Source organism: Malus domestica, chromosome 12 (assembly GCF_042453785.1).
Source record: "Malus domestica chromosome 12, GDT2T_hap1".
Classification (NCBI taxonomy): Eukaryota; Viridiplantae; Streptophyta; class Magnoliopsida; order Rosales; family Rosaceae; genus Malus; species Malus domestica.
In genome coordinates this window covers 29539687-29604907 of record NC_091672.1, presented here as the reverse complement: position 1 = coordinate 29604907, position 65221 = coordinate 29539687, and the positions used below count along the sequence as shown (strand labels likewise).

General features: G+C 38.3%; 1 protein-coding gene and 3 long non-coding RNA genes across 4 annotated transcripts; 1 reads left to right on the top strand and 3 right to left on the bottom strand.

Annotated features, from left to right (window-relative positions):
* Positions 1-15138: 15138 nt before the first annotated feature.
* Positions 15139-17894, bottom strand: LOC103451366 (uncharacterized). Its single transcript, XM_029089931.1, has 6 exons — positions 16165-17894; positions 16010-16074; positions 15763-15868; positions 15562-15649; positions 15412-15483; positions 15139-15357 (listed from the first exon to the last, which is right to left on the bottom strand). The coding sequence occupies exons 1-6, from the start codon at positions 17892-17894 to the stop codon at positions 15139-15141; spliced, it is 2280 nt and encodes a 759-aa protein (XP_028945764.1).
* A 12461-nt stretch (positions 17895-30355) lies between these two features.
* On the top strand, positions 30356-31313 carry LOC103430497 (uncharacterized). Its single transcript, XR_528755.4, has 2 exons — positions 30356-30758; positions 30910-31313. It is a non-coding gene; the product is annotated as an uncharacterized lncRNA (long non-coding RNA).
* A 1654-nt stretch (positions 31314-32967) lies between these two features.
* LOC139190191 (uncharacterized) lies at positions 32968-34383 on the bottom strand. Its single transcript, XR_011574259.1, has 3 exons — positions 34145-34383; positions 33975-34043; positions 32968-33290 (listed from the first exon to the last, which is right to left on the bottom strand). It is a non-coding gene; the product is annotated as an uncharacterized lncRNA (long non-coding RNA).
* Positions 34384-35100: 717 nt separating this feature from the next.
* On the bottom strand, positions 35101-35700 carry LOC114819920 (uncharacterized). The gene is made up of 2 exons (XR_003767236.2): positions 35546-35700; positions 35101-35313 (listed from the first exon to the last, which is right to left on the bottom strand). It is a non-coding gene; the product is annotated as an uncharacterized lncRNA (long non-coding RNA).
* Positions 35701-65221: the final 29521 nt, after the last annotated feature.

Here is a 65221-nt window from a genome sequence, read left to right as displayed (position 1 = left end):
ACCGTTGTAAAAAACATATTTTGCGACCATAAAATATGAGTCGTCGGTAACATGGCATGAAACAAATTTTTATTACCAACGCACATGATGTCCTCGGAAAAAGTCTCAAGTTTTGTCGGAATTGCACTTTTGTTTGGCGGGAAGAATTGGCGCCAGTTGTATTAACAACAAGTAAAGTTCTTATCGGAAATAGAATGGTTATTTCAGAAGGTTTATCCATATTGATGAAATTGATTTAGTATTTTCGGGGGAAAAAAAGTCCTCTCGATAATGTTTTTATATTTTTGAGGCAAAAAAGTCTTCTCGATAATGCTTTTATATTTTCGAGGGTGATTAGTTGCTGTCAGAAGTAATCATATTTTTTCCGACAAAATTTTTTCTTTGTCAGAATAAATTTTAAGGCATATGGTTTTGTTGAAATCAATTATTTACTAAAGGTCACATGTGTCGTTTGAATATTCTTGAAATAAGTTTGATGCTTAATTTAAATTCTACAATAAATAGATCATATAACTTAGAATACATATAGAGAAAATTGGACCATTAAATTAAAAATAAAACCATTGAGCAGAAAAGTGCATAACTTAATATAGTATTCTATGATAAAGAAATAATTTGCATGCCTTTGTTAAATCATAACATTTGTCATTGACATTGAACAAAGTATAACCACATCACTTCCGCAACTAAATTTTCAGAAGAAAAAAAAACACAATCACAATGAGAGCTTATCCCACAATTTCATCATCTTCGTCATCATTTTGGTTGGCTTAAATACCCCCATGCGCCTCTTCTTCTTGGTATGGCTCATCATCATCATCAACATTAGGCATCTCATAAACATTTCTAGGCTTCGTTTTCACCACGTAACTCCAAGCCTTATTTTTAATCTCTTTCACATAAAAAGCTTGGGTTGCTTGGTTTGCTAGCACAAATGGCTCTTTAGTATTCAACTTGCTAGTTGTATTAATACTAATTATTCCATAACAATCTATCTTATAACTTGTTCCTTTTCGCACAATGTCATACCACTCACAATTGAACAATACAACTCTATTGCCTTCTATGTAACACTACTACAAAAGGGACTTATAGTGTTATGGGTGGTGTCAGTTTAATATAATGTAGTGGCACATAAGACAGTTGCGATACTAATTGAACATGACGTCGGATTTACTGTTGCTTATAAGCGTCATAAAATGTCTACATCGCTTTTAAATCGACGTAAACATTTAATGTCGCTTATAACCGACATATATTTCAATAATTTTAAATACTGGTGTCGCTTTAAACAAAATAGTGTCGCTTTTAAGCGACATAAAGTATTGGTGTCGCTTATATGTGACACTAATTATATATATTAATTTTATATTTTTATAACCCTAAAAAAATACTATAATAATTATATATATTAATTTAACAATTTTATACCCTTAAAAACTATAATAATTATATATATATATATTAAATTAAATATTAAAAATTGGTGACGATTGAATCGGCATAAATATACATACTATTCAATTTCTTAAGTGTTATAAGTACAAAATAAATAAATTTAAATATACTTAATAAATATATATATATACACACACCATTAAACTTGATGGGATACGAATCCTATGAAACTAATTTCAACAATTCAACCGTCAAACTTGTTTGTATATGCTTCGAGATCGCATCAGCAAAAAATCACAAAAAAAAAAATTCAGAGATCAAGTAACGGGACAAAACTTTTCGACGGTTAACAATGAAAAATCATAATTTAACAGTTATTTTAACTCCGATTTTGATGATTTTTTACAGCTACATTCCTTGACCCTATATGAATACAATGACTGAACTCGATCTTCAATTTCAACTATTTTCACTAGTGGATACCAATAAATCTTATGTTATACTTAATGAAAGTATGAATAAACTCTTTGGGTGCGTTTGTTGCGTCGGACTATCTCGGACTGGATTAGCTTTGGGGACTAAGCTGGACTGGCTTAGACTAGACTAAGTTAGACTAACTTAGTGAAGCGTTTGGTGTAGTGTCGGACTAAAAACTAAAAACAATAACAAATTCTAATATTAAATTATTTAATTCACTAATATTATTATTTTATATTATTAATTCAGATTTATTATTATTTTATTCCTACTTTTGACTATATTTTTCCTCTCTAGAAACCTCCTTCTGTAGTGCTTCCTATTTCCTATTTCCTATTTCTTTGCTCCGTCCTCTCCCTCTTTTTCCTCCTCACTCCCTCTGTTTCTCCGTCCTAATCCCTCTTTTTCTTTGTCCCTCTCCGCTTTCATCTCTACCTTTTTCTTCCTATTTTTCTCTGTTCATCTCCCTTGTTTCTTTTTCTAATTTTTCTAAGACGCAATTGGCAAATCAAACCCATATCAGAGTTTGAGTCATATGGGTACTCGTCGTTCTACTTCTCCAGCGTCAACGACGATGGTCTGCGATTAGGCAGTCTGGAGTGCATGTGTAATTAGAATGGCTCTTGTGCATGTGTGAATGGACGATTGTTGTGCGTTTCATACGCACAACGATTTTGTTTTTGTTTTTGTTTTTTTTTTTTTTTTTTTTTTTTGTATCAAATTTTGGGTTTAACTCCGCCTATGTCTTACATGGCCGGTCCCAAGCCCGGATAAAGGAGGAGGGGGAGGGCGTCAGGTAGTCGACAGCCGGCACTCCATGATCACGTCGAATCCTTATGAAAATGAATCCAGAACAAAATCGCGCTAAAGCTAGGGCGTCACCCGTAAGTGGCGCGCTGTGTGGCCCGAGCACAGTGATAAGTGAGCAAGGGTCGCTGTATCTCCATCGGCACCCGGATGCAGTGTTAAATGAGCAAGGGGGCCATAGAAACTTCTTTTCGAACGACTCCACTCAAAGTTGTTTGGGAGCATATGCTCCTATCAACTTTACCCGGGACACACAAAAGAAGTACTTTGATCCTATTAGACAGGGGAGGGTGAAGAAGCTAGGACAGAAGGGTAGAGTTCAAGAGATCAAAATGCGTTTAGGAACGTGGAATATAGGAACCTTAACGGGAAAATCTATGGAAGTAGTGGAAGTTATGGTGAGGAGAAGGATAAATATTATGTGCCTACAAGAAACTAAGTGGGTTGGTAGTAAGGCAAAGGATCTAGAAAACTCAGGGTTTAAACTTTGGTATTCGGGCACAAATAGAACGAGAAACGGTGTTGGCATCATCGTGGACAAGACCTTGGTACAAGATGTTGTAGATGTCAAGAGGGTAGGAGATAGAATCATGGCAATCAAGATTGTAATATGACAAGAACTTATCAATGTGATTAGTGCGTACGCACCTCAAGTAGGGTTGGATACGAGTTCGAAGGAGAAATTTTGGGAAGATCTTGGAGACTTGGTGCAAGGAATTGCTCAGACGGAGAAGTTATTTATAAGAGGAGATTTAAATGGACACGTGGGCAGGGAGACAGGCAACTATGGAGGTTTTCATGGTGGCCATGGTTTTGGGGAGAGAAACGAGGATGGGGAAGCTATCTTGGATTTTGCAATGGCATATGATCTCTTCTTAGCCAACACCTTCTTTAAGAAGAGAGAAGAACATGTGATCACCTACAAGAGTGGGTCGTCAAAAACACAAATAGATTTTCTTCTAATGAGGAAAGGGGATCGTATAACTTGTAAGGATTGCAAAGTTATACCAGGAGAGAGCGTGGCTAATCAACATCGCTTGTTGGTGATGGATGTACATATCAAAAGAGTAAGACAAAAGAACAAGACTTGGAAGTGCCCAAGAACTAGATGGTGGAATCTAAAAGAAGAAAAACAAGCCATTTTCAAAGAGAAGGTAATCACCCAATGTGTGTGGGATAGAGAGGGGGAAGCTAGCCAAATGTGGGATTCCATGGCTAGTTGTATCCGAAAAGTAGCAAAAGAGGTATTAGGAGAGTCCAAGGGCTTTGCCCCACACCAAAAGGAATCTTGGTGGTGGAATGAGGAGGTACAAACAAAGGTGAAGGCTAAGAAGGAATGTTGTAAAGCCTTATACAAGGAGAGGACCGATGAAAATGGTGAAAGGTATAGAAAAGCGAAGCAAGAGGCGAAGAAAGCTGTCAGAGAAGCTAAGTTAGCGGCTTACGACGATATGTATAAACGACTAGATACCAAAGAAGGAGAGTTGGATATCTATAAACTAGCTAGAGCAAGGGAAAAGAAGACAAGGGACCTAAACCAAGTGAGGTGCATCAAGGATGAGGATAGAAAGGTTCTTGCTACAGAGAACGCGGTTAAAGACAGATGTAGAGGTTATTTTCATAATCTTTTCAATGAAGGACATGAAAGGAGTGCTTCTTTAGGGGAGTTGAGTAACTCAGAAGAGTGTAGAAACTACTCCTTTTATCGTCGAATCCGGAAGGAAGATGTGGTTGTAGCTTTGAAGAAGATGAAGCATAGAAAAGCAATAGGCCCAGACGATATACCAATCGAAGTGTGGAAAGTTTTGGGAGAGACAGGTATAACATGGCTCACTGACCTTTTCAATAGGATTTTGAAAACGAAGAAGATGCCAAATGAGTGGCGAACGAGCACTTTGGTGCCTATCTACAAGAATAAGGGCGACGTACAAAATTGCATGAACTATAGGGGTATTAAGCTAATGAGTCATACAATGAAGCTCTGGGAGAGAGTCATTGAGCATAGATTGAGGCAAGAGACACGGGTTTCGGACAACCAATTCGGGTTCATGCCAGGGCGCTCAACCATGGAGGCAATCTATCTCTTACGAAGATTGATGGAAAGATATAGAGATGGGAAAAAGGATTTACACATGGTCTTTATAGATTTGGAAAAAGCGTATGATAGGGTCCCAAGAGACATTCTTTGGAGGATTTTAGAGAAGAAAGGAGTACGAGTAGCATATATCCAAGCTATAAAGGATATGTATGAAGGAGCAAAGACTGCCGTAAGAACTCATGAAGGACAAACCGAAAGCTTTCCCATAACTGTAGGATTACATCAAGGCTCATCCTTAAGTCCTTACCTTTTTGCGTTGGTAATGGATGAGTTAACAGGACATATTCAAGATGATATTCCTTGGTGTATGCTTTTCGCAGACGATATAGTGTTGATAGATGAAACTCAGGAATGGGTAAATGCAAAGCTTAACCTTTGGAGAGAAGTGTTGGAATCTAAAGGTCTTCGCCTAAGCCGATCAAAGACAGAATATATGGAGTGCAAGTTCAGTGCAAATGGAGGCCAAAACGAGTTAGGGGTGAGGATCGGAGATCAAGAAATACCAAAGAGCGACCGTTTTCGTTACCTAGGATCTATCTTGCAAAAGAACGGAGAATTAGATGGAGATCTCAACCATAGAATACAAGCTGGATGGATGAAGTGGAAGAGTGCATCCGGCGTGTTGTGTGACCGCCGTATGCCACTGAAGCTCAAGGGAAAATTTTATAGGACGGCAATAAGGCCGGCAATGTTGTATGGCACAGAATGTGGGGCGGTGAAACATCAACACGTACACAAAATGGGTGTAGCGGAGATGAGGATGCTTCGTTGGATGTGTGGGCACACGAGAAAGGATAAGATTAGGAATGAGGATATCCGGGGTAAAGTAGGAGTAGCCGAAATTGAAGGAAAGATGAGAGAAAATCGGTTACGGTGGTTTGGACATGTGCAAAGAAGGCCTACTGACGCTCCGATTAGAAGATGCGACTATGGGACAGAGGTTCAGGGCCGAAGGGGTAGAGGAAGACCTAGGAAAACTTTGGAAGAGACTCTAAGAAAAGACTTAGAGTACTTGGATCTAACGAAGGACATGACACAGGATCGAGCACAATGGCGTTCTAAGATTCATATAGCCGATCCCACTCAGTGACTTGGATTTTCCAAGTCTCCAACCAAGAAGTTTTCCTCACTCGGGAAATTAAGGGAACACTACCCCAACCTACATGCTCCGCTCAGAAAGCTTCAACATACAAGCTTCAACAAAAGAAAATTTAAAGAACTTAGCGAAGAAGGCTTTGGTGTATTTAACACAATACGTTGAAATGAAGGAAAGCTTATTTATTGATATCCCCGATAAGCTACAAATATGTACATATACATGAGTCAAAATAAACACACAAGAGGGAGCCTTCACAAAGGTTGCTTAGGAGAAGTCTCAGCAGTCGGTAGAGCCCCAGAAAGAGAAGGCACCGGAGGGGGATCATTTGGAGCCTCAGTACTGGACAGAACCCTAGAAGGAGGAGGCATCAGAGGTTGATCATTTGGAGCTTCATTACGCGGTACAGCCCCAGAAGACGAAGGCAATAAATGCCTTTGGAACAAACGCACAAATCTCTGATGATCAAGTAAAACCTGACCATCAGTTTCCTTTATCTGGTCAAGCTTCCTCTTCATGTTTGTAGCATAGTCATGTGCGAGCCGGTGCAACTGTTTATTCTCATGCTTGAGCCCTCTAATCTCCTGTTTGAGACTCATCACTTCAGCCGCCAATGATTCAATTTGGCGGGTTCGAGCAAATAGGCGTTGTGCCATATTAGACACAGAACCTGCACACTGAACACTGAGAGCCAGCGAATCCTTAACAGCTAACTCATCAGACCGTTTGGAAAGTAGTCTGTTATCTTTGGGAGTGAGAAGGTTCCTGGCCACCACCGCAGCGGTCATATCATTCTTCGTCACGGAATCCCCAACGGTAAGAGGACCAGTTGGGGAGACGAAGGATGGGCGCCATATGTTGTCTGGAGAAGGCGGGGCTGCCTCTTCAACAAGGTTCAAGTCAAAACGACGGTCGGAGGGGCCAGACATTTTCAAAGGTGTTGAAAAGAGAAGAGGTCGGACAAATCAAGATCTTAGAAGTGCAAGAATGAAGCTTCTACTGGTGGAGATTCAAGTGTGCTTTGGAACTTAATGCCAGCCCCTATAAAAATCTGCACTCGACGGAGCTTCAGAAATCAAAGAGGCGCCTGCTCAGAAATCGAAGAGGCGTTTGCTTTCTCAAAAGTTGGGCTGCTTAAAGATCACGAGGGTTGATCTCAGAAATCGAAGAGCCGTTTGCTTTCTCAAAAGTTGGGCTGCTCAAAGACCACGAAGGCCGATCTCAGAAATCGAAGAGGCGCTCGCTTTCTCAAAAGCTGGGCTCCCTAGAGACCACGAGGGCCGATCTCAGAAATCGAAGAGGCACCTACTTTTCCAGCCTTGTCAGCACATGTCACACGCACACTCAGCTTTGCGGAAATTATGGGCATTCTGTCAAAGACTTCTGGGGAAGTAGAAAACACATGAATCTTACTGTTCAATCACCCACTTCCCACACGCAACAATAACTCATGGGTACCACTGATAACTTTGCCAAAGTTCTCTGCCAAAGTTGAGCACGTGAAGCTTGCAGCTCCCACTACATCGCTCTGACCAAGAAGGGTAAAAGAATAGCAAAGAAACAGCACTAACAAAGTTTAGACCCATAAATTTTGAAGGTCTAGCTACCATATTATTACCCACAAGGGTAAAGAAACAGTACCACTGCTGGATAATTGGAAAGTCCATGTATGTCAACCTCTGTGCTTCGTGGCAAGGTAGACTAGCAAACATGCCCAACCTTTACTCACATTCGAGAAAACACTCCCAATAAGATTGCTTGCTCCAAAATCGAAGAGGCACCGTCCTCCGAATCTAAAGAGCCAGACTCCCAACATGACTACTTTCTTAAAAATCGAAGAGAGGGTAAAGGAACAGTACCATTGCTGGATAATTGGAAAGTCCCTGTGTGTCAACCTCTGTGCTTCGTGGCAAGGTAGACTAGCAAACATGCCCAACCTTTACTCACATTCGAGAAAACACTCCCAACAAGATTGCTTGCTCCAAAATCGAAGAGGCACCGCCCTCCGAATCTCGAGAGCCACTCTCCCAACATGATTACTTTCTAAAAAATCGAAGAGACACTGCTCCCCGAATCTCGAGAGCCAGACCCCCAGCATGATTGCTTTCTCAAAAATCGGTGAGGCACCGTCTCCGAATCAATCGAAGAGGCGCTCGCTTTCTCAAAAGCTGGGCTGCTCAGAGACCACGAAGGCCGATCTCAGAAATCAAAGAGGCACCTACTTTTCTAACCTTGTCAGCACCTGTCACACGCACACTCAGCTTTGCAGAAATTATGGGCATTCTGTCGAAGACTTCTGGTGAAGTAGAAAGCACATGAATCTTACTGTTCAATCACCCACTTCCCACACGCAACAATAACTCATGGGTACCACAGATCACTTTGCCAAAGTTCTCTGCCAAAGTTGAGCACGTGAAGCTTGCAGCTCCCACTACATCACTCTGACCAAGAAAGGTAAAAGAATAGCAAAGAAACAGCACTAACAAAGTTTAGACACATAAATTTTGAAGGTCTAGCTACCATATTATTACCCACAAGGGTAAAGGAACAGTACCACTGCTGGATAATTGGAAAGTCCCTGTGTGTCAACCTCTGTGCTTCGTGGCAAGGTAGACTAGCAAACATGCCCAACCTTTACTCACATTCGAGAAAACAGTCCCAACAAGATTGCTTGCTCCAAAATCGAAGAGGCACCGTCCTCCGAATCTCGAGAGCCAGACTCCCAACATGACTACTTTCTCAAAATCGAAGAGAGGGTAAAGGAACAGTACCATTGCTGGATAATTGGAAAGTCCCTATGTGTCAACCTTTGTGCTTCGTGGCAAGGTAGACTAGCAAACATGTCCAACCTTTACTCACATTCGAGACAACACTCCCAACAAGATTGCTTGCTCCAAAATCGAAGAGGCACCGCCCTCCGAATCTCGAGAGCCAGACTCCCAACATGATTACTTCCTCAAAAATCGAAGAGACACTGCTCTCCGAATCTCGAGAGTCAGACCCCCAACATGATTGCTTTCTCAAAAATCGAAGAGGCATCGTTCTCCGAATCTCGAGAGCCAGATACCACAGACCACTTTTTCAAAGTGCTCTGACAGAGTTAAAACATGTGAAACTGGCAGCTCCCACTACCGTGCTATGACCAAGCAGGGTAAAGGAATAACATTACTACTTGTTATTAGGGAGACTCCTATATATGTCGACCTCCATCCCCAACGGACAGGCAGACCTGCAAAAATGCTCAACCCTTCATCATATCTAAGAGGGCACTCCCAACAAAGCCTTTCGAAATATTCAGCTTTCTTTCCCCCCGATAATACCTCTGCAAACAAGCTATACTAGAGCAAGAATATCTCATATCATCAGGGTTAAAAGCAAGAGTATCCCATATCATGCTTTTTCCCTGTTTTTTCTTTTGGCCTTGTTTTTACCTGCAAGACAAGGAGAAAGAGAGCAATCAGTCAGCACTTGGAATCAAGCTTCCAGCCAGGAACTGACTGCCTGGAACCCCTTACCTGATTACTTACCTGGCATTGCTCTCGAGTACTCATCTTCAACATCATATGTTTCCAGGGAAGATTCCGCATCTGCTTGAGGAACAGATAGGGCAAGTGCGAAGGATACAAGGAAGCATGTGGAGACAAGCGTAACAGCACACGTGCCGATACATCCATTACTCTGTCAAAAGCAAAAGTATCCCATATCAGCAGGGTGGAACGTACTCTAGATTTGATGGACTTGTTTTGACCCTCAAATTCTTCAGTCGGCCTTATACTCTGGAGGAAACCAGAAAACCCTCCAGCTCAGTTCAAGAATAAGCCTGTGGAAAGCTACTTCTTCAAAAGCAAAAGTATCTCATATCATCTCTTCTCATTTTTCTTCTCTTTATCCTTCATGCTGCTGCAAGATGGGGAGAAGGTGAACAATCAGTCGGAGCTCTGATTGCTTACCTTGTTTGTCACCTCTTTCAGCAGACCCCTAGCTCGGCGACTTGGGGGACTCCTACTACATGGTTTGTATCGCGCTTGACCAAGCCTGAAACTACAAGTAAGCTTCAAGTGAAATTGATACATTACCTTGTGCATCTCCACCAGTTAAAGATACCACCCCTGGATGGAGGAAGAGTACTTCCAGAGAAGATGCCACATCTACCTATGAGACAGATAAGGCAAGTCAAGACGACACCACACTCCGATACTTAGAAGTTTCGTGATTACGAGATCATTCTCCCACAATATTTCCTAATGTCATTTGTACTAAATCATTCACTCGTACTCACTAAAGGAGAGCTTGAACCTATGTACTTGTGTAAACCCTTCACAATTAATGAGAACTCTTCTATTCCGTGGACGTAGCCAATCTGGGTGAACCACGTACATCTTGTGTTTGCTTTCCTATCTCTATCCATTTATATACTTATCCATACTAATGACCGGAGCAATCTAGCGAAGATCACAAAAAGCGACCGTTTTCGTTACCTATGATCTATCTTGCAAGAGAACGGAGAATTAGATGGAGATCTCAACCATAGAATACGAGCTGGATGGAAAGAGTGCATCCGGCGTGTTGTGTGACCGTCGTAGGCCACTGAAGCTCAAGGGAAAATTTTATAGGACGGCAATAAGGCCAGCGATGTTGTATGGCAGAGAATGTTGGGTGGTGAAGCATCAACACGTACACAAAATGGGTGTAGTGGAGATGAGGATGCTTCGTGGGATGTGTGGGCACACGAGAAAGGATAAGATTGGGAATGAGGATATCCGAGGTAAAGCAGGAGTAGCCGAAATTGTAGGAAAGATGAGAGAAAATCGGCTCTGGTGATTTGGACATGTGCAAAGAAGGCCGACTGACGCTCCGGTTCGAAGATGTGACTACGGGACTGAGGTTCAGGGCCGAAGGGGTAGAGGAAGACCTAGGAAAACTTTGGAAGAGACTCTAAGAAAAGACTTAGAGTACTTGGATCTAACGGAGGACATGACACAAAACCGAGCGCAATGGCGTTCTAGGATTCATATAGCCGACCCCACTTAGTGGGAAAAGGCTTTGTTGTTGTTGTTGTTGTTGTATCAAATTTTGGGTTTGGATCTGGTTTTGAGAATGGAAAGAGTGCATAATTTTTTTTCCTTTTTTGTTTTCGAATTTTGAGGGATTTAGGTTTGAAAATGGTATATGAGGGGCGAAGCAGAGCAAAGTTGGTAAATGGGATCTGGGTTTCGAATTTTGCAAGGAACAAGTAGGAAGAGGAGATGGGCGAAGCAAGGAGTTGGTCTTAGCAATCCGGCCGATTTTGAGGGGTCTCGTGAAGACCCTTTAGCGAAGCCGTTAGTCTTGGTTAGTCGGGGCGAGTCTCATTAAAGCTTGTCCCGGCGTGGAACAAACACAGCACTGCAGTCCCACTTAATCCAATCCAGTCTAGTGAATGCTAGTGAGCTCAAACAAACGCATCCTTTAAGTGTTAATGAATCTATTGTTTTGATGGGATACGCATTCTACGAAACTAGTTTCAACGATCCAACCATCAAACATGTTTGTATATACTTCGAGATCGCATAAGCCAAAAATTGCAAAAAACAAACATTCAGAGATCAAGTAACGGGATAAAACTTTTCGACAGTTATAAACGAAAAATCACGATTCAATGATTGTTTTAACTTCGATTTTGATGATTTTTTACAGCTACACTCCTTGACCCTATATGAATTCGATCTTCAATTTAAAATATTTACTCTAGTGGATACCACAAAATCTTATGTTATACTTAATGAAAGTATAAATAAATTCTAAGTGTTACTGAATCTATCGTTTTGATGGGATACGCATTTTATGAAACTAATTTCAACGATCCAACTGTCAAACTTGTTTGTATATGCTTCAAAATCGCATACGCCAAAAATGGGAAAAAAAAACATTCAGAGATCAAATAATGGGACAAAATTTTTCAATGGTTATCAACGAAAAATCACGATTTAACGGTTGTTTTAACTCCGATTTTGATAATTTTTTACAACTACACTCTTTGACCCTATATGAATACAATGAATGAACTCGATCTTCAATTTAAAATATTTACACTAGTGGATACTACAAAATCTTATGTTATATTTAATGAAAGTATGAATAAACTTGTAAGTGTTAGTGAATCTATTGTTTTGATGGGATACGCATTCTACGAAACTAGTTTTAACGATCCAACCATCAAACATGTTTGTATATACTTCGAGATCGTATATGCCAAAAATTGCAAAAAACAAACATTTAGAGATCAAGTAACGGGACAAAACTTTCCGATGGTTATAAAACAAAAAATCACGATTTAAGGGTTATTTTAACTCTGATTTTGATTATTTTTTACAATTACACTCCTTGATCCTATATGAATACAATGAACTAATTTGATCGTCAATTTAAAATATTTATACTTTCATTAACGGTTCTTAGCATTTCACTAACACTTAGAGTTTATTTATACTTTCATTAAGTATAACATAAGATTTTGTGGTATCCACTAGGTAAATATTTTAAATTGAAGATCGAATTCATTCATTGTATTCATATAGGGTCAGGGAGTGTAGCTGTAAAAAATCATTAAAATCAGAGTTAAAATAACCGTTAAATCGTGATTTTTCGTTGATAACCGTCGAAAAGCTTTGTCCCATTACTTGATCTCTGAATGTTTTTTTTCCCATTTTTGGCGTATGCGATCTTGAAGCATATACAAACATGTTTGACGGTTGGAATGTTGAAATTAGTTTCGTAGGATGTGTATCCCATCAAAACGATAGATTCATTAACACTTAGAGTTTATTTATACTTTCATTAATTAGAAATTAATTATTTTATGTATTAATAAGACTATGGTTCAATTCGTATGTGATGATATTTTATCATAAAATTATATTTTTGTTTTTTATTACTTATTTTATTTATTAAAATTTTAAAATATTATATGAGATAACATAAAGTATTTTATTCATTATCGTTGCCTACCCAGTTCGCTAGTTATGCCAATGCCGACGACGACGACGACATAACGGATGATGACATGGAACATCCATAACCTTTGTTTTATGTTTTTAATAAGTATTAATTAGACAATATTTTTGTTTTTTATTATGTATTTTATTAATTAAAATCTTAAAATGTTATATGAGATACCAAAAAAAAAAAAAAAACTCGTTATTTTTTTTGTCTGGGTTAATTTTTTTTTTTTTGAAAAACTATTTTGTTGTCGCTTTTAGGCGACAACATTAGTCAGATAATTTGAAGTGCACTAGGCAGGAACTTTCCCGCTTGTTTTGCACGAGTAAGAAGATGGTTGTTTTTTTTTTAGGTAAAATCAAAAAGTTGTTGTTTGATTTAATGCATCAGTCAAGTGTGTCAGTGGTCATGTCGGTTTAAACCGACACCAATGTTCACTAAAGCGACGCCATTTCAATTAAAAAAAGTTGTCAGAAAGTGGTTGTTTTTTTTTGGTAAAATCAAAAAGGGGTTGTATGATTTAATGTATTAGGAAAGTGTGTCAGTGGTGGTGTCGGTTTAAACCGACACCAAATTTTATTAAAGCAACGCCAAATTTCATTAAAGCGACGCCACTCTTGTTCCAATAAATGTTGTCTGAAAGTGAGTGTATTTAATTGGACTTAATGCATGTCAGTAGTGGGTGGCGGTTTGAACCGACACCAAGCCTCACTTATTGCGACGCCAGTGTATTTTAATACGACGTCAGGGATTGAATGTCGGTTTTACTGACGCCAACTCAACATCCATATTTAAACCCCTTTTTCCCCATTTCATCTGTTTGCTTTCATTTTGTCCCAAATTTCAATATTTCCTTCTCCTTCCCAATTTTGACCGTACTTCCATTTCATCTCCCTTTTCACTTCTTCTTGCAGATTGTTTTGCTATGGATCATTATGAGGATGAGCATGCTGACGAAATCCAATTCGAAAAGGAAGAAGTCGAAGGTGATCCATTTTTAATTTATTATGGTCATTAGTTTCAGTTTTTGTTTTGTAGTCGAAGGTGGTCCAAATTGAAAATTAGTTTTTGTTCCTCGGTTTTTAATTTTTTTTTCCTGTATTGGTGTCCTACTGGAATAAAGAAAAAAACAAAGGTAAACTTTTTATTATTTATTTTATTATAGCTTGAAATTTGTTTAGTAAATTCCTTTTTTTCTTCAGGAGATTGCTGCAAAAAATAAGCATAATAGGCGATTGAAGACAAGGAACCACACAACTGGTGCAAAATCTTTTGCAAGAGTTGGGGCAGAACTTGTAAGGATTGTACACTTTCAAAAATCATAGATAATCTTAAATTTAATATATAATTAGTAGAAATTTATTTTTAATTTGATGGTTGCTGAATTTTTTTTTATTGACTTATAATTATAGCGGAAAAAGCATGGAATAAGGCAGATCCTGTTTCGTTTTTTCGTCACTGTCATGCTCGAAAGGATAGCGCTTGGATTGATGAAACATCGGAGTGCACTCGGGTAATTGTCTTATTTGTGGTAGTTTTATCATTGTTGTTAAATTTTATTATCTATAGTTGAATTCTTATTTTTTAAATTTTTACAGCAAGACAACTATGGAGGGGAATATTCAAAATATGATTGAGTCTGGGCAAGAAGATAGTGATGAGCTAAGGACTCGAGTTTATGTGGAGACAATGGGTCCTGAGCGTTATAATCAAGTACGAGGGTATAGACATGGGGTGACTCCGGATATGGTTTCGTATGCATCTTCTTCAGCTTCAGTTCTAGTTCTAAGTTTTTGTTAATGGTTGTCTTGACCTATATATGATATATTAGTTGGAATTATTTTTATATAATTTTTTTGTAATTATTATTAATTAAAAATTGAGGAAAATTGCATTTTTTTTATTTTTAAAATATTCAGCATCGCTTATAAGCGACTCAGGACCTTTAAAAACTGACGAAGATTAATTAAATTTTTTATTTTTATTATGGGTAGTGTCGCTTATAAGCGACGTCACCCTTACTATTTTATTTATTTAGCTCAAGTCATGTCGGTTGTAAGCGACATTACTGTTATATTTAATTGTTTATTTGAGACTTAATGTCGGTTTGGAGCAACACTTTTGTTTCCTTCTATGTCGCTTATAAGCCACGTCAGTACCTATGTCGGTTTTAAGCGATGCCGTTGTTCCTTTTTATTTTATATTACTTTGCTTCATGGTGGCGGATTAAGGGGCCTAAGCGACGTCAATTCCCTTTTGTGATGGTAATATTGGTGTCGGTTTCTCAATCCGACATTGCACGATTTAATGTCGAATTTTTACCAATGAAGCGACAGTAATTGGTGTTTCTTGTCGCTTTTACTCCGACAGTAATAGCCCTTTTTGTAGTAGTGTAACAAAGCTCAACCACGTCTTTTAATACTCCATACCAAGGCACACTATCAATCTGATTCTCCCCCTTAACCATAACTCCACAATTTTGTGTTTTTTTATTCTCATCACCCTGCAATGTATGGAACTTAAACCCACTCATATAGTAACAAGGATAATATTTTACTCGCCTTTCCGGACCGAGAGCCAACGAAAGCATTTGCTTATCAACTTTGTTATCATAGTATAGTTGTTTGATCTACATATATAGAAAGAAAAATATTGTAGAAACAGTATATCTAATAATTAACAGTTTTCACATAAATATTATACATACCCTCTCATGAAACCAATTTGAAAATTGAAGCCTATGTGACTCCTCCACATTTCTAACACCAGAATGCATTAGAATATTCTTATGTTCTCTGCGCATATAACAAGGAGTTAGTTAAATTAATATATTAAAATATTGTAATACTAAAAATAAGTAGTAAAAGATCCAATGTTGAAAGTTCATATGGTATGAGAGATTTCTTACTGAACAAAAGGTAAACATTCATCACAATTTTTTAGGACATAAAACTTGGCAGCCTCAAGGAGTTCGATACCCATCTCTTCAAGTACACCTTTCCCAAAAGATTTACCTGGTGTTGAAAAAATAGGTAATCGAGATGTATCAGATAATAATTGACCTCCATCATCATTTCTATCCCTTTGATTAAACTTAGTTTCAACTCAATGCAAATACTGAGAGCAAAATGTTATGCATTCATCTCCCAATTAGCCTTCCGCAATAGATCCTTCTGGATGAGCCTTATTACGAACATAACTTTTTAGTTTATGCAAATACCTAACCAGATAGTAAAAATTGAAATTAGAGAATATAACTTGATATCAAATAAAATGTTATGTAATAATAATATTTGAAAATTGACATTACCTTTCTACAGGATACATCCACCTATATTGTACTGGACCTGCCATTTTTGCCTCCCATGCTAAATGGCAAGTTAGATGAATCATGATGTCAAAGAAGGCAGGAGGGAATATTTGTTTCATCTTGCATAATGTAATAGCAATTTGATTTTCAAGAACATTCAAATCTTCTTCACTCAACACTTTAGCACACAATTCCTTGAAAAAATAAGAAAGCTCAATGAGGGGCTCATAAACGTCTTTAGGCAATAACTCTCGAGCTATAAAAGGAAGTAATCTTTCCAAGAAAATGTGACAATCATGGGTCTTCATACCAGAAATACTACGTTCTCTAGCAACCACACATCGAGATAAATTTCCAGAGTATCCATCTGGAACTTGTAATTCAGATAACCATTTACATAAGGCTCTATTATCATTGTCTGACAATGTATAGTCACCTGGGAGAAAATCAAGCTTACCATTTTCTCTTACCTTTGGATGATATCTTTCCCTTATACCCATCTCGCGAAGATCAAGGCAAGCATTTAAAGAATCCTTTGTCTTACCATCAATGCTCATCATTGTGCCAATCACACTCTCAAATACATTTTTCTCGATGTGCATAACATCTAAGTTGTGACGCACCAAAAGTGTTTTCCAATAAGGTAATTGAAAAAATATAGAATGTTTTTTCCAATTATGCCTCCTTCCAAACCCAGGTATCGTCTGCTTGTTCTGCTTGCCATGAGTTATTTTTCTTAATTCATCCAGTTCTTGTATAACATCATCACTAGATGGTCTACTGGGTGCAACCGTTTTCTCTCTTGTATTGTCGAACTTGCTTTTTTGCTTGCGCCATGAGTGGTTAGACGGTAAAAATCGTCTATGACCCATATAACACATTTTTGACCCATGAGATAAACTGCGATGTGAAGTCTTAGAGGCACAATATGGGCATGCCAATCTTCCTTGAGTGCTCCAACCTGACATGTAAGCATATGCCGGATAATCATTGATAGTCCACATAAGTGCAACTCTCATTTGAAAATTTTGCCTTGTAGATATATCATACGTTTCCACACCATTTTCCCACAGTGTTTGCAACTCATCAATCAATGGCCTCAAATATACATCTATGTCATTACCTGGACTTGTTGGTCCAGGTATAAGTAAGGACATGAAAATATAAGGCTCATTCATACACATCCACGGAAGAAGATTGTACGGGAATAGGAGAACTGGCCAAGTACTATGGCGAAGATTCATCTTCCCAAAAGGGTTAAATCCATCTGTTGCCAAACCAAGTCGTACATTTCGAGGTTCAATACCAAATGACTCATGAATTTGATCAAAAGATTTCCACTGCTCAGAATCTGCCGGATGTCTCAATACACCATCTTTCACACGATCTTTAGAATGCCATCTCATATCTGCAGTTGTCTTTGATGACATATACAATCTCTGAAGCCTTGGCGTGAGTGGAAAATATCTCAGAACCTTTTCACCTTTCTTTTTGTTACCCTTTTCTTGTGTTCTCCATCTCAAAAGCTTACATGTAGGACATTGCGTTGCATTTGCATGCTCCTTATAATAAATAATGCAATCATTCTTGCATGCATCGATCTTTTCATAATGAATACCTAATTCTACAACAATTTTCTTTGCACCATCGTTGCTTGTAGGTAACTTTTCACAGAAAGGAAAGACATCTTTCAACAATTTTAGCAATGCACCAAAAGTTTTGTTGCTCATAGTACCAGTACTCTTGATGTGCAACAAGTTGACAACAAAGGACAAGTTGGAATACGACTTACAACCATCGTACAATGGCTGCTCTGCCTCTTTTAACAATTTTTAAAACTTTTCTGCATCTCTATTTGGGTCATGTGGACAACCTTCTTCTACTAAGCCATGCATATCATCATCTTATACCATATTGATCACATCATTCTCACCACCATCACTATCACTGTTGCTTTCATCAGTCTCGTCATTCTCATCCTCCCCATGCAACCTTAACTTTGTTGTATCTATTACAAGGACATAAAATTTTAGCATCGTCTAGCTGAAGACGGTTGTATGCATAATCAAGAAAAGTTTAAACTCCATTAAAATAATCTTCAGATGACCTCCCAGATTGCATCCAAGATTTATCGATTGACATTTTTCCCTGCGTGGAACAAAGTTCACACATAGTGTCTAATTGGGGGGACAACACACACAAGAACCGAACAGTCTTTATCGAATGCTATAAACGTATTGCGTTTCTCAGTATTATCGTCAAAATCAGTTAGGTATATAAGCACAGTAATCAACAAGCAAAAAACAAATTATCCGAATCAACAAAATTCAATATGCTTAAACCGGAAGAGTTAAAAAAAAAATCAATAAACGCCAATATGCTTAAATGCAAATCAACAAAATCCTCTTAGTTTCGATAATCCAATTCATAACTTGCATGCCAATAAAAAAGAAAAGCAAATAAAGATTCTAAATTCAATCTCACATGGACCTCAATTAGTCATAAACCACATAGAAACAGATTTCAATGGAATAGAAAATACCAAATTCAATCTCAATAATTAAAATTCCACACATGCCCAAATGCTAACTCTTCATCACCCTCCCCCCCCCCCCCCCACCCAAACATATAGAAAAAGTTGAAAGTAATTCAGATATGTACAACCTAACTCCCATATCCCTGCTTCTTAGTCAATCCTTACTAGAATTCTAGATGCATTAGACATTTTTAATTGATTATGGAGCCTTCTTTGTCTACCCAACTGCAACCGTACGTGGTTTCTTCTCTTCTTTTTAGCAAGACTAAGACAACCCCTTCAATTTGACCCAAATAAAAATATATTTCCGAAACAACCCCCCAACCTATCCCCATAGACCCGCAAACACAAAACTGAAACACCCCCTAACCCATCCCCACAGACTCCCCCCCCCCCCCCCCCCAAACTGACGCGCAAAATCAAAACTGTAAATCTGAAAAAATAAAGGTTGAAGTCACAATTAATTGGAAAACAGAACAAGCCAATAAATAACATAACAATGGAACGGAAGAAAAAAAAATTCAAGAATGTCCAGAAGATGGAAGAAATACCTAGAGTTCAGACGTTCGACGGAATGGAGGGAAAGTCAAGAATGCCCAAACCATAGAATGGAGGAATTGGAGTTCACAAATCCAAGAGTTGTTTATCCCAACTAAAAGTATACGTAGGTTTATTTTGGGTATAATTAAGTAGTACTAAAGTGGAGGGATCGTATACATTAATTTGGGTATTAAAATATTATATACACTCAACAATAAAACCGTATTTTCGACAAAAAAAAAAACATAAAACCGTATTAAAATAGTATTATCCATTAGTGCAAATATTAAATTGAAGATCGAATTCGTTCGTCGCACTCTTATAGGGCTTAGGCGTGTAGTTGTAAATATCAACTGGATATCAATTGGGGTTAAAATAACCGTTAAATCGTGAATTTTCGTTTATAACCATCGAAAGGTTTCGTCCCGTTACGTAATATCTGAATGTCTGTTTTTTGTAATTTTTACATATGCAATCTTGAAGCATATAGAAACAAGTTTGACGGTTAGATCGTTGAAACTAGTTTTGTAGAATATGTATTCCTTCAAAACGACAGATTCAACGAACACTTGGAGTTTATTTTATACTTTCATTAAGTTGAACATAATAATTTGTGGTATCCACTAGTGCAAATATTTTAAATTGCAGATCAAATTCATTCAACTTACTCTTATAAGGTTGAGGAGTGTAAAAATCATCAAAATCGGAGTTAAGATCATCGTTAAATTGTGAGTTTGTGTTTATAACCGTCAAAAGGCCTCGTCTTGTTACCTAATATTTGAATGTCTGTTTTTTGCAATTTTTTACCTATGCGATCTTGAAGCATATAGAAACAAGTTTAACGGTTGGATCATTGAAACTAGTTTTGTAGAATGTGTATTCCTTCAAAATGATAGAGTTAACAAACACTTGGAGTTTATTTTATACTTTCATTAAGTTGAACATAATAATTTGTGGTATCCACTAGTGGAAATATTTTAAATTGAATATCAAATTCATTCATCATAGTCTTATAGGGCTGAGGAGTGTATTTGTAAAAAATCATCAAAATTGGAGTTAAGATCACCGTTAAATCGTGAGTTTGCGTTTATAACCGTCAAAAGGTCTCGTCTCGTTACTTAATATCTGAATGTCTGTTTTTTGTAATTTTTTACGTATACGATCTTGAAGCATATAGAAACAAGTTTGACGGTCGGATCATTGAAACTAGTTTTGTAGAATGTGTATTCCTTCAAAACGGTAGATTCAACAAACACTTGGAGTTTATTTTATACTTTCATTAAGTAGAACATAATAATTTGTGGTGTCCACTAGTGCAAATATTTTAAATTGAAGATCGAATTCATTCATCATAGTCTTATAGGGTTGAGGAGTGTATTTGCAAAAAATCATCAAAATCGGAGTTAAGATCATCGTAAAATCGTGAGTTTGCGTTTATAACTGTCAAAAGGTCTCGTCTCGTTACCTTATATCTGAATGTCCGTTTTTTGCAATTTTTTACATATGCGATCTTGAAGCATATGGAAACAAGTTTGACGGTCGAATCATTGAAACTAGTTTTGTAGAATGTGTATTCCTTCAAAACGATAGATTCAACAAACACTTGGAGTTTATTTTATACTTTCATTAAGTAGAACATAATAATTTGTGGTATCCACTAGTGCAAATATTTTAAATTGAAGATCAAATTCATTCAACATACTCTTATAAGGTTGAGGAGTGTATCTGTAAAAAATCATCAAAATCGGAGTTAAGATCACCGTTAAATTGTGAGTTTGCGTTTATAACCGTCAAAAGGTCTCGTCTTGTTACCTAATATCTGAATGTCTGTTTTTTTCAATTCTTTTATGTATGCGATCTTGAAGCATATAGAAACAAGTTTGACGATCAGATCATTCAAATTAATTTTCCAGACTACAAATATTAATTTATGATAATGTTCAAGGTTTTGGCTTTTTTCCTTAAATGAATGGTATGGAACAATATTATTTTATATTTAAAAAAAATTGTTTATAGAATTTAGTGTTTTTCCGTTTCCCAGAAATAAATTTGGCTTCCCTCTTCTTTTTCCCACAATTCCCAAACTCTTGTTTTTATGGAATTTAAGCGGTTTGGCTTTTTCTCCAAATTAATTAGGGTTTTGGTGTGTCCCTCCATTTCTCCCACAATTTCCAAAAATGTTTCCTAAAATTTGTTCCGCCCACAGCCAAACAAAAAATGGAGGGAAACTACGCTCTTGATTAGATTAGGGTTGCATCTATGCCATTCTTTATATTAATGCCTCCAACCTTCAAAGGAGGCAACAAAAACTCTCCATAATCAATATTCGAAGTGCACAACTGTGAGCATATAGGTAACCCTAAAGTCATCTTGTTTGTCTAGTTCGTCCAGTTTAGGTTTTGTGACAATGAGTTCCCTTGTGCCAATTTTAAGTTTAGGGTTTATGTATATATTAAATTTCTATTTTATTCATTTTTCATGGCTGCTGGGATTTTCTAACAATTAGGGTTTATGTATATATTTTGCCTTCTGCCATTGAAACCCTAATTCTAGTCGATTTTATTTAGCTTTCATGGTTTCATTTTTTCATTTTTCTATCTTTCGGTACTATTGACATCTAATTTTCTTGTATTTGTATGATTGATAGATATGGCAAAAAAGGGAAGGAGCCAAAAAAATTCATCAAGCACACGTCGTCTGTCATCTACTCTCTTTAAACCAACATGATACCACCACTAAACTACATGACAATGAAATGCAAGAGACCCAACATGCAAATATACAAGGTAATTTTATATGTGGATTTTTAATTTATATGTACAAAAAGAAAAGCTACAATGGGATTTTGTCTTTGGCTAATCAAGTCTGGGTTCTTGGCCATCAGAAATTATTTTTGATTTTGTCTGAACTACATGTCAGTTTCACTGGCATGGAAAAGAATAGCATAAGACCCATGGAATCATCCTGGAATTTTTTTTTTCGGCCGCAAATGCTGAGAGTAGGTTGTGGGCTACAATTTGATAGGAAAAGCTTAGGCTGGCCGTTGTTTGGTGCAAATAATTAAATTGGAATGTATAGTCTAACTTCAAAGTATACTTGAAGATAGAAGAAAGTGATATTTCGTTTGCTTAATTTATGATTCAAAGGTTGTTGGTTATTTTATAAACCTTGTCCTATGCTAAAAGAAACTAATTCTCTCATAATTATGTCTTATTTAGCTTTGTGTTTTCTTTGTAAAATTGTAGCCACGAAAACAAGAGAAACGAGTCAAAATAGAGCACCGCACACTACCACTCATTCACCTACACCCTCTTCAGACCAACTTGGTGTTACCCAACCATCACATGGTAGCAAAATACATGAGACACAACAAACATCTATTGAGAATCAACCTTCAAGTGTCCAAGGTACCTTATTTATATTGGTTTGAAAATGTGCATTTTTGTAATTGGTTATTTATTAAACATACATGCACATTATTATTTTTATTGATTAGGTCCTACCAAAAAGAAAGATAGAGGGAAGGCTAAGGGTAAAGATGGGAATGGCACTCCGATTGTAATACATGATAGCAGGTCATGAGCACAAGTCACTAGAAGCATGATTGTCAAATAGTTAACTATTTAGACATGTGAGTGTTCTAATCTAATTTTAATTTCATAGGATTGTAACCACAAATGCTACGAGAACTATAGGGGTGCTCTTTAATCAAGTTATTAAAGGGCCTTGGATTACATTTAAAGATTATCCAAAAGAGCACATGGATGAATTGTATGATCATTTTAAGGGAACTAGATACATATACACGTGTTCTGAAGAAGAGATGAGGGCTGCTTTTGAACTACATATTAAAACAAGATATGCCAATTGGATGAGCACATTGAGGAATTCGGTTTTTCACAAGTACAGGACTACTGGGGAGAGATACATTAATTGCCCATCAAATGTATCTAAAGATGTTTGGTGTAAAATGGTTGAAAAGTGGGAGAAACCTAAATGGAAGGTAAAAGTTTAATATATGAAATATCATCTTATGATGGTTAATATATTATTTTCCGTACATGTATCTGCTTACTGTGAGATGATTGGGTTTTAATTTTGCTTTCTTTTTCATGCAGAAACAAAGTGTGCAAATGGCGTGCAATAGGGAGCAGTCCACAATTGTGCGCACCACAGGTTCAGTTCCAATGGCAAAGTACAGAAAAGATGAGGTAATAATACTATGTTTATGTTTTGTTTCCATACCGTCATTCTTGCATATTTAAAATTTATTTAATGAACTTTCTTTTTTTTAATCTTAATAGCTTGATCGTAGTGGAATTGAACCTAGCCTGATTGATTGTTTCAAAAAATTCCATGTGAGTAAGCGTAAGAGTGAAGGTGAAGAAACTTGGGCAAGTGAAAAGGCTAAAGAACTTTATGTATGTTATCATAAATTCAATCTTTTTTTTACATGATATTGTGTGTATTACCTATGCTTACATATTACAATTTTATTGAAGGAAAAAATGGACAACAAAAAGAATACTGCTATGGAAGAACAAAATGAAGTAAATGATTGGGTTATATACAAGGAGGTGATTGGTGGCCCAAGTCATGGTCGTCTTCTTGGTGTAGGTGCTGGCTTTAGTACTAAAGATGCATATCCCTCAAATAGCCAAAGTTGTAATAAACGTATGTGCTTAGAACGTGAAGAAAGTCATGAGCAATTGAAGGACCAAGTCCACACTTTAACAGATAAGTTGAATTCTTTGCAAGAATTAGTTAAAAGATTGATGCCAAACAACTTAAATAATTATGCGCGCTCAGGACTATCTGCTTCTATGGTAAATTGTTTTATTTCATTTTTATTGTTTGTCTTACTGTTGAATAATATATTATTTCTTTACTTACTCTCTTTATTGTTTGTTTGATAGGAGAATGTTGAAAGTTGGTCACATGATCAACATGAAGATTAGTAGTGCATCATACTTTCATTTTGATTAGGAATGGCAATTCTAACCATTAAACTCGATAACCGTGGATAACCGCCCGAATGGATCGGATTTGGATATGAAAATTCGGGTATGGTATGGATATGGGGAAAAATCGTAAACTTTATTCGGTTATGGTTTTGGATATGGTTATAGGGGTCCCAATCCATATCCGTTCCCAAATCCGACCCAAATATATTGTGTGTGTATATATATATTTGATATATAATATAATTTTATTCAATTTACTGAACCCTCCCTATACTAATTCATTATGCATGCATCAAACCCTATTCTATCTATATTATGCACCGAACATCACGCATGGGGCATACCAACAACCTCATCAATTCAATACTCTTATTGTTGTACTCAACCAAATTAATTCATTGAATCATTTTATATATCAATTATCAAATGTTCCAAATTTATAGATTCATCTCTCTTCAAGAGTCATTGTCAAGAAATTAATTCATTGAATCAATTTGTTTTGTCTTCCTTTCGTATTTGCTTTTGTCTTTTTTTTTATTGGACCAATTTATCATATTGGCTTATCATAAACAACGTCAAATATATTGTTATGTTTTTTGTAATTGGATGTTGCTATTTAATGATGGAATTAGTATCTACTAAAATTTATAGTGCATCGATTGGATGAATATAATTTTTTTAAATTTTTTGACGAAGATGGATATAACCGATAACCGATTGAAAATCCGTTACCCGGTGGATATGGTTATGGATAATCCCCGATGGTTAATTTTCGTGGTTATGGGGATGGATATAGCATTTCCATCCCCAAACCAAACCATTGCCATCCCTAATTTTGATATTACCAAATATCTGAACTTGTTAAGTTTTATTCGTGGGATGTTGTTCTTTTTTTTATTTTTTCCAATTTAACTATTGTCCATTTTCTTTTTTAAATAATTTTATGAATAATCTTGCTTGGATATTGAGAAATTTAATACAATGGTTTGGTTAATTTATTAGTAAGGATTACATACCTATTTTTATCATATTTTAATTTCAATATATAATTTAATTATAAATAGAATAATAGCTTTTTCGATTGTAAATTCCTCTCGTTAATGTGCAAATTTCTAACAAAGACGCTCATATAGGAAAAACCCATTTTCAACCAAATATTGGTTATGAAAAAATTTGCGACGACTAAATATGTTCAATAATATTTATTTCCAATGAAGCTTCATTGTCAGAAATATATATTACCGACGAAACTTCACCATTGCAAATATATATATTCAACGAGGCTTCATTGTCGAAAATATATATATTCCCGACGAAGCTTGTCATTGCAAATATGTATTACCGACAAAACTTCACTGTTGGAAGTACATATTTTCGACGACGCTTGATCATAGTAAATATGTTTTTGTGCCTATTTCTGTCAAGCCGTTATATATTTTCGAAAACCTTGTATGGTCGGTAATTGTAATTGCGATGATTGTCCACTCCCGTAAAAAAAGATGATTTTGTTGGAAAAAGATTTTCTGAGACAATTGTTTGGTCGGAAAAAAGTGATCGCAAAAAACATTTGTTGTCACTTGAAAAGTAATTTCGACAACTCTATAAGTATTTGCGACCAAAATTCCATGTCGAAAATAAAATAAGTTTGCCATTTTGAACATTCATTTCCAACATAAATATAACTATTAACAACGAGTCATGTGTGTCGAAAATGCATTCATTCCGACGACTGGTCGGAACAAAAGTATTTCCAATGGGACAATTTTCGACGCTCAGCGAGGGCTTTTTCCCGTCGGAAACAAGTATTTGCGACGGCAAAATGCCTTTTCTAACAGTATTTGACCCTTGTTAATGACACTTTGTTTTGTAGTGAAATTTCTAGTGTGTTAGTATTTCTCACTAGGGTTTTAGACCACTGTAAAGTCATACCTTGGAAAATTCGTATTTTCCCACCAAGGATTGTTCTACATAGCCCAATGTGGTATAACAAAATGCTTGCCCGCTTTCAATCATGAATATATAATTGTTTGATGGAGTCCTTGTGCATATAACACTGCAGATGTACCAGAGTGGACGACTAGACTGGAATTAATGTTTAATTAAAGTATGCAAATTCGGCCGTTCACTGCACCAATGCATTTACTACAACCATAGGTGCATTGTAAAATTTTTGTTGTTGATGTTCACAGCTGCCTTTACTTGAGCTTACTACTGACTTTAATTCTGATTTCATGTCTAACTGAGTAATTTAACTTATCAATCATGAGTTGCCCACCACGTAATTACGATTATTACTCATCTCAATGTCCATATGGAGTCGATATGGATTGATGCCGCAATTACCACCTGCACAATTCGTCAGGTGTGGGGTTTTATCACAAAATGTCTCAGGTTAGTTAGAGTCGAGTTAGGATATTTAAACTATTACTTATATTTTAGTTTGGAAGATGTGGGATTCAACACACCCCCTCACGTGTAACCCAATTAGTGGGTCACACGTGAAAGATCCATACATCGGCAGCAACCTCATGGAGTCAAGGGGACTCACCCTACATGTGGGGCCAAGGGACCCACCATCATCGCATAGGGCCAAGGGGGCCTACCCATCATGTGACTGTACAGTACGGGCCCACCCCCTGACTCTGATACCATGTAGAATTATCAGAGAGACGGGTCATACGGCCCACTTCCAACAACACCGATATTGTCCCCAACTTGGTAATTACCACCTACACAATCCGTCAGGTGTGGAGTTTTATCACAAAATGTCTCAGTATTAGTTAGAGTGAAGTTAGGATATTTAAACTATTACTTATCTTTTAGTATGAATAACGGAGGATTCAACAATCCCTGCACATAGTATGTAATTATATGAGAACATTTAGTAACCCCTGAAAATGTGAGAAAAATGCACACGCAAGCAAGATATATATTATAAACCATTTGCCCAAGGAACTTTGAGAAACCTTATGACATCCATATATAGAGCAAGCTGATAGCAAATGACCTCAATCACATATGATGCTACGCTGTATCCCAAGCGATATCTAAATGGCCTCAATCACAACAAAGAATCTCAGCAACAATTCCACTTCCAATACAAGTGCCTTCGCTTGTGTTACTTTCAAATTAACACAAAATAATTCTTAGAAAAGAACAGAAGCAGTCAACACTGCAAACCGGCCCAGGTCCAGTGCTGGCAAGGCGACCGTCCACGACCCAAAAAAATTAGGGGCACCAAAATTATTATTGTGACATATTTATATACGTTTTCATAAGAGTATAAATTTATAAAATTTGGTTTAATAACAAAGAAATTTAACTAGAACGGGTAATTTTTACAAATTTCTTTTCATAACAGGATAAATTTATAAAATTTGGCTAAATGATTAGAAGTTTAATTAGAAGCAATGGTTTTTGTATTTAAAATTAATGAGAGGTCCTAAGTTCGAAATGCTATGTGCATGTTTATTTTTTTCAATTTTTACTAATTTCTGTTTGGTTGTTAATTTATTTTTAATTACTAGCTAGTAACTATGTGGGTTGCTATTTTTAAACACTCGTTCCAATTCAAGTCTAATTTTCAACAAAGGGTAATGCGTAGACTAAATTTTTAGACCAAATTTGCAAATCATATGACGTGTCATCAAAATGTTTAATTTGATGCCCATTCATTACTTATACATATTCTTAAAGCCTTGAAAATATCATTATTTTTTTAATCTTATATTGACAAGGTTAGTAAATAAGGAAAAAACACCTCACGATTTATACAAAAACACTTTAAAAGTTTAGATGGAATACCAAACTCATAATTTATCTACTTGTAAGCCTGAAATTTTTTTGTTTCCTTCTCTCGATATAAAATAAATTAGTTTTTTATGTTTATAAATTACTGAATTTGAAGTGTTTTCTAATTATAATTTTATGTCTTATGTGTAAAAATAAATAATTTTTTATATGAAATGAGGACATATTTTTTAGCATCGTCTCAGATCTTAAAAATCTTTGGACCGGCCTTGTGTACTATTAATTTAGACAAAGATTTGAAGATAGTAATGGAAACTATACTGCAGCTTGCAGTCGATGGTATAATATGTTATTAGTTTTGTTCGTATATATTTTCTGTATCTAAATATATCCATGGCTTTGTGTAGAAATTTGAATCCGAGCTGAAACTGCTGTTTCTACAGAAAGTGGTATTTGTTGCAGCCGCTGTTCCTGACTCCTAAGTGGCTGCCCTTGTGTAGGGAACTTATGTAATGCGAAAGTTATTGAGGTATCATAATCATCTGCCACGTGTAGGGATAAACTGGGCCATAGAGATGGAACCATGCATGGAGGTGCTCTTCCAAATGCATGAGGACAAATTTCTTTATGTCATTTCGAACAGTATGGCAAAGTTCTTCCATGCACGTTACATTATACATGTACTAAAACCCAAGGGAAAAAACACTGTTCACTAACAGTGCACTGACGGAAAAGCCCTTCTGTTCCTTTGTGTTATGTTTTTTTTTGTACCATTTTATCCTTCCATCAACACTTTGCGGCCGGAAATGCCCTTATTCCTTTTGTGTTCTTATTTTTTATAATCATTTTACCCTTTCAGTCCATGTGTTTGTCATCCATTTTCATTTTTGCTTCGCTGCCCTTTTCGTGTCAACATGTGTTGTTCCAGTTGCTTCCTTTGTTTCCAAAGATTCAACGCGTTGTTTATCAACGAATGCTTTCTTTTTGTTTCCTCCTTTTTCCACGCCTGTACCGTTTTCTCCGGAATTTTATTTCGGTTTTCATTTCTTTCTCTCCGATACTTGATTTTCTTTGTTTGTTTCTACTGATTTTTGTTGTTTGGGCTGATTGCACTTCTTTTTCGTTATTTTTGGTGCAGATATGAAGAGGATTTGTGAAGTGCCTGTGATTTAATGCCCTTATACTCTCAATACTGCATTTGTCAATTATGTAGTTCTCATTATTCCAACTTTTTGAATAAACAATTATCTGCTACTTTACAGTTTGAAAAGAATAGATCTTTCTTTTAGTATATAAATTTGTTTCGTTCATGATAAATTTACATATAAATTGCATTGTCATTCGTAATGCTCTGTTTTTCACTCAAACATTGTTTATGAAAATTGAAGCTATAAAATATTTCATAAAATTTTCAATCCCGCAGCAATGCATGAGTACAAATTTCTAGTGTGTTACTATTTCTAACTAGGGTTTTAGACCACTGTAAAGTCATCCCTTGGAAAATTCGTATTTTCCCACTAAGGATTATTCTACATAGCCCAATGTGGTTTAACAAAATGCTTGCCCATTTTCAATCATGAATATATAATTGTTGGGATGTGATATCCACACACCCTATTTTACTTCTCACGCACCTTTTGAATTTTCAGCCGTTGGATCGAATGAATTGAAGAAGATCAATGGACAGAAATTATCAAGAGGTGTGTGAGAAGTAAAATAGAGTGTGTGGATAGCACATCCCTAATTGTTTGATGGAGTCCTTGTGCATATAACACTGCAGATGTACCAGAGTGGACGACTAGACCGGAATTAATGTTTAATTAAAGTAGGCAAATTCGACCGTTCACTGCACCAATGCATTTACTACAACCATAGGTGCATTGTAAATTTTTTGTTGTTGATGTTCACAGCTGCCCTTACTTGAGCTTACTACTGACTTTAATTCTTATTGTGGTTTTGATTTCATGTCTAACTGAGTAATTTAACTTATTAATCATGAGTTGCCCACCACGTAATTACGATTATCACTCATCTAAACATCTATATGGAGTCGATATGGATTGATGCCCCTATTTCTCCCATTCCTTTTTATGAATGAAACATGGAAATAGTACTGTTAATTGCAAGATTGAAGAGCAGCACTTGGCCGCAATTAGACATAAATATATAGTACTCATGTAAATTAAACCAAGAGAACAAAGAGAAGTTCATAATTTGGAACACCAAACCAAGTAAATTAAACAGCATTAATTTAAACATCTATGTAAACTTCAGAAAAGTGGAAGGGCTTTTTAGTCACTTAAATGAGATGAAATCAAAGCCTTGAGAAGAAAGGATTTGATTGGAGGCAGGCGAATACACTTTTCATTAAATTCTAGATGAAATTTGGCTAAAAGAGGTTATGTGTAAGTAAATTAAAACCAAAAGGGTTTTCCAAAAATAAAAAACAAAAAAAACAAAAAAAAAAACCTCAAGGATGTTAGTGTAATGTCTCAAACATTAGGGGGTTTTGTGAAAACTCAATAAACCTTAGGGACCTGACGTTAAAACCTTGGGTCAGGACCGGTTGGCTCCGCTATATATAGCTGATACAATCTCAACTGCATTTCAGCAAAGGAAGTTGTTGAATACATATCCACCACAGTGCTTTTTTGATCAAGAGAGAGAGATCACATGATGGTTCAAACAGGGGAGCAGCAGGGAGGAGTTCCAGGAGATCCAGGAAAAGGACGGGGGTGCTTTTGTAGCTTATGTAAGGTCTTTGTGCAAGTGATATCAGGCGTTGTCACAGTGATAACATGTTGGTGAGTTGGCAAAATTCAGAAATTGCTTATTTACAGTGAAATTATGTCCGACGCAAAATTAGGATAAGAGTGGTTTTATGTATGTGTGCTTATATTATTATTGTTTTAAAGTTTTTTCTAAGTTATTATCATCTTGGTGTTACTACTGCAGTGGCTTGTTTCAGAACTGCTGAGCTAATCAGGGACCTGATAATGCCGGTTATTGAACAATCAAGATGTTCCAGGCTTGTTGATCACAATATCGTGTCTGTGAAGTTTTCTGTTTGAGTGTGATTAAATGTAATATAACTAATAAACAAGCGAGATGTGTTAGCATGTTGCAAACGCAGTGTTGCAACTGGCTTATCAGTGTTTGCCCTTTGATGTCTACTCAAATTTGTGTGTAATTTAATCAGTCTGCAAATCTTAAATGTAATATAACTAATAAACAGGCGAGATGTGTTAGCATGTTGCAAACGCAGCGTTGCAACTGGCTTATCAGTGTTTGCACTTTGATATCTACTCATATTTTGTGTGTAATTTAATCAGTTTGCAAATCTCCATGTTTCTTACGTACACTTCTGAGCAGAAATAATTTCCCTTGTACGTACTGCTGGGCAGAGATAATTATACTTGCTTTTTTGGGGCAGAGACAATTGCCCACGTCCAATTCCTCTCCAGTTTTCCACAAATCAAATCGTTCAATTTCAAATTTGGATAGTTTCAATCATTATTGGATATATTTGCTCCAGTTGACAATAAATCTATCATGACATATTATCGAGTATGAAAGCATATCATGGACATATTTAGTCTTTGTAATTTATAATGTTGTTTGTATAAAGATTATGAATAAAAGTATGTATTGTATGATTTAATTTTTCAATGTTATTTTTCGTCTAATATTTTTTGGAACTTTTATAGTGGGACCATCCAATCTTACAATCCTGGATCCACCACTGAGTAGGAGGCTAGGTGGTGTCGAGAGAGATGAGAGCTTTCGTCGAAATGAGAGGTATTGGGGTAGGAGGCGAAGTTCAAAATGACAGAACAGAGAGAGGTTACTGACCTAGATTGGACCGTCAAGATTAAATTTCAACCAATTCTTTAGCTCAGGTGGCTAGGCGGATTTAAGTAAAATTATAAAATGTCTTATAAATAAGTTTCTGTTTACACTAAAAAAAGCCATATACTTGTAATGTATTGAAAATTTGTAAAAATATAAATAAAGTATAGAGACCCTATTGAATTTACAGCACACCTCCACCTCTAAAAAGCCCCTTGAGCAAGAGGCAATTCAATCGCCAAGTGAATAATATCTACCTTTAATGAACAGTAACTACCCAAGTGCATCTTCACTTTTAAACCGAATAACTCATACCATTCGTACTAAAATATTATTATTTTTTATAAAATAATGAAAAGTATATATATTTTTAATTTAAAATAATAATAAAAAATTGGTTGAAAGTATTTAAAAAGTATTAAAATGTGATCCGGGTTGTCCCAGGACCATCTTGGTCCCTCTATGGATCCGGCCGTGAATATAACGGATTTGCTGATGTATATGTCTTTCAAACTAGTGACGCATGCAGGCTAAATTTCAAAGAATGCGGCGTGAATAGTTGGAAAACCAATCATTTCACTTTACCCACCATCAAATCAAACATGAAGAGTATCTGCATGAAAGAGGTGGCTGCTCACAAACTAGGGTTGTACCTGGCCATAATTTTTCCCAACCCGTGTCCTCTCTGGCCCCTGACCTAATTGTTCCCGAATGAGCCTGCCCCATCACCCTTTCTTGGGGTCCCTACTCCCGGCTGAGCTACGACCTAAATCAGTCACCCTCCCCGACCAGCTGTGAACTCAACAGCTTCCTATTTGGCCACTTCTCAGTAAAAGTCATATTCCAATTTTCTTTTACCAGAACTACACTCTCCTCAAATTTCATACCCAAACAAGTAAAATGCATGGTTCAAGTAATCCAATCCAGTCTAATCCAGTCCCAAGTACAAACTATGGCTTGACTTTATTTCACACAAAATTTTGCAATCTTTTCCGATCCGACTGGTTTGAGAAAAAAATGGTTACATGGTACAATATTCTTGTCATAGGAGTTGGACAGTTCATGACACGTCCCGATCCTGATATTCCCTAAATACCAAGATAGACACGTGCTGGCCGACACCCGAGGGTAATGAAAGCCATTAATTAATACAAAAACTAAGAATAAGAAATAAAGACGGGTTATGAATTTAAAATACCATGAATTAATAATTTAGAAATGTGTTCAGAGCATACAACTAAACCTAATCACTAAAAAGAATTGAGATAAAATTTAATGAATAAAGAAGTGGGTCCTACATCGAGAGAATCCGAAGATGCTGCTTCGGAAGTGCCTTCACATAAATCAATATCATAAATCCGTAGGCATGCTAATCATTTATGCAATTAAATTATCAAATCATATAATTTTAGAAGGGGTCCACTCACAGTACTTAGTTGCCAAAAGCTGCGTCACTAGTGAAGACGGAAACGTCACAATAATTGCCCCTAAGCACATAAAGAGTCCAATAAATAAAACTATATAATAGCAATTGAATTTGGGAAAACAGACATCGGAAATGGATTCAAAACGTCGAATTACCCTAATAAGGGTCCCAGATGAAAACCCGAAAAGTCAACCCTAAAGTCAACGTTGACCGGGGGTCTACGGTCAAACTAAGTCAAACGGGTTTTAGGCTTGAAATCCGGATTAAGGTTTAGGTTAAATAGGATTAGGATCTATTGGGTTTTGGAATTCTAAGGTTTTGGGTTAAAAGGGTTTAGGGTGGAAGATGGGGTGGTTTGGGCTTCAGCCCAAACCCACACACAATACACACACATGCACCTCAAACACACACACGGGCTGCACACACAGCACAGCCCACACAACACAAGCACAGCCCAAAGGCCTCAGACCCCAGGCCGGGCTCCAAACCCTCAAATAATTAATAAAAACCCAAGACTATAAGGCCTTTAAAACAATTAAAAGAATGGACTGGGTTTTGACTACGGGCCCAAAGCCCGTGGGTGTCCTAAGCGGCCTAAAGGGCCTGGGTTCACCGAAGAAGAAGGTCGGAAATTCGACCGGAAAACCACCCAACTTTAAACGGCTATAACTTTGTCACTACTCAATAAAATCAAGCAAGACAAAAATGAAAATTGTATCCCTTGAAGAGACGAAGAGAATGATACCTCACACGACGTCTAAATTGCCATGGTTTGGCCGGAAAATGCCTCGAAAGCCACTGAGATCGCCGGAAACTGGGTAAGATTCAAATGAGTATAACTTCTTCAATACTCAACGAAATTGAGTGAAACAAAAAGGAAAGTTGTAGTACTCAGGGAGACGAAGAGATTGATACCTTGCAAGCCGGCCAACTAACTGTGGTTTGGTCGGAAATGGCCTCGAAAGGGGCGGTACTCGTCGGAGCTCGTGTACGGGGCTTCATGGTTCGACTTTTAAGATGCCAATACTATGGTTGAGTTTGTAGCGACGAGATAAAGACGATGGTGATGTTTGATGGTAAGAAAAACTCTCGGAGGGATTGAGATAGAGAGAGAGGGAGAGAGAGTTGCGGGAGAGGTGAGGGAGAAGAGAGAACTGAGAGAGGAGAGAGGGAGACCAGAAAACATAAAAATAAAACAGGATGGGCCCCACGGGCTCACCAATTAAGGCTTTAAAATAATTTTTAATTAACAAATGGGGTTGGGGTGTTTCAATTCAGGCATGCGTAATTTATAGAGAAGAAGCAAAAGTTCATTCGAGGAAGATTAGGATTAAAGTGTGAAATAGTAGCTTAAGTTCCAAAACCATGATCCGAAAGTGAAAGCAGATCGTCGTGCCCCATTGCTTTTAAGGATTCGAATGCCACATACTTTCACAGGGTTCAACACCATAGCTAGGTATTGGTCTGCATGCAGCCTACATTGATTTGAGGAAAGAAATGTATACGTTAAATGTTATTTTGACTCTTTCAAAGGTAAGTTGAAGTCGAACTTGTTTTGTTATAACTTATATATATATTTTTATGCTCCGATAGACTCAAGTTGTAATATAAATTTATAATCAAAATCTATTAAAGTCAGCACAAATCGCTCTTCAAGAGAATTTTATTAAAAATAGGATAATACTATCACACACTATTTTTTACGTGCCACACACATTTATCAATTTCTAAACGTTAAATCAAATGAATTAAAAAATATCAAATAACATAAATTAAAAAGATGTATATGGACCATCCTAAAAATATAATCAAGAAATCATATAAAAAAGCTTGTCAAATATGATCTTTAAAACAATTAAAGAGACCACGCATACTTAAAAACACGACAATTCAACAATTACAAACTCATCGATTCTCATACCAAAAAATATACGGAAAACTAACGAAAAGTTAAAAAAAACTCCCCTTTTAATGAAAAGTCATTATTAAAATATAAGGACCTGTCTGGCCCTGACCTAATTGTTCCCGAATGAGCCTGCCCCATCACCCTTTCTTGGGGTCCCTACTCCCGGCTGAGCTACGACCTACAAGGAGAAATTGCTGCAACATAAGTTTAGGACTTCAAAACCTAATATTTTTGTGAGGCATGAATAAACATAAAAGCTTCAGAACTTTGTAACATGTTCTCGTGTGTGTCAGTGTGTCTAAAGGAAAATGACTCATCCATCCATTAGATTAAACTAGATTAGAAACCTCAAAGAGAAAAAGGAAAAAAAAAAAAAAAACTAGTTAAGCCTTGCTTCTAATTAGGATTACCATATAAATAGAGGAAACGCCTCTGAATTTCCGGTGATCTTCTTGTTTTCCTTCAATATTATCTTCTTTGCCCATAGCCACACCCAATCAAGCATTATTCAAACGAAAGGAAGAAACCCTTCCATCAACAAGCTTCATAACTCATTATTTAGTACGAAAAGAAACATACGAAGCAAAGCAGCCAACCACATGCGCATGATAGGTCTCAGACATGTGGGGCTTCGTTGTATCATGTTGAATTTTTTATGTGTATTTCATATCAAAACAATTACAAGATGAAACATTATATTAGGGGTGGGCGCGGTGCGGTTTGGTGCGGTTTCGAGTGAAACCACAACCGAAATCGAAACTTTTTGCGGTGCGGTGCGGTGCGGTTTTGAAGCCAAAACCGAAATGAAACCAAACCGTTTGGTTCGGTTCGGTACGGTTTCAAACGGTTTCAGTTTGGTTTTTGAGAAAAAAATGTACAATTTAAAATATACACATATTTATGCATAAGATGATCTTATTTTCCTTATATATTAATTAATGAATATGCACCAAAATTGCACCAAAAACAGCAACAACACCAAACCTGTAGCAAAACAACACCAAGAACTGTACCAAACCTGGAGCAAAAAACTGCACTGAAACTGCAGCAAAAAACTGCACAAAACTGCACAAAAAACTGCAGCTAAACAGCACCAAAACTGCACAAAAAACAGCAGCTAAACTGCAGCAAAAATTACACCACAACTGCACCAAAACTGCACCAAAAAACTGCACAAAACTGCACCAAAAAACTGCACAAAAACGCATCACATAATTCACATCTACTAAAATTTAACTTTATCACCAATCAATCACAATAGTTTACTACAACCCAATTGAAAAGTTAAGTTTGCCATAATACAACTAAAGTTCAAACTTCAAAGTTTCAAACAAAGTTCAATGTCAAATGCCTTATGGCATTAGTACAACCAAAAAAATAAATGGTTCATGGAATTCAATAAAATCTTGGTTTTCAACTTACTTTGCATCGTTCAAGTTTCAAACCTTTACCTTTCCTTTTCCTTTTGGACACTTATTCTTTGAAGGTTTAGGAGGCCTTTGAGCTTGTGAAGACCTTGCACTTTGTAAACGCATAAGGGGAGACTCTTGTGAATTAGAACCTTGAGATTGCTTTGGAGCTTGTTGTGGTTCTTGATCAAGAGTAAGAGAGGCAATGCTTGAAGTCGATTTGGCCAACTCTACACAATACAAAACATAAAAAATATAATTGATGTTTAGTTGAAAAAAAAAACAAAGAAAGTTCTTTTATTTCAATTGATATACTTATCGGATTCAATACTTTCATAGAACTCAATGTGGTTAATTGAAGGTGCATCATCCTCCAAAGTAATAATATTATCACCCCTCAACCAATTTTGCATGCATATCAAGGCCTCCACCGATTTAGGAGTTAAAGAACTCCTAAAATCCGAAATCACTCGACCACCGGTGCTAAAAGCACTCTCCGATACCACAGTCGAAACTTGAATTGCAAGAATATCTTTTGCAATTGCGGCCAAGATAGGATACTTGTTACCATTCACCTTCCACCATAAGAGAATGTTAAAATACTTTGTGGACTCCTCTTTTGTAATTTGTACCAAGGGATCAAACAAATAAGAATCCACCTCATCTCCCACCACTTTCTCATCACTATCTTCAACAAAATGCATCCATTCATCAATTAGATCATCTTCCGTCATAGCCACATTAGATGAGGTAGAAGAAGGTTGTGATTGTAAACTTTCCGATTTCTTCATGTATTTTCCACCTTCAACATTAGGAACATATTCATCATAAAGGGCACGAAATATATTTTTTATTTCTTCAGTTTTCAATTGTGCCTCAATGTCGGAAAGTTTCTTTCTAAAGAGTTGTGTGACATGCCTCAACTTGAACCTCGGATCTAAAACAAGTCCAATCACAATAAGAGGGTTCAATTCATGGTACGAGTCAAAATATTTTTCATATTTTGATCTCATATCGGATGCCATTGCCTTCAATAATTGCTCCGACAGTAAACCCACTTGCATGTTGGCTCGGGATTCCAAGTTATTGATGGCGGTCTCCACTTTTATGACATCATGGAGGCCGGTATGAACCGTGGGATGTGTAGAAGCACTCACCCTCAAAGTCACATCATAAAACACCCGTAAAAACTTGACAAAAACCTCCGCCTTGACCAATCTTCTTCCGTTGGTGGTCCAACCCTTTTCCTCCCCTTGGTTTGGCAAACAATAATTACACTATCTTCATCTTTTTCATCTTCAACTTCCTTAAAGTAAGCCAAAAAGGGACTTGCTTCATCCTCCGCCATTGTAGCAAAGGCCTTCTTAAATTTTAAGGCTACATCCAACATAACAAATGTAGAATTCCACCGAGTAGGGCAATCAAGGCAAACCGTTGCTTTGCATGTCAATTTCACCCTATTCACGGCTTGCCTAAAAAGCTCCAATCTTTGTGGAAAGCTCCTCACAAACCTCACACAATTTCTTATAGCTAATAGACCATTATTTAGCCTCTTCATCCCATGACTCACAATTATGTTGGTTATGTGAGCGATGCATCTCACATGTAAATACTTGCCACCTAGAATAGCTTGTGAATTTTCCCACCTATTCATTTTCGTCATAAGTTGATCTAAAGCAACTTTATTGGCGGAAGCATTGTCCACTGTGATTGTCATAACTTTGTCTATCCCCCATTCCAACAAGCAACTTTCAATTAACTTTGCAATTGTGGTTCCATAGTGGTTAGGAATAACACAAAAGTTTATGATCCTCTTATGCATATTCCATTCATGATCAATAAAATGTGAAGTAAGAACCATATAATTGGTGTTTTGTGTGCTTGTCCAAGTGTCGGTAGTGAGACAAATTCTATGGGCACTTAAGGTTTTCTTCAAATAAACTTTTGATTCATGAGACATGTTGAGAAAAGTTCTCACAAGAGTTCTTCTAGAAGGCACTTTAAACAATGGAATACCAACAGCACAAAAAAGCCGAAACCCCATCTTATCAACTGTACTAAATGACATCTCATCTATGACTACCATCTTGACACATGCTTCTAACACACTCTCTTGTGAAAATCCAACAGCAACCAGATTGTTGCCTTTACTTTTATCCCCAACCAAAACTTTTTGCTTTTTACTTCTATTCCCTTGGTAAAATTTACAATATCTTTCAATGTGGTGTCTCATGCTTGTGGTGCCATTAACTCTTGGTTCAGCTGCATAATCACCTACACTGCTCTGTTTTGGGCAATAATTACATTTAGCTCTCCTAAGTTTTACTTCGGCCAAATATTTCTCTCCCTTTTCATTGATTTTCGACTGTTTTTTCGTCACATAATATGTTGTAAAATGATCCCAAATCCAACTACGTTTTCTTGAATCAGAGTTACTTACTTTTTCATCTTCGGCCTCAGATTCTTCACCGTCATTTTCAGAGTCACCTTCAACGTCTATTTCATTTTCCGAGTCAATTTCTATTGCCTCGTCCTCCGGGTTCTCAGGGGAGTCCCCCGTAAAAGAGTAACCAATCCCACTGTGCTTGCTGGATTCTTCATATCTTGACTGAAATAAAATACGAAAGAAGAACAGAGATAGATATTAGGTTTTTATACTAAGAAAATAGATAGATATTAGGTTTTTAAATTGACTTTGTACTTCACATTTCTATTATAATGTAGCAGGAAAGAAATTGTAAAACATTGTAAAGAGGTTGCCGAGAAAAGTAAACATTGTTCTGTAGGAATCAATACAATTGGATATGTAATAGCTGAATAAATAGGGAGGAAGGCAAAATGACGTGATACGCACCATAATTTGAAGTTCATCGGTTGAGAACGGATTACAGTAGTGGTCCATGCATAGATATTTTCTAGAGGTACTCTAGTCAAATTGTCAACAAACAATCATTTCATTAGTAAATGCGGACTGCTGAAGTTGGGCTGAAAATGATAAGATAGTTTACTAATAATGATAAAAGAGAGACTTAAATATTGACAAATAAGTGAATGGTGCAGTGAAGACATAGAATAATGTTATATGGATGATAAAACAAACCATAGAATAATGTTGTATGGGTGATATCAAACAAAAGCAAACGTGCCTAACATTTGAATTAATCTAATAGTATAACAGTCTGACATTTGAACAAACCTGCCTAACATTCGAATTAATCTAACAACATTCGAATTAATTACTAATATCCCAAACCTGAGTTTTTCGAAATTGAAGATTGCTTGCTTAGATTAATAATTACTCCACTGAGTGTGTCGACTTCAACATGTAGATTAGTAATTTTTTGCCAAACCCAAACCTGCCTAACATTCGAATTAATCTACAACATATATGAAATTGAAGACAGAGGATGAGAAATAAGTGAATGGTGCAGTGAAGACATAGAATAATGTTATATGGATGATAAAACAAACCATAGAATAATGTTGTATGGGTGATATCAAACAAAAGCAAACATGCCTAACATTTGAATTAATCTAATAGTATAACAGTCTGACATTTGAACAAACCTGCCTAACATTCGAATTTATCTAACAACATTCGAATTAATTACTAATATCCCAAACCTGAGTTTTTCAAAATTGAAGACTGCTTGCTTAGATTAATAATTACTCCACTGAGTGTGTCGACTTCAACATGTAGATTAGTAATTTTTTGCCAAACCCAAACCTGCCTAACATTCGAATTAATCTACAACATATATGAAATTGAAGACAGAGGATGAGAAATTTTTACCTCTGGGTGTGTCGACTCCAAGATTGGAGGCAAGGCAGAGATGAAAGCAAGCCGCAGAAGCAGTTGCAGAAGCAGAAGCAGAAGCAGTCGCTCACAGGCAGGCAGAAACAGTCGCTCGCAGGCAGGCAGGCAGAAGCAGATGCAAGCAGGCAGTCAGGACTCAGGTGACCAGGTCGCAAAGGCAGATGCGGAGATGCAAGGAGGCAGCGTAGAAGCAGTCACTGAAAGTGCAAACCCACTCGGTGCAAACCCAGAACCGCAAAACTAAATGTATAATAAGTATAACCTAGTTGAATGAACTAAATAAAAATAAAAAAGTGCGGTTTCGGTTTCGGTTTCTGTTTCGGTGCGGTTTTGAAAACCCAAAACCGAAACCAAACCATTTTGTGTGCCGCGGTTCGGTTTTGAAACCGAAACCGTTTCAAAACCGCAAAACCAAACCGTTTGGTGCGGTTTGATTCGATTCGTGTTTCGGTTTCGATTTTCGGTTTTCGGTTCCAAGTGCCCACCCCTACATTATATAGGAAAAGAAAGAGAACATAAGTCTAACTTGCCTAACTTGCCTAATTTCCTAACTTGCCTAACTTGCCTAATTTCCTAACTTGCCTAATTTACACAAAGAAGGTTGACTAGCCTAACTTCACTAGTCATCCAACATGTTTATTTCATGCATGCATTTTAACAAAAGATATGACTTGCATGCATTCCAACACTCCCCCTCAAGCTGGATTGAGGGGATTCCTTGAGCCAAGCTTGGACAGAATGCGCATGAACTGAACCGTAGGAAGAGGTTTAGTAAAAATAACGCTTTGCTTCTTGCTGCGCCATGTTACCAAATTCCCACTTGAAATGGCTTCGTGCCGCAAACAAACAGTAATGGCTTCGTGCCGCAAACAAACAAACTTGAAATGGCTTCGTGCCGCAAACTTGAACAACGTTAGGTAGAGCTAAAGCATCCATCGAGCTCTCAGCTTCATAATGTTCTCCAGCCATCTTGGCTTAGAGTAAATGTTCTCCAGCCATCTTGGCTTAGAGTAAATGTTCTCTAGCCATCTTGGCTTAGAGTAAATGAGTAAATGTTCTCCAGCCATCTTGGCTTAGAGTAAATGTTCTCTAGCCATCTTGGCTTAGAGTAAATGTTCTCCAGCCATCTTGGCTTAGAGTAAAAGTTCTCCAGCCATCTTGGCTTAGAGTAAAAGAAACTTAGCGGAAATGATCAACAGAGCCAGGAATTTCGAGTTCCTGCTCTGATACCATGTTGAATTTTTGATGTGTATTTCATATCAAAACAATTACAAGATGAAACATTATATAGGAAAAGAAAGAGAACATAAGTCTAACTTGCCTAACTTGCCAAACTTGCCTAATTTCCTAACTTGCCTAATTTACACAAAGAAGGTTGACTAGCCTAACTTCACTAGTCATCCAACATGTTTATTTCATGCATGCATTTTAACAAAAGATATGACTTGCATGCATTCCAACATATCATAACCAAAGAAACGAGTGGCAACAAGTTTGACCCCTCTCTAGTTTTGTTTTCGGTGTGAGTTGATACCCCAAAACAATAACATGCATCTTTTCTGCCTCAAAAATAAGATAAAATGTAGAGGTTGGGCACATGAATGCGGTCAGAATAAGGTAGATCGTTGGACCTCCAACATGCACAAAAACATAGTGGTATGGCGAATGAAATTCACGAGGCATAAATGGCAGCTGTAGAGTTGCGATGATTTCTGAAGACACAGAATGATCATCCGTAACCTATGATACGCATATACTTCTGTTTGGTATCGTATAAAACTTGATGAATACCACCAAATGTCGGAGTTACTCCGAAGGCAATATTCAGTTACGCTATATGGTTTCTCTGTAAGCTTTGTTAGAGCTGCTCACTTGTTTAACACGTGCTTAAGGGATTGAGATCATAAGAGATTAAGATTGACTATACTTGTAAGCTATCCAGGAATGTATGTGGACTGAAATATAGCTAAAGTAATTCTGATGTGAGTAGATATATCTATACTGATATGAATAGTATGGTTTCTGTTGGAGGAAGATGGATATGAGAGAATATGGTAAAGAGTTTTAAACAGAAAACTGAAGCTTTATTGATTTCCAATTGATTACAACACTAGGCCATCTTATTGGCTATTTATAATAACATTCGGACCTTTTCATAATAGACATAACTCTTGGATTAGTTCCAAGAGTTGCAGACACAACCCTTGACTTCTAATGAGATACAACTCTTCCTAAACATAACTCTTCTCAAGAGACACAACTCTACTTAACAACTGATACAACTTACAAGGAGAAAATGCATTACGTTTAACACTCCCTCTTAATGCATTTGTCTTGCGATATTTAGCTTTTCTCTGAAATGGTAGAACTTCTCTCTTGGCAGTGCTTTTGTGAAAACGTCTGCAATCTGCTCATCAGTACCGCAGAATTTCAATTCAATCTCTCTTTCAACCAATTTTCTGATAAAATGATGATGAAGTTCTATGTGCTTTGACTTGCTATGAAAGACCGGGTTCTTTGTCATGGCAATTGTGGACATGTTATCACAGTACAAATTTGTTGGAGTGTTTTGTTCTTGACAAAGATCTACTAATATTCTTCTAATCCAAACTGCTGCACTTGTGGCTGAAATATATTCTGCTTCGGCTGTTGATAATGCCACTGTACTTTGCTTCTTCGACGACCATGATATAACTCTACTTCCCAAGAAAAACACATGCCCAGATGTGCTTCTTCTATCATCAATTGCACCAGCCCAATCACTGTCTGTGAACCCAACTAAAATGCTTTCTTTCTCTTGTGTATATTTGATGCCATATCCTTTGGTTCCTTGCACATATCTTAGTATTCTTTTAACAGCAGCAAAATGATGATTACTTGGATCATTCATGAATCGAGATACAACACTAACTGCGTGAACTATGTCTGGCCTTGTAGTAGATAAATAAATAAGTGAGCCAACAACACTTCTATACATAGAAGCATCAGCTCTTGGTGCTCCATCATTACTTGAAAGGCCTTGTATTAGATAAATAAATGAGCCAACAACACTTCTATACATAGAAGCATCAGCTCTTGGTGCTCCATCATTACTTGAAAGCCTTAAATTAATTGCCATTGGAGTATCCATTGGCTTACAATTCAACATATTGAACTTTTTCAAGAGATTTTCTGCATACTTTTCTTGATACATAAAAATCCCTTTTTCCGATTGTTGGACTTGAATTCCTAGAAAATACTTCATAGAACCCAAATCAGTCATCTCATATTCTTTCATCATGTCCTTCTTGAATGCTTCTACCATCCTTGGTTTGGTACTTGTATAAATCAAGTCATCAACATAAAGACACACAAAAAGAAAATCATGTGCAGCTTCTTTCTTGAGATAAAATGATGGCTCAATTGGACTTCTTACAAATCCACTTTGACGGAAATATTGATCAATTTTGCTATTCCAAGCTCTTGGCGCTTGCTTTAAGCCGTATAGTGCTTTCCGAAGTCGACAAACTTTGTCTTCATTTCCCTCTTCAATATATCCTTGCGGCTGCTCCACGTAAACTTCTTCTTCAAGTTCTCCATTAAAAAATGTGGACTTGACATCCAACTGAAAAACTTGAGTTTTCAATTGTGCTGCCAAAGCCAACACAGTTCGTATAGTTTCCTTTCATACAACCAGAGCAAACGTTTCATTGAAATCTACTCCAGGTTGTTGAGAGTAGCCCTTGGCAACTAACCGAACTTTATGATTTTGGATTGAGCCATCTTCATTGTATTTTGTCTTGTAGATCCATTTAAGTCCAATGATGTCCTTTGATTTAGGCCGATCAACAAGTTCCCAGTAGAATTTTTCTTGGTAACTCTAATTTCTTCTTCCATTGCGTCTTGCCAAATTTTTTCTTTCACTGCTTCCTCAAACTTTTGAGGCTCCAAGGCACTCAAAGCAAGATCACACGACTCATAAATGTCTGCCAATGAACGCGTTCTTGTGTTTAGTCTAGGAGTTGAATCTGGTGAACAGGACCAAATGTTCTTGCACTTGGAATTGAACTTTTGCCCTTGAAATTGGACTTTGGGGCAGCAGAGTTTCTTCTAAATTTGATGTTTCTGGTTCTTCGAAAAATCTCGGTATTTCACCTTGTTCGTTTTCCCATCTCCATACCTTGAATTCATCAAAAAATAACATCTCTAGAAATTACCAACTTATTAGTTCTTGGATCAATCAATCTGTATGCCTTGGACTTGTCACTATACAACAACAACAACAACAACAAAGCCTTTTCCCACTAAGTGGGGTCGGCTATATGAATCCTAGAACGCCATTGCGCTCGGTTTTGTGTCATGTCCTCCGTTAGAACCAAGTACTCTAAGTCTTTTCTTAGAGTCTCTTCCAAAGTTTTCCTAGGTCTTCCTCTACCCCTTTGGCCCTGAACCTCTGTCCCGTAGTCACATCTTCGAACCGGAGCGTCAGTAGGCCTTCTTTGCACATGTCCAAATCACCGGAACCGATTTTCTCTCATCTTTCCTTCAATTTCGGCCACTCCTACTTTACCTCGAATATCCTCATTTCCAATCTTATCATTTCTTGTGTGCCCACACATCCCACGAAGCATCCTCGTCTCCGCCACACCCATTTTGTGTACGTGTTGATGCTTCACCGCCCAACATTCTGTGCCATACAACATCGCTGGCCTTATTGCCGTCCTATAAAATTTTCCCTTGAGCTTCAGTGGCCTACGACGGTTACACAACCCGCCGGATGCACTCTTACACTTCATCTATCCAACTTCTATTCTATGGTTGAGATCTCTCTAATTCTCCGTTCTCTTGCACGATATATCCTAGGTAGCAAAAACGGTCGCTTTTTGTGATCTTCGCTAGATTGCTCCGATCATTAGTGTGGATAAGTATATAAATGGATATAGATAGGAAAGCAAACACAAGATGTACGTGGTTCACCCAGATTGGCTACGTCCACGGAATAGAGGAGTTCTCATTAATTGTGAAGGGTTTACACAAGTACATAGGTTCAAGCTTTCCTTTAGTGAGTACAGGTGAATGATTTAGTACAAATGACATTAGGAAATATTGTGGGAGAATGATCTCGTAATCACGAAACTTCTAAGTATCGGAATGTGGTATCGTCTTGACTTGCCTTATCTGTCTCACAGGTAGATGTGGCATCTTCTCTGGAAGTACTCTTCCTCCATCCAGGGGTGGTATCTTTAACTGGTGGAGATGCACAAGGTAATGTATCAATTTCACTTGAAGCTTACTTGTAGTTTCAGGCTTGGTCAAGCGCGATACAAACCATGTAGTAGGAGTCCCTCAAGTTGCCGAGCTAGGGGATTTGCTGAAAGAGGTGACAGACAAGGTAAGCAATCAGAGCTCCGGCTGATTGTTCACATTCTCCCTATCTTGCAGGCAGCATGAAGGATAAAGAGAAGAAAAATGAGAAGAGATGATATGGGATACTTTTGCTTTTGAAGAAGTAACTTTCCACAGGCTTATTCTTGAACTGAGCTGGAGGGTTTTCTGGTTTCCTCCAGAGTATAAGGCCGACTGAAGAATTTGAGGGTCAAAACAAGTCCATCAAATCTAGAGTACGTTCGACCCTACTGATATGGGATACTTTTGCTTTGACAGAGTAATGGATGTATCGGCACGTGTGCTGTTACGCTTGTCTCCACATGCTTCCTTGTATCCTTCTCACTTGCCCTATCTGTTCCTCAGGCAGATGCGGTATCTTCCCTGGAAGCATAAGATGTTGAAGATGAGTACTCGAGAGCAATGCCAGGTAAGTAAGTTCCAGGCAGTCAGTTCCTGGCTGGAAGCTTGATTCCAAGTGCTGACTGATTGCTCTCTTTCTCCTTGTCTTGCAGGTAAGAACAAGGCCAAAGGAAAAGACAGGGAAAAAGCATGATATGGGATACTCTTGCTTTTAACCCTGATGATATGAGATATTCTTGCTCTAGTATAACTTGTTTGCAGAGGTATTATCGGGGGGAAAGAAAGCTGAATATTTCGAAAGGCTTCGTTGAGAGTGCCCTCTCATATATGAGGAAGGGTTGAGCATTTTTGCAGGTCTGTCTGTCCGTTGGGGATGGAGGTTGACATATATAGGAGTCTCCTTAACAACAAGTAGTAATGCTATTCCTTTACCCTGTCAGAGCACTTTGAAAAAGTGGTCTGTGGTATGTGGAAAGCTGATGTTGCGTGTGAAGATTACAGACAGCTTTATCCAAGAAGATCCGGCTCTTGTAGTTGGGAAAGTGTTGCCTCTTCGGTTTTCGAACAAGCAATCCTATCAGGGATCTGGCTCTCGAGATTCGGAGAACGATGTCTCTTCGATTTTTGAGAAAGCAATCCTGCTGAGGGTCTGGCTCTCGAGATTCGGAGAGCGGTATCTCTTCGATTTTTGAGAAGGTAATCATGTTGGGAGTCTGGCTCTCGAGATTCGGAGGGCGGTGCCTCTTCGATTTTGGAGCAAGCAATCTTGTTGGGAGTGTTTTCTCGAATGTGAGTAAAGGTTGGGCATGTTTGCTAGTCTACCTTGCCACGAAGCACAGAGGTTGACACATAGGGACTTCCAATTATCCAGCAATGGTACTGTTCCTTTACCCTCTTTTCGATTTTTGAGAAAGTAGTCATGTTGGGAGTCTGGCTCTCGAGATTCGGAGGACGGTGCCTCTTCGATTTTGGAGCAAGCAATCTTGTTGGGAGTGTTTTCTCGAATGTGAGTAAAGGTTGGGCATGTTTGCTAGTCTACCTTGCCACGAAGCACAGAGGTTGACACACAGGGACTTTCCAATTATCCAGCAGTGATACTGTTCCTTTACCCTTATGGGTAATAATATGGGATAGCTAGACCTTCAAAATTTATGTGTCTAAACTTTGTTAGTGCTGTTTCTTTGCTATTCTTTTACCCGTCTTGGTCAGAGCGATGTAGTGGAAGCTGCAAGCTTCACGTGCTCAACTTTGGCAGAGAACTTTGGCAAAGTTATCTGTGATACACATGAGCTACTATTGCGTGTGGGAAGTGGGTGATTGAACAGTAAGACTCATGTGCTTTCTACTTCACCAGAAGTCTTCGACAGAATGCCCATAATTTCCGCAAAGCTGAGTGTGCGTGTGACAGGTGCTGCCAAGGCTGGAAAAGTAGGTGCCTCTTCGATTTCTGAGATCGGCCCTCGTGGTCTCTGAGCAGCCCAACTTTTGAGAAAGCAAGCGCCTCTTCGATTTCTGAGATCGGCCTTCGTGGTCTTTGAGCAGCCCAACTTTTGAGAAAGCAGACGCCTCTTCGATTTCTGAGATCGACCCTCGTGGTCTCTGAGCAGCCCAGCTTTTGAGAAAGCAAACGCCTCTTCGATTTCTGAGCAGGCGCCTCTTCGATTTCTGAAGCTCCATCGAGTGCAGATTTTTATAGGGGCTGGCATTAAGTTCCAAAGCACACTTGAATCTCCACCAGTAGAAGCTCCATTCTTACACTTCTAAGATCTTGATTTGTTCGACCTCTTCTCTCTTCAACACCTTTGAAAATGTCTGGCCCCTCCGACCGTCGTTTTGACTTGAACCTTGTTGAAGAGGTAGCCCCGCCTTCTCCAGACAACATATGGCGCCCATCCTTCGTCTCCCCTACTGGTCCTCTTACCGTTGGGGATTCCGTTATGAAGAATGATATGACCGCTGCGGTGGTGGCCAGGAACCTTCTCACTCCCAAAGATAACAGACTACTTTCCAAACGATCTGATGAGTTAGCTGTTAAGGATTCTCTGGCTCTCAGTGTTCAGTGTGCAGGTTCTGTGTCTAATATGGCCCAACGCCTATTTGCTCGAACCCGCCAAGTTGAATCATTGGCGGCTGAAGTGATGAGTCTCAAACAGGAGATTAGAGGGCTCAAGCATGAGAATAAACAGTTGCACCGTCTCGCACATGACTATGCTACAAACATGAAGAGGAAGCTGGACCATATGAAGGAATCTGATGGTCAGGTTTTACTTGATCATCAGAGATTTGTGGGTTTGTTCCAAAGGCATTTATTGCCTTCGTCTTCTGGGGCTGTACCGCGTAATGAAGCTCCAAATGATCAACCTCTGATGCCTCCTCCTTCTAGGGTTCTGTCCAGTACTGAGGCTCCGAATGATCCCCCTCCGGTGCCTTCTCTTTCTGGGGCTCTACCGACTGCTGCGACTTCTCCTAAGCAACCTTTGTGAAGGCTCTCTCTTGTTTGTTTATTTTGACTCATGTATATGTACATATTTGTAGCTTATCGGGGATATCAATAAATAAGCTTTCCTTCATTTCAACGTATTGTGTTAAATACACCAAAGCCTTCTTCTCTAAGTTCTTTGAATTTTCTTTTGTTGGAGCTTTGTGAGTGGAGCATGTAGGTTGAGGTAGTGTTCCCTTAATTTCCTGAGTGAGGAAAACTTCTCGGTTGGAGACTTGGAAAATCCAAGTCACTGAGTGGGATCGGCTACATGAATCTTAGAACGCCATTGTGCTCGGTCCTGTGTCATGTCCTTCGTTAGATCCAAGTACTCTAAGTCTTTTCTTAGAGTCTCTTCCAAAGTTTTCTTAGGTCTTCCTCTACCCCTTCGGCCCTGAACCTCTGTCCCATAGTCGCATCTTCTAATCGGAGCGTCAGTAGGCCTTCTTTGCACATGTCCAAACCACCGTAACCGATTTTCTCTCATCTTTCCTTCAATTTCGGCTACTCCTACTTTACCCCGGATATCCTCATTCCTAATCTTATCCTTTCTCGTGTGCCCACACATCCAACGAAGCATCCTCATCTCCGCTACACCCATTTTGTGTACGTGTTGATGCTTCACCGCCCAACATTCTGTGCCATACAGCATCGCCGGCCTTATTGCCGTCCTATAAAATTTTCCCTTGAGCTTCAGTGGCATACGGCGGTCACACAACACGCCGGATGCACTCTTCCACTTCATCCATCCAGCTTGTATTCTATGGTTGAGATCTCCATCTAATTCTCCGTTCTTTTGCAAGATAGATCCTAGGTAACGAAAACGATCGCTCTTTGGTATTTCTTGATCACCGATCCTCACCCCTAACTCGTTTTGGCCTCCATTTGCACTGAACTTGCACTCCATATATTCTGTCTTTGATCGGCTTAGGCGAAGACCTTTAGATTCCAACACTTCTTTCCAAAGGTTAAGCTTTGCATTTACCCCTTCCTGACTTTCATCTATCAACACTATATCGTCTGCGAAAAGCATACACCAAGGAATATCATCTTGAATATGTCCTGTTAACTCATCCATTACCAACGCAAAAAGGTAAGGACTTAAGGATGAGCCTTGATGTAATCCTACAGTTATGGGAAAGCTTTCAGTTTGTCCTTCATGAGTTCTTACGGCAGTCTTTGCTCCTTCATACATATCCTTTATAGCTTGGATATATGCTACTCGTACTCCTTTCTTCTCTAAAATCCTCCAAAGAATGTCTCTTGGGACCCTATCGTACGCTTTCTCCAAATCTATAAAGACCATGTGTAAATCCTTTTTCCCATCTCTATATCTTTCCATCAATCTTCGTAAGAGATAGATTGCCTCCATGGTTGAGCGCCCTGGCATGAACCCGAATTGGTTGTCCGAAACCCGTGTCTCTTGCCTCAATCTATGCTCAATGACTCTCTCCCAAAGCTTCATTGTATGACTCATTAGCTTAAACCCACAAAAATATATTTTTCACCCTTTTCATCAAACTTTTCTCTCTTTTGAGAAGGAACATGTGCATAGGCTATGCAACCAAAGATCTTAAAGAAATCAACCTTTGGCTTAAACCCATGCCATGCTTTGAAAGGACTCATATCCTTGACGGACTTGGTAGGTGACCTGTTGAGAATAAACACTGAGGTATGAATTGCTTCAGCCCAAAACACATTTGGCAGACCTTTTGCTTTTAACATGCTTCTTGCCATTTCAACAATGGTTCGATTTCTTTGTTCTGCAACACCGTTTTGCTATGGAGTGTTGTTACAACCACCCCCCAATTGTACGTATCATATGTTATTTTACCCCAAACTGCCACGTGGCAGCATCTTAACTCACTTCCCTCTTCTCTCATTCTGTTCCCCCTAACCCCAAGACCTTTCTCCTTCATCTCTCTCTCTGCACTCACTTTCATCTCTCTTTCCCTCTCATCCTCCCGTGAGCCACACCCATTACCAACCCCATACCTACAACACCTTCACCATCATTACCCTATGTCCCTCCCTCTCTTCCGTCGCTGCGGGACACGGAGGAACCCAGAGAAACTCTCTGGCGGGATTTTTTTATTTTTCCGGTTAGGTAAGGTTGGATCCCTTTTTAAATCACCATTTTTAAATGTTGGATGTTGTGTGATGAGATTTATATTGTTTTTCCAAGGTTTTGAAGACGGGAATGGCGCGGGGGAAGCTCACCCATTTTTCCGGCGAACCCGTGAGTTTCGAGGGAATTGCCGGTCACCTTCGGCCATGTCACGACTATTCGAGGGTATCAATCTTTTCCCCTCATCTTGCTCTTCATTTTTGTACTTAGATCGGGGTCTAGAACCCTCGTTTTCAGGTTACCGGAGCTGCTACAGCTCCGGCCTTCTTTTTCAGCAAACCCAGGCCATCAGGCATTCTCAAACCCACGGGCCTTAGCCGTTTTGGGCCAACCCAGTACCCTAGCCGGTATAGTTTTGAAGTTTAGTTTTAAGTTTTAAAACCCAAAAGACCTCGGGCCTTATACCGTAGGGCCTTGGGCCCGTAGACCCAACCCAAAAAACCTGTGGGATTTTTATTTTAGGTTTTTGGTTAATTGTTTTAAAGACCCAAAGGGCCTTGGGCCGGTTTTTGTTAAAGGGTTCTAAGCCTAGCCCTTTTTCCCTTAAGGCCTTCAGGTCATCTGTGTGTGTGTGTGTGTGTGGGGGTGGGTGTACCCGTGTGTGTGTGTATTTAGCGTGTGTGTGTGCGTGTGTGTATATGCATGTCGTGCATGCATGTGCATGCTGTGCATACGTGTGTACTTGTGTGGTGTATGTGTGTGTTTGGGCTTAAGCCCAAACCACTTTTCTTTACCTTAAACCCTTTTAACCCAAAAACCTTAGGATTCTAAAATCCATTAGACCCTAACCCATCCAACCCACATCCTTTATTTTTATTTAGTTCAAGCCTAAATTCTTTAGAAAATCCTTTTATTTATTCATTACATTTTTGTGCTTAGGTGAAGTTGCTAGTGAGGAAATTCTAAATCATTTTCCGCACAACTCTACTGTTAAGGAGTATTTGTGAGTGGACCCCTTCTAAAATTTATATAATTTTATGGTTTAATTTCATAAATGAATAGCATGCCTTACGAGTTATGATTTGATTTATGATAATCATGTTTATTAAATATTGTTCATCGTCTCGTTTTTGTGAGGAATAAATTGTTAGCCTATATTGAGCTATATTTTGATATATCGTATTTTTATAAGAACCATGAACTGGTAGACTATCCGATGGATGACGATAGGATGCTAGAACATGTTTTAGAACCCCCTCTTTATAGTATAGACGATGGATGACTTTATACCATGAAGTGGTTATTTATGAGGGACGTAACTATTTGTGGGTACCTAGTAGACATTATGCCGCCTGGGGCGAGGATCTGGTGTTGACAGATAGGCTGGGAGAAATAATCCTTAGCTACGGGCTGAGGGACACGGAGCAAGCATTGGGCCTGAAGTTGGTAATCTCTGGCTACGGGCACAGAGACCATGATGCTGGCATAGAGCCATGAGATATATATCTATTCAGTGATCTTACTAGTGGTACATTATGCTAGAGACGACTTATGAGACGTTTGATATTTTGTGTTTCATGATATGACTTTTGAGATATTTTTGGCATGCTACGATTTTTATTAAATCCATCACTTATTATGTTAGTAGTTTTCTTTATATAAACTGTGGGGGTTAGTATCTTGATAACTGTTTTATTAGTATTGTATATATGAACTTGGTCCATTCACCTTTGTTTTGCGCCCCCATTCAGGTCTTAGAAATGAAGACTACGACACGACGTACGAGGCATTCCCCTACCAGTAGCAATCTATCACCCACTTGTGTGATATCTTGTAATGATCTTTCCTTTTTGTGAATCTTGTTTTAGATTGTGTTCTGTGCACTCTAGACACTTCCTTGAACTTCGTTTATTACTCTTAAATTCTAATGTTTATTCATGAATATTTTCTCCTAATCATTACTTTTGTAATCAATTAATGGCTTTCGTCACCCTCGGGTGTCGGCCAACACGTGTCTATCCTGGTATTCGGGGAATATCAGGGTCGGGGCCTGTCAGATTGGTATCAGAGCATGGTTAAGATTTCTTTCCACCAATTTGGTAAATTTTAGTCTTTCTAAATCTTGTTGTCTTTGTCAAAATCATGGCTAATCCTGGTGGGAATGTGCCTCAACAACCTCGTTCTTCTATAATTGGGGGAATCCAGCAGTTTACCACTGCTTTAATGAATGCTATTTCGGGTCATAGACCAAATTGGACATATTTAGAAATTGCTAGAAGTCATGGAGTTACTGAGTTGAAATCTGTGGGAAATTGTAAGGAGGCTAAACAGTGGTTAGAGAAAATGGAGGATACTTTAGAGGCTATGAAATGTCTGTTAAATGAGTGGGCAAACACTGCAGGTTTCTTTATTCAGGGTGATGCTAGGAGTTGGTGGAAATCAACGAAGGAATCTCATCCACCTGGTTCTTGGATGACTTAGGCTGCTTTCAGGAAACGTTTTATTTCTTACTTTCTAATCCGTAGCTACAGATTGAGGAAGAGACAAAAGTATTTAGATTTCCGACAGGGTGACCTCAGCATCACAGAATTTGACAGTACTTTCAGGCGCTTGGCTAGGCATCATGATGGGACTTATGATAATCCGCAGGCACAGATGGATCAGGCGATGCTTGCACTAAACCAGGAGTACCGTACAATGGTAGCTGCTCAGAGACCCAGAACTTATGAGGAAGTAATCGAGATAAGTCTGAGTATAGAACAATCTAAGTGGGATACGGAGATACAAGATCAACCTCAGACTTGGACCCAGCCTAGAGACAGAATAGACAGCGGAATCAAAATCAGATGAGTTGGAATTTCCAGTCGCGGAGTACCAGAGAATCAGTGGGCCTTTACAGTTATGTAGATCTCAGACATTCTTTTTCCTTTAAACGACCAGGTCGAGGTTCAAGGTCTTCCAGTGAAGGCTCAAGCAACGAGTCGGCGAGACGATCTTTTAGTCATTTCATTCCGAGTTATCTGGTTTGTAATCAGTGTGGGTTACATCATCGAGGGAGTTGTGGGAAAACTGCTGTAGTTTGTCATATGTGCGGTGGTACCGGGCATTTTGTTCGTGATTGTCCTTCAGCACCACCTGTTAATTTTACCTCTGGCTCAAACTACAGTGGATATCAGCCAGTTCAGAATATCGGCTATGATGGCAGTGGCAGTAGTAGTCAGAGTTATGGTAGTAGTACTAATCAGAACTATGGGGGTAATAGAGGGCTGCAATTTGGTTGCAGAAGTAGCCAGAGTTTTAGAGGAAGTGACAGCCGAAGTACTCAGTTTTTGACCCAGTAGCAGGCTGGAACATCTTCTGGTAATAGTAATCAGGGGAACAGAGCAGGACGTAATTCCAGAGGTCGTGGCGGTCGAAACAATAGTGCGGGGTATCAGGTTCATGGACGTATGAACACCATGACTCAGCATGAGGCTGAGCAGGATCCTCGAGTTATCACCAGTACGTTACCTGTTTATAATACTTGGGCTAGAGTTTTAATTGTTTTGGGTGCTACGTAATCTTTTGTTTCTTCATCTTTTGATCGGGTTATACATTCTCAACCTCAGCCCCTAGGTTTTGATATGCTGATTCAAATGCCAAGTGGTGAATTATTTTGTGCTCAATGGCAATATCGGAATTGTCCAGTTATTGTTGAAGGGGAAAACTTAGAGGTTGATTTAATTCCTTTCAAACTGGCGGAGTTTGATGTCATTCTAGGAATGGATTGGCTATCTAAGCACCGAATGAATGTCACATGTTGGGAGAAAATTGTGACGTTCAATTGGCCAGGACTTCCAATAGTTACATATGGGTGAGCGACATGTCCTCCCCAATAGTATTATTTTTGCCATTCAAGCAACAAGGTTGTTGAATAAGGGTTGTGTGGGGTTTTTAGCCCATGTAGTTGTGAAGGATGAATCTTTTTTGCGTCCAGAAGATATGCCAGTTGTAAGGAATTTCATCGATGTGTTTCCTGATGATTTACTGGGGTTACCACCTGCGAGGGAAATTGAGTTCACTATCGATTTACTCCCAGGTACCAATCCTATTTCCTTGGCACCTTATCAAATGACACCAACAGAGTTGAGAGAATTGAAGATCCAACTCTAGGAATTGGTAGACAAAGGTTACAGCCGAGTACATCCTCGTAGGGAGCTCCTGTTCTTTTTGTTAGAAAGAATGATGGATCAATGAGACTCTGTATCGATTATAGGCAACCGAATTAGGTAACGGTGAAGAATCGTTACCCTCTGCCTCGGATCAATGAATTGTTTGATCAATTGAAATGTGCTCAGGTATTTTCCAAAATTGACCTTTGATCGGGTTACCATCAGTTGAGAATTCGCGAGGATGATGTCCCGAAAACTGCTGTTTGTACGAGGTATGGGCATTATGAATTTCGTGTCATGCCTTTTAGATTGACAAATGCACCTGCAGCATTCATGGATTTGATGAACAGAGTCTTCAGACCGTATCTGGATCGGTTTATGATTGTGTTCATTTATGACATTCTAATTTATTCTAGAAGTGTTAATGAGCATAAGAAGCATTTGAGACTAGTGCTGGAACGACTGAGGAACGACCAGCTTTATGCCAAGTTCAGTAAGTGCCAGTTTTGGTTAACTCAGGTTGGTTTTCTTGGGCACATAGTTTCTGCTGAAGGAATTAGCGTGGATCCCAAAAGGTGTCAGCAGTGTCTAACTGGGAACAACCGAAGAGTGTCACTGAAGTAAGAAGTTTTCTGGGTTTGGCAGGGTATTATCGAAGATTTATTAAAAAAATTTCTGCAATTGCTCTACCTTTTACTAAGTTGACTCGTAAAGGTGTTCAATTTATGTGGGATGAAAATTATGAACAAAGTTTTCAGGAGCTTAAGCCACGCCTCACTCAGGCCCCTATTCTTGCTCTTCCAGATGACAGTGGTGAATTTGAGGTGTATACTGATACTTCTCTATCAGGTTTTGGGTGTGTACTGATGCAACATGGAAAAGTTATTACCTACGCTTCTAGACAACTCAAAACCCATGAAAGAAATTATCCTACTCATGATTTGGAATTAGGAGCAGTGATTTTCGCTTTGAAAATTTGGAGGCACTACTTGTATGGAGAGAAATGTCGTATTTTTACGGATCATAAGAGTCTTAAGTATGTGTTCACCAAGAAGAAGCTGAATTTAAGACAGATAAGGTGGATGGAGCTTATCAGTAATTATGACTGTTCGATCGAGTACCATCATGGGCATGCTAATGCCGTGGCTGATGATCTTAGTTGGAAACATCACGAGCAGCTTGCATCTCTTCAAACTGTACACGTTCCGTTACTATTTTCTCTTCGAGAAATTAGTGTTAATTTAGAACCAGGGGAGCACGGAGCTTGGCTAGCACATTTTCAGGTTAGACCTATCTTTGTTGACATGGTCATAGAAGCTCAGGAACTTGATCCAGAATGCGACGAATTAAAGGCATAAATGTTGAAAAGAGATAATGATAAATTCATCATCCGTAAGGATGAAGTGTTATTGAAAGGGAACCGTTTGTTCATGCCTAAAGATAATGAAGCTGTTAAGAAGGAAATTCTTGATGAGGCTCATACTTCAGTTTATGATATGCATCCAATGAGTACTAAATTGTATCGCACCATTTATCCTTTCTATTACTGGGAAGGGATGAAACGGGATGTAGCAGAGTATGTGAGAAGATGTTTAATCTGTCAACAGGTTAAAACAGATAGACAGAGACCTGGGGGACTGATGCAAAATCTTCCGATACCATTTTGGAAGTGGGAGGATATCACTTTGGACTTTGTGTATGGACTGCCTAGAACACCCTCAAGGTATGATGGTATCTAGGTAATTGTTGATCGGCTTACCAAGACTGCTTATTTCTTACTAGTTTGACAAACCTACTCGTTAGAGAAATTGGCAAAATTATTTGTTGATAATATTGTTCGTCTACATGGTGTACCCGTCTTCATTGTGTCAGACAGAGATCCCAGATTTACTTCGAGGTTTTGGAAAACCTCTAATGCCGTTATGGGTACTCAGTTACTGTTCAGCACTGCTTATCATCCACAAATTGATGGTCAGTTCAAGCGGACGATTCAGACTTTAGAGGATATGTTGAGAGTGTTTGTATTACAGTGGAAAGGCAGTTTAGATAACTATTTGTCGTTGGTGGAGTTTGCTTACAATAATAGTTATCACTCGAGTATTGGTATGGCGCATTTTGAAGCACTTTACGGGAAGGCGTGTAAGACACCATTATGTTGGATAGAGGCAGGAGAACGGCCGTTGGTGGGACCAGAGATTGTGGATACCACCAACGCTAATATCCGATTGATTAAGGCAAATTTGAAAGCAGCACAAGACCGACAGAAAAACATTGCAGACAAACACTCCAAGGATCGTGAGTTTACAGTGGGTGACTTTGTATTCTTGAAGTTGTCTCCATGGAAGGGTGTTGTTCATTTTGGTAAGCAAGGAAAGCTGAGTCCTCGATTCGTAGGTCCCTATCAGATTATTGAGAGAATTGGTGCAGTTGCTTATAGGTTGGAGCTGCTACCGAAGTTGTCACAGATCCATAAAATTTTCCATATTTCCATGCTTCAAAAATATGTACCGGATCCCTCTCATATCATCAAGATAGAACCATTGGAAATAAATCTGGATGCTAGGTATGTAGAAGAACCAGTGGCTATCCTTGACAGACAGAATAAAGTGTTGCGAAACAAAGTTATTCATTAGGTAAAGGTACTGTGGAGGAACCATGCAATCGAAGAAGTTACTTGGGAGACAGAGGAATCAATGTGGAACCAATAACCCTTTCTTTTCGTGTAACTTCGCAATTTCGAGGACGAAATTATTTTAAGGGGGTAGATTGTTACAACCACCCCCCAATTATATGTATCATATGTTATTTTACCCCCAAACTGCGACGTGGCAGCATCTTAACTCACTTCCCTCTTCTCACTTTTTGTTCCCCCCAACCCCGAGACCCCTCTCCTTCATCTCTTTCTCTGCACTCACTTTCATCTTTCTCTCTCCCTCTCCCTCTCATCCTCCCGTGAGCCACACCCATTACCAACCCCGTACCTACAACACCTTCACCATCATTACCCTATAGTCCCTCATTCTCTTCCGTCGCTACGGGACACGGAGGAAACCAGAGAAACTCTTAGGCGAGATTTTCCTATTTTTCCAGTTAGGTAAGGGTGCATCCCTTTTTAAATCGCCATTTTTAAGTGTTGGACGTTGTGTGATGAGATTTATATTGTTTTTCCAAGGTTTTGAATATGGTATCTAGGAATTGCAGGTCACCTCCGGCCGTGTCACAACTATTCGAGGGTAGCAATCTCTTCCCCTTATCTTGCTCTTCATTTTTGTACTTAGATCAGGGTCTAGAACCCTCGTTTTCAGGTGACCAGAGTTGTAGTAGTTTCGGCCTTCTTCGGCAAACCCAGGCCATAAGGTCTTCTCAAACCCACGGGCCTTAGCCGTTTTGGGCCAACCCAGTACCCTAGCCCACATAGTTTTTAAGTTTAGTTTTAAGTTTTAAAACCCAAAAGGCATCGGGCCTTATACTGTAGGGCCTTGGGCCCGTAGACCCAACCCAAAAACCTGTGGGATTTTTATTTTAAGTTTTTGGTTAATTGTTTTAAAGATCCAAAGGGCCTTGGGCCGGTTTTTGTTAAAGGGCTCAAAGCCTAGCCCTTTTTGCCTTAAGGCCTTTGGGCCATTTGTGTGTGTGTGTATGTTGTGTGGGTGTGTGGGTGTGTGGGTGTGTACTCGTGTGTGTGTGTGTGTATATGCATGTCGTGCATACATGTGCATACCGTGCATACGTGTGTACTTGTGTGGTGTATGTGTGTGTTTGGGCTTAAGCCCAAACCACCTTTCTTTACCCTAAACCCTTTTAACCCAAAAACCTTAGGATTCTAAAACCTATTAGACCCTAACCCATCCAACCCACATCCTTTATTTTTATTGAGTTCAAGCCTAAATTCTTTAGAAATCCTTTTATTTATTTATTACATTTTTGTGCTTAGGTGAAGTTGCTAGTGAGGAAATTCTAAATCCTTATCCGCACAACTCTACTGCTAAGGGGTATTTGTGAGTGGACCCCTTCTAAAATTTATATGATTTTACAATTTAATTTCATAAATGAATAGCATGCCTTACGAGTTATGATTTGATTTATGATAAGCATGTTTATTAAATATTGTTTATTGTCACGTTTTTGTGAGGAATAAATTGTTAGCCTATATTGAGCTATATTTTGATATATCGTATTTTCTATAAAAAAAACCATGAACTGGTAGACTATCTGATGGATGACGATAGGATGTAACAACCACCCTCAAATATACGTATTATTTGCAATTTCACCCTAAGCTGCCACGTGTCAGCCATCTAAACTCTCTCTCTTTTTTCTCTCTCTGTCCCCCACCCCCGAGACCTCTTTCTTCTCTGTCTCTCTCCCCGTAGCTCTCTTTCTCAACTCTCCCGTATCTCTCTCCCTCAACCTTTCGCATCTCTCTCTCCCCCTGGACTCACTAAAACCCTATCACCATCAGGAAAGGCTCACAACGAACCCAGGACCCCTACCCTGCGAGTTCGACGGCACGGAGCAAGGCTCCGGTGAAACTTTTCTCTCTTTCCTTTGGGGTAAGTTGAAGCTCTCATTCTCGTTGTTAGCATGATGCTTAGTTTTGTTTTGTGAACTAGATCCTTCCCTTTTTACGTAGGTTTTTCCTTGGAATCGATTTGGGTTGAGCACACTCATTTTCCAGCGAACCCGTAGACTTTGAAGGCTTTTCCAGTCACCTCCGACCGAGTCACGACATTTGGAAGGTAGCAATCTCTTCCTCTCACCTTGTTCTTCATGTTCGTACTTAGATCGGAGCTTAGAGCCCCTGTTTTCAGGTGACCGGAGCTGTAGCAGCTCCGACCTTCTTTTTCCTCGACAACCAGGCCATCCGGCCTTCCCTTTCCCTCCCCTTCGGGCCTTAGCCAGTTGGGCTAGCCCAGTACCCCAACCCGTTTGGTTTTTAATTTTAATTATAGGTTTTTAAAACCCAAAGGCCTCGGGCCTTATTTTTGAAGGGCCTTGAGCCGATTTATTTTAAAGGGCTTAAAGCCTTGTCCTTTTTATAAGGCCTTAGGGCCTTTGTGGTGTGTGTGTGTGTGTGTGTGTGTGTTGTGAGGGCTGGCCTTGTGCAGCCTGTGTGTGTATGTGTGTGTGTTTATTTGGCGTGTGTGTGTGTTTGTAGTGTGTGTGTGTGTTTGGGCTTGAGCCCAAACCACCAATTTTCCACCCTAAAGCCTTTTTAACCCAAAAACCCTAGATTCCTAAAACCCATTAAAACATAAACCCATCCAACCCCAAATTCCCTTATTTTATTTAATTCAAGCCCAATCTTTTAGAAAATCCTTTTATTTATTTATTACATTTTTGTGCTTAGGTAAAGTTGCTAGTGGAGAAATTCTTAATCCTTATTCGTGCGACTCTTCTGCTAAGGAATATTTGTGAGTGGACCATTTCCAAAATTACATGATTTTATAATTTAATTGCATAAATGATTAGCATGTCTACGAGTTTATGATTTGACTTATGTTAAGTCTGTTTACTGAGTTTATTGAATTTGTCTCGTGTTTTTAGTGAGGAAATAAATGTTAGCCTATTTTAAGCTATATTTTAATATATCGTATTTTCTATAAAAACCATAATCTGGTAGACTATCTGATAGATAACGATAGGATGCTAGAACATGTTTTAGAAACCCCTCTTTATAGTATAGACGATGGATGACTTTATATTATGAAGTGGTTATTTCTGAGAGGTGTAACTATTTGTGCGTACCTAGAGGACATTATGCCACCTAGGGCGAGGATCTGGTGTTGGCATTTGGGCCAGGAGTTGGTAATCCCTAGCTACGGGCTGAGTGACATGGAGCAAGCATTAGGCCGGGAGTTGGTAATCTATGGATACGGGCGCAGAGACCACGAAGCAGGTATTGGGCCGGGAGTTATATTATTCAGTGATCTTTCTAGCAACACACCGCGATTACGAAACGATCTTTGATGCAGTTACTGTTTTGATTTCCGCGATATGGCTTTTTGAGATATTTTGGCATGCTAGGATTTTTATTAAATCCATCACTTATTATGCTAGTAGTTTTCATTATATATAACTGTGAGGGTTAGTACATTGATAACTATTTTATTATTATTATATATATAAACTTGGTCCACTCACCTTTATTTTGTGCCCCCATTCAGGTCATAGAAACGAGGACTACGAGACGACATACGAGGCATTCCCCTACCAGTAGCACTCTATCACCCACTTGTGTGATATCTTGTAATGATCTTTCCTTTTTGTAAATCTTGTTTTAGATTGTGTCTGGTTCACTCTAGACACTTCCTTGAACTTTGTTAATTACTCTTAAATTCTGATATTATTCATGAATATTTTCTCCTAATTATTTCTCTTGTAATCAATTAATGGCTTTCGTCACCCTCGGGTGTCGGCCAGCATGTGTCTATCCTGGTATTCGAAGAATATTAGGGTCGGGGCGTGTCATAGGATGCTAGAACATGTTTTAGAAACCCATCTTTATGGTATAGACGATGGATGACTTTATACTATGAAGTGGTTATTTATGAAGGACGTAACTATTTATGCGTACCTAGTAGACACTATACCGCCTGGGGCGAGGATCTGGTGTTGGCAGATAGGCTGGGAGAAATAATCCCTAGCTACGGGCTAAGGGACACAGAGCAGTCATTGGGCCGGGAGTTAGTAATCTCTGGCTACGGGCGCAGAGACCATGGTGCTGGCATAGGGCCGGGAGATATATATCTATTCAGTGATCTTACTAGTGGTACAATGCTACAAGGACAATAAGAGATCCAATGCTACAAGGAACCTGGAGATTAAGTTTCTTGTTGCTCGTGAAAAGGTGATGGATGGTTTAGTTAAAATTAATTATTTGGAGACAAGTCTTAGAAACGAGGACTACGACACAAAGTACGAGGCATTCCCCTACCAGTAGCAATCTATCACCCACTTGTGTGATATCTTGTAATGATCTTTCCTTTTTGTGAATCTTGTTTTAGATTGTGTTATGTGCACTCTAGACACTTCCTTGAACTTCATTTATTACTCGTAAATTCTAATGTTTATTCATGAATATTTTCTCCTAATCATTACTCTTGTAATCAATTAATGGCTTTCGTCACCCTCGGGTGTTGGCCAGCACGTGTCTATCCTGGTATTCAGGGAATATCAGGGTCGGAGTGTGTCAAGTGTAGCTTGCCGTCAATTCTCTTTTGATCCGTTGCTTTTGCAAAATTCTAAAAATTCATTTGATGTGAACTCTCCACCACGATCAGTTCGCAATGTCTTCAGATTGTATCCACTTTGCTTCCCTCCATAGGCCTTAAATTGCTTGAAAAATGAGAAGGCTTCTGACTTTTGTTCTAGAAAATAAACCCACATCATCCTGCTATAGTCATCAACAAAGAGAAGAAAGTATTTCTTGCCATTAAAAGATGATGTTCGAATCGGTCCGCATACATCTGTATGTACCAACTCAAGAGGGGCTCTTGCTTTCCATGTTGATTGTGAAAATGGTAAGCGGTGAAATTTTCAAAAATACAACCTTCACATATTTCTTTCTCAGACTGAATGGAAGGAAGGCCAACCACCATATCTTTCTGGTGTAAGAGGCGTAGACTTATTTGATTTAGATGTTCGTACCTCATATGCCACAATAGTGATTCTTCTACATTTTCAGCTTCCAAAACATAGTTTTCTTTTGATGTCATGATCAACGGAAAGACTTTGTTTGCCATCATTTTTATCTTAGCCACTACAATGCTATTCTTTTTATCAGAAATAACAAAGTGGTCATCATCAAATTTAACAGAGAAGCCTTTTTGTAGGAGTTGTCCTACACTTAATAAATTTTGTGCCAAATTAGTAACATACAACACATCATAGATTAGTTTTGGTGTACCTTCTCGAGTTTGAACAGAGATAATACCCTTGCCTTCCACGTTGTGAAGCTTTCCATCTCCGAGCTTGACTTGTGAGTTCACATTTTCTTCAAATTTGACAAAACATTATATGTTTCCCGTTATGTGGTTACTGCATCCGCTTTCCACGTACCATATATCTTGTGGTTCTTGACAAGCGCTGAGACATGTATAAAATAGTTTCTCTAGAGAATCATTATTTTCTGTTAAATTGGCTTCATTATTTTTCTGATATCTGCAATCTCTTTGAGAATGGTTGGGTATTCTGCATCGGGTACACTTATACCGACAATCTGCACTTTTGTGCTCAGTCTTTTTACAAACATAACATTCGGGGACAAAGTTACCATTTTGGTTGTTTTGATGGCCGCGTCCTTGCTGATTGTTGTTGTTATAGTTGCCTTTGTTGTAATTTTTCCGCCAATGAAATTTACTTTTTCTGTTTTCAGACTTTTGAGATTCTCCTTTTTGTTTGTCTTCTTTCTCCTTCGAATCCAGTTTGGATTGAAAGGATTGCTCCAAGAATTGGTTTGTAGACCTATTAATCCTTTTTTCATGTGCTTCCAAAGAACCAATTAGTTCATGGAGCGAAAGAGCAGCGAGATCTTTTGACTCCTCTATTGCTGCGACAACATGATCGAACTTCGGCGGTAGACTTAGTAGAGTTTTCTCTACAATTTTCTTGTCTGGAATTGCATCCCCATAACTTATAATTTGGTTAACAAGTCCAGAAACTTTGTGAAGAAAACCTGAATGGATTCATTGTCCTTCATTAGTAAATTATCAAACTCTCGCCACAAGGATTGGAGTTTGATGGAGATCACTTTCTGTGAACCTTAGAACTCAATTTTGAGTATTTCCCAAGCATTCTTTGATGTAGTTGCAGAAGGTAATCTTGGAAAGAGATTTTTGCTTACTCCCTGTTGAATTAGGAATAAAGCCTTGGCATCTCTCTTCGTATTTCTTCAAGTGCTTGCTGCGATTCCGGTGTCACTCTTCCGGTCGATGTTTTCTCTGGTTCCTCATAACCATCTTCTACAAGATCCCAAAGATCTTGAGAGACAAACAAGGTCTTCATTTGTAGGCTCCAATATTCATAATTCTCTCCATCGAAAATAGGCATTAAATTTTGAATATTTCCAATGGTTAAGGAATTTGAACTTGATGCCATGATTATGTTGACAGTAATAACAGCTGGCAATGCCACATCAGCTTAGCTAATAGACTATTGGTGGTTATGTTGGTTAGAGGTGTTATAACTAACCGATATAGTTACTGATGTAAGTAGTGCAAACTATATAAGATGATATGGAATTACTGTAATCTTCAAGTCATATCAATACAAAAGTTTCTTTCTCTAAACATTCATTCTCTCTCTAGAACTCTCATTTCTTCTCCTTTTCTTCTTATTCGAGTATTCACTACAGATCAGGATTTCAGTATACATTAACATGGTATCATCGCCGTGTACGTTCCTTCGTGGCTATCGTCTTCCGCTCATGGTGGTTGTTGCCGGAGATCTTTCTTGGTGACAGTCTCGAATTCGTGAAGTTTAATCAGTGTTGTGCGTTCAGTCGGAGGCTTGGTGTTTCTTGAAAGTACAGTATGTTTTCTGCACTCTATCTGTTTGTGAAAATGTCTCAAGGTTATTTCTTTTGGGTTTGTTGATTTTTTTTGTGCGAAAGTAAACAAGGCCGATGCCATCTTTCTGCAATCTTGATTTGAGATATAAGGCCGAAGCCATTATCTCGGTGTAAATTGTTAGTTTCCTCCATAAGGCCAATTGCCAGAGTGTAGTTCTTGTGCAATTATGTTCTCTTTCTTCATTAAAGGCCGATTACCGAAGAGAGGTGTATTTCTTGATTTTTGTGGTTATATACCTTGTTGTTTGAAATCTTGGGTTGTACTTTTGATAATCTTTAGTGTGTGAAGATGGCTGAATCTAATGTTAGAATTGAGAATTTGTTAGGGATGTTGACAGTAAAGTTGCAAGATGATAATTTTGTGAAATGGAGTTATCAATTTTCATCTGTGTTGAGGGGGTATGATTTGTTTGACTTCTTTACTAGAGAAGCACCATGTCCACCTAAGTATGTGATTGATACAGAATCTGGGGTCACAAATGAAATTAATACTACTTACAAAGATTGGGTGAAAAAGGATCTAGCTTTGTTAAGTTTGCTAATTGCAACTCTTTCGGATGATGCTATGGAACATGTGATTGGGTGTAAAACATCTTATGAAGCTTGGAAATGTTTGCAAGAAAGATTTGCCTCTGTCTCAATGGTTCGTGTGAATCAACTTAAAATTGAATTGCATACTGTTCAGAAAGGTGGTGATTCGGTTGATAAATTCTTAATGAGACTAAAGGGGATAAGGTATCAATTAGTATCTGCAGGAGAAAAGGTTACTGATAATGATTTCATCATTGCTGTTCTTTCTGGTTTGCCTGCTAACTTTGAGATGATTAAGACAGTCATATTGGCAAGAGATTCTCCTATGTCTAT

Bases quoted from the DNA above. Each gene is read 5' to 3' on its own strand.
- LOC103451366 (XM_029089931.1), bottom strand. From the start codon at position 17,894: ATGAGCAACAAAACTTTTGGTGCATTGCTAAAATTGTTGAAAGATGTC. The intron at 15,650-15,762 runs GTAAGAAATCTC...TTATATGCGCAG, and splicing joins GAATGTTTACCTTTTGTTCA to AGAACATAAGAATATTCTAA. The intron at 15,358-15,411 runs GTAAAATATTAT...CATACATTGCAG, and splicing joins CTCTCGGTCCGGAAAGGCGA to GGTGATGAGAATAAAAAAAC.